At 37.6% G+C, this 72,089-nt stretch overlaps 3 protein-coding genes across 3 annotated transcripts; 1 reads left to right on the top strand and 2 right to left on the bottom strand.

Annotated features, from left to right (window-relative positions):
• Nucleotides 1–21,543: 21,543 nt before the first annotated feature.
• Nucleotides 21,544–28,368, top strand: LOC113303981. The gene is made up of 19 exons (XM_026553074.1): nucleotides 21,544–21,907; nucleotides 22,004–22,092; nucleotides 22,191–22,303; nucleotides 22,401–22,455; nucleotides 22,573–22,728; nucleotides 22,827–22,889; nucleotides 23,066–23,236; nucleotides 23,364–23,457; nucleotides 23,552–23,628; nucleotides 23,744–23,816; nucleotides 23,972–24,015; nucleotides 24,270–24,337; nucleotides 24,568–24,653; nucleotides 24,760–24,917; nucleotides 25,011–26,343; nucleotides 26,548–26,831; nucleotides 26,991–27,194; nucleotides 27,277–27,433; nucleotides 27,727–28,368. The coding sequence occupies exons 1-19, from the start codon at nucleotides 21,796–21,798 to the stop codon at nucleotides 28,035–28,037; spliced, it is 3,648 nt and encodes a 1,215-aa protein (XP_026408859.1). The 5' UTR covers nucleotides 21,544–21,795; the 3' UTR covers nucleotides 28,038–28,368.
• Nucleotides 28,369–29,369: 1,001 nt separating this feature from the next.
• LOC113303977 (polycomb group protein FIE1-like) lies at nucleotides 29,370–32,690 on the bottom strand. The gene is made up of 13 exons (XM_026553069.1): nucleotides 32,341–32,690; nucleotides 32,187–32,252; nucleotides 31,974–32,096; nucleotides 31,698–31,778; nucleotides 31,510–31,602; nucleotides 31,315–31,390; nucleotides 31,053–31,132; nucleotides 30,902–30,973; nucleotides 30,529–30,588; nucleotides 30,254–30,350; nucleotides 30,081–30,144; nucleotides 29,798–29,857; nucleotides 29,370–29,715 (listed from the first exon to the last, which is right to left on the bottom strand). Exons 1-13 carry the CDS (start codon nucleotides 32,539–32,541, stop codon nucleotides 29,643–29,645), a joined length of 1,146 nt encoding a protein of 381 aa, XP_026408854.1. The 5' UTR covers nucleotides 32,542–32,690; the 3' UTR covers nucleotides 29,370–29,642.
• A 6,871-nt stretch (nucleotides 32,691–39,561) lies between these two features.
• Nucleotides 39,562–42,931, bottom strand: LOC113351981 (putative receptor-like protein kinase At4g00960). The gene is made up of 7 exons (XM_026595875.1): nucleotides 42,153–42,931; nucleotides 41,125–41,308; nucleotides 40,878–41,006; nucleotides 40,569–40,779; nucleotides 40,201–40,438; nucleotides 39,971–40,121; nucleotides 39,562–39,879 (listed from the first exon to the last, which is right to left on the bottom strand). Exons 1-7 carry the CDS (start codon nucleotides 42,929–42,931, stop codon nucleotides 39,562–39,564), a joined length of 2,010 nt encoding a protein of 669 aa, XP_026451660.1.
• Between the last annotated feature and the right edge of the window lie 29,158 nt (nucleotides 42,932–72,089).

Here is a 72,089-nt window from a genome sequence, read left to right as displayed (position 1 = left end):
TCGAGTTACTAGAAGTATGGGTTCAAGACGGTGCAATCAAACTGTTGCTCATCATAGAGAGCCAACATGAAGAATCCAAGGTACTATAACCTTCATAGATTTATCAATCATTCGACAAGTAACTGCAATATTTTGAAGCACGTCACCAAAGAGAAGGTTGATCCACAATAGCTTCAAACTGGCACTGGAGGAGTACACAAGAATCCTCTTCCAATCATAACCTTTACACTCTCTGAACAACCTATCAAAGAGGCAGTTCAATCCTTGGTCGAACGTGAATTGCTCTATCTGTCGAAGGCACAAAGGAGAGACATGTTCACAACACTGAACCACATTGTGTCAAGAAGTCCATTCCGGGAGTACTTCTCAAACCTCCAGCCACAGACCAAGATATGTACGACTGGGGACTGCTTACCACAGTCGAAGAAATGAATTTGGAAGAACGTTGATCGATGCCGGCACCGCCATCAACATCATTCCACTGAAAACCTCAGAGACGCAGGCATCAGTCGACAAGAAGATACTCATGCTCCATCTCAATCAGAGACCTTGAAGGAGCGCTCGGAAATACTTATGGATACATCATTCTCAAAGTGAACATAAGTTCAACCTGGACAGAAACCAAGTTTCACATAATCAATCAAGAAGATCCAGGATATGACATGTCCTTCAGACGAGCGTGGATCCATGCTGAAAAGATGAGTACTTACAAAGCGCCTTTGGTTACACATCTCTCCAACGAAGAAAGTTCTTATCCAGAAGATTTTGACGGACATTCCATCATCAGAGTACTTTGCGTAATTTCGACGAGGTTGAAGCAAGAACCTGCAAAATATGCATAGACATTCATCAAGAGGTTCCGCGCTCAGGCAAGTCTCATTCCATGTCTATGTCATTTATTTCCCCACATGCTATCCTAGCACGGGGACTTAATTATGCTAGCAACTCTACAAGACGTTATGAATGGTAGCTTCACCGCGTTAGTATTTTACCAAGTGGTTGAATCTGACGTTTCTCCGAATCAAGCACTGAAATATTCATTACTGACATCCAAACATGGCAAAGAACACTTTGGGCATTTCTCCTGCAAGTCCATGTGTTCCACAAAATCAGAAAGCTCTGATGTCTGCACAAGTGTCGAATCCCACTACTGCAACGAAAGGGATGTTGAATCAACAGAAGATACTCCAAGGTCGAGACGATCAAACCCCTAAGACATTCGATGCTTAAGTAATATACTCTTCAACGCTCAAGCATCTAAAAAATACATCAAATTGTACTCCCAATCAAAGAGTACAGCTTCAGCACAAATATCTCGACGATGACACATTGATTCAACACCAGCACGATCAAAGTGTAACTAAACGACAAGTATTCATTATCCCATGATAAGACTTCTGAAGCATATGCAACATCATGGACGGCACTAACTCCTTCAATATACACTGGGCAACTTGAGCTGATTCCGTGAAACTTCATCAACAGATTTTCGCTACATCACAAGCCCCTGCATGATTGAGGAATCACATCCAGTATGAAAACTCTTGATGTCATCTACCGCAACAATGTCGACTCACTGACAAAGCCAGTTCGTGGTAAATTTATGCTTTCAGGAGCATTCAGATTGAACTCTCAATACACCTTCATCTTACGGACGCTCAACTCATCAACTAGTTCGTGAATATAAAAGGCTCACTGGATGAAGTAGCAAAGATTATATCTATAATCATGGTTCTAGCCTTTTCCGTCTTTGTATCAACTTCAACCATGGTATCAACATCAACAATAATCTCTAGAGGAACACCATCCATGATCTCAGCATCGACAAGGATCTCTGGAGCGTAATCATGGTCTCAGCACCAACAACGGTCTCAGGAGCAACATCCTTAGGGCTTCATCAACTAATCATTCTCTGAAGTGTTACACATGAAGCGGACTCCTCTAAGAACCAATGATTCATATCAAGATGTGTAGACCTGATAACATGCTCACATGAAAGTCTTCCCAAAGCTGCCACGACTGGTGGGCATAATCCAAAGTCTTCTACAAGATGTTCTCATCACCTCTACAAATGAGATACAACACACTTCAGGCCATGGTTTTGCAAAAACGTACCAATGGGTGAGGAATGGGACAATGCTTCCTCAATGAAAGATGTTGGTCTATGTCTCTTCTACAACATACCAAAAGGGCGCATTGATCGGACATACGAGCTGAAAGATATGACCTTTACAGTCAGGTTTATGAAATATGAAAAGTCTGTACGGGATTACAAATCACAAATGTGCACGCTTCGTTGGATGACCTCTACAACTGCGAATTGAGTGATTCTTTTTTCATGTGACAACTCAGTCTCTTATCTTGAAAAGTTGGGGTAGCATCAGATTCCGACATCGTATGAGGTTCCTACAGCTTCCTGAGCATACAACATGCAAGCAGCAATTCTTAGACGAGATTCATAACTTCCACAGTCGATCGGTGTCCACCAGGTCTTTTCGATAAGTCCTTCATCAAGGTATCTCCAAATTCGACCACTTGGGTCTTTACATCAATTTTTCAACCCGAATCCTCTATCTAGGTCCTGCCAGAAGAATGGAAAACGAAAGAGAGATATTCAACAAAATACTGGGGACTGACGGTCCACTGATCATGACGATCAATTTCACAGTCCTGGTGTCGGGCTCTCCGGTGCTAATCATTCATCATAAAAGTAATACTACCACCGGGACATGAAACCATGGTCATTACATCATCCCCTCTCGAGAGCAACCTCAGGTATGGTCCCGTGACCAGGGTTTCAGAAGTGATGTTTCTACGACTAACAGAAGCAAGATGGCACTACAAGCACCATGCTCATGTATCAACCAAGGGGTCCTGATCCCAAACGAAACAATGACATTAAAATCCTTCACCAACCGTTCAAGACACAAGCGAATGGTCTAAAGACACAACATGAGTGTTTTACAGCAAGCTCCTCTGAGATGATTTTACATTGTCCTGTACAAACCAACGAGATGGGATAAATTGGTGAAAAATCTAGGGATGGGTCATATACTATTCTCTTCGTATGAATGTTCTCTACAACATATCCAAAATTCAAAGAAATTAAAGAAACGAGCAAGGAGATGTGGCCGAAACATTGGACAACATACAATCTGAAAATTTTCTGAAGGTCTCCTGTAAGTTTACTGTTTCCTCGATTTCGGATCCTAAACATGCTCGAAACTCAAAAAGATTCTCTTATAAAGTTTGGAAATTTCCTGGGCATGAGGATGCATGGGTAGACCGCGAAAATCCAACATCAGACAAAGATTCTACAACAATTTCAATGAAGACCTAACTTCTGAATTTTTCTGACGACGAATTATGACGAAATTCTTCATTCATCCACATTTGTATTAGGAGCTACACCATCAACGCAAATCCTGACTTCATCGTTAGCCGATATTCTCATTTCCCGAAGTCGGCGGTGCTTATGCTGATAAGGGACGACTCGCAGATGATCTAGAGACATACAAAGTACCAGCTTTCCAGCGTCTCTGAAAGGTTGATTCATCCCAGGATGAACATCTGCAAAAGTCTTCATGTTTGACTTGATATTTCTGGAGCATTCGCCGGAAGATCCAGAAGGGTGGTTGTAACCAGAAGTCACCACTATCTAAGGCGAACTACATGGAGTCATGGATATACCAACAACAAGCACGCGCTGAAACGGTAACAATCCAACTCTTGCCTATTTACAATTTCACTAGCTGTAGTGATTATAACGTCAAAATTTCGAAAATTTGCTTGTTCCTTCAAACCTGCAAAGTCGAGCAAAATTCATTATTCAAAATCATGACTTGATTTTCATCAAACCGTGAACAACCCACATGAATTTTAACATCCACTGGTTTTTCAAAAATTGGACAGACGTCCATTTTACAATTGTTAAAACTCACATACCGACATTATTTCATCATATATAATTGTCTACTTTCAACAGTTGTTCAAAATCAAAACATGATTTTACAAAATATGTAAATATTTAACGTGAAACTCACGTAAATTTGAAAATATATCTATATATTTTGCTCCCTCGCGCGAGCGTTTGTCTTTGAAGCGAGAGTATATTTTTAAAAATTTGTGAACGCTCACATATCGAAAATAAAGTTTTCCGTGAACGCTCACATATCACAGACGCACGTCTTTTCAAAAAAAAAAAAAAAACTTTTCTCTCGTACGAGCATTCACCTTTGGAACGAGAGTTTATTCCATTTTTGTGAAATCTCACAAAGATAAAATTTTGGTTTTCGTGATAGCTCATAGACAAAATTTTATATCATTAGACTCAGGTCTATTTTGTTTGTTCCTTAAACTAACGAACAAACGAGCGTCTATTCCTAAAACAAGGATTTCCTTATTGGGCCCCACCGGCGAATCCTAAACTACCAAGGTCTCGTCATCCAAATCAGCGGTTCAACACCAATCTATGCTCATTAGATGATGCTTTATCATTCCACTGGGATCTTCATTCAATTCATGGTTTGCTTGTACTATCAAAATCCGGTAACGTCTTAACTTACAACTAAGTTCAATTACTTATATTGTTTATGAACGGAAAATCACCATTCAATGCTGACTGAGGAACACGGCTTTCCTCACTAAGCAGGGGAGTTAATGTAGATGGTGGATTTTCGACAAAGGCCAAAACCGTAAACCCATAATTATACGAACTTCTGATCCAGCAATCAGACGTGAATATTGAGACACGGGTCTCTCATCAAATCTCTGACTGAGAATACTTTCTCTCAGAGTATATGCGTATATGTAGTCTCTCGGATGGACAACGACATATTTCATGAATACTGAACACTTCAGTAATTATTTCTATATAGAATCACGAGATTGACGGCTCCTAGACAGCTTGCTCTGCTAGTATAGAGCGATAACGTCTTCAGGATACAAACAACAAGTTTTCCCTGACTATATAAAGGATATGAAGCTCCAGCAAGCTCATATCAGAATAATTAATGCTCCTAGACATCTTGCTCTGCTAGTATAGAACCATAAGTTAATTATTCCTAAATTCTTGGATTCATCCACTGAATTTCCGAAAATATTCAAATATTTTCGCAATATTTCGTTACTTTAATCTATGGTTGTTCCCAGCAGAATTCCATGGGTTAGTAATAGATATTCAACACACGGGCATCTGAGCTACCTCTGAGTAAGCCCCGTCTCAAAAGGTGCAAGTGTACTCAACGATGATGCACTAAAAATCACCGCACGAACGAGTATTTCAAAATACGACGAAACGATGAACCTATGCAAAATAGGAAGGAAAATAATAAATAATTAAATATTGACCAAGGTGCTGAGGTATTGGGATCACCGGCCGACCGACCATGCCGTGGCCAATCCCACGCCAGTTTTATATTTTATCATATTTTTTTGTTATTTTCCTTGATCTTCTGAAAATCCTTTTATTTGAACAAATATCCTTCGTGTTGAGGAAACTCCTCAGTTTCATGGTGTTTCCTTCGCACAAAGGAAATAATATAAAATTGGAAAAAATATTGTGGGGCCGTGATTATTGGCCAACCGGCCATGCCTTGATCCTGGTCGGCCCCACACCTCATGGTTCCTCATTATTTTATTATTATTTTTCTAATCTCATGAAAACTCCTTAATCTCATGGTATTTTCATAAATCCATGAAAAATACAATATAAAATTAGGGAAACCCGTGGGACCTGGCCCAAGCCGGCTGACCATGCCCTAGCCGGTCCCTAACGTCCCTCTATTTTATTATTATTATTTTAAGGTTTCCTTGATCCCATGAAATTCCTTGATTTCATGGTATTTCTCTCAAATTATGAAAATTCCTTCAAATCATGGAAAAAATACATAAAAATACATAAAATTAGGGAAAACACACGGGACCGGGCCCCAGCAGGCCGGCCATGCCTCAGCCGGTCCCACACGCCCTTATTTTATTATTTTTTAATATTATTTGCTTCCTTGATCCCATGGAAACTCTTTCACTTTAAGGAAACTCCTTAATTTTAACAAAACTCCTTGATTTCATGATATTTTCATAAAATCATGGAAAATAATATAAAATTAGGAAAAGGCACCATGGGACCGTGGTCACTAGTCGTCCGGCCATGCCTTGGCTTCAGCGGTCCCACGCCTCATTATTCCTTCATTTTATAATTATTTTCCTTCATCTCATGAAGTTTCCTCAGTTTCAGCAAAAACCCTGATTTTGTCATATTTTCTCAAATGGTTGCTCAAACGCACGCCAGAAAATATGAAAATTCTCAGGATCGAGACACAGACACCTTGGCGACGTGAGAATGTTACCTTTACCGACCAAGGTTGGCTCTTTGGCTTGCAAGAAGCCGGTCCCACGTATTTTCACGATTTGACCTAATTTGCGCAATTGCACGTTTAGGTCCAAAACTCTTCGAGATAATTTTGGAATTTCATAGAATGATCGTCAGTCTATCCCTTGACCACCCAAGGCCAGTTTCATGACCCCTTGGTAGGTCCCTCACCTCTTCATAATTAATTAGGTTTTATCACCTAAGGCTCAGACGAGCATTATATGAAAAATGATTGAACCAGCATTTGATCATCTTTTCACCAACTCTTAAAGTGGTCTTGGTATTTGCTCACGCGAGCATATGGACGTTACATGGTCGACCCACGGTCTCATGTAGCCGGTCCTCCTTCATTCCATGGTTAAATTTTCAATAAACTATCACTCGGTCATCAATTGATCAAATTACGGTTTCTGAGTCCAAGGATCATAATTCCATATTCAAACGCTAATAATTTTACGACGATCTCATGATCACCATTTCATTATACTCGGTTCAACTACCAGTATTCTAATTAATGTTTTATTTCGGTCACGCTGCCAATAATTCATCAGACGAGCAACACTTGCTCAGATGAGCAATATTTGCTCAAACCAAGGAATATTGGTTCAACTATCAATATTCAACAATTCATCGAATGAGCAATACTTGCTCACCTCAACGTGAGAATTACACCTCTGTCTCAACGGACACGTTCAATTCACGAGTTTTAGAACATTTTACAGAATCATGTTCAACTCAGCAAATACATGGACTCATCGTCCCATGAAGTCAGCAACTGACTAAATACACGTCTGCCCTGAAGACTCCACGTTCACGAGACATCAACCGTGTCACTTGGGGGGATATCAACTAGGGTTTTGGTCTGGCGGTCTACGGCACGTGTGTTCATACACACGATGTAATGTGAGCAAGTCGTGCAATCAGTTGAAGGAGTTAACAAAGTAGTGGATGGAAAATCGACCAAGTCTCCGCACGATGAGAAACTGGTTTCAAACACGATTTCCACTTCCCCACTCTTTGATTCCATCAACTGTCACACTTCATGGGATCATGGTGTCTACAATTCCAGCAATATAAATAAGTCTATGAAGTCATGATTGAAGGAAGAACAAGGATCTCACGTCTCACAGACAACACGAGATTAACTCAACATCTGAGTAATTACTCTCAACAGAGATTCAATCATCCAGAACTTATGTTATTCAGAATTCACAACACACCTACAATCTTTGATTACCATTGATTCCACACATTTCTCATCTTCCCTCCTACAGATCAACCCATCCTCTCTTGTGATCGAATTTACTCTGGAACGACCATTTTCTTGGTTTAGGCCGGAGTACTACAGATTGATCTCTCGAATTCAAAGCACTCCCTTCTTGCAGTGCATATGTGTGAGGTTGAACATTTCGCTCGGCTCAAGGAGTCTCCTCCGTACGGTCGTCTCATCAATCCCGTGAAAACCAGCAAATCGTTTTGCCCCATCCACAGAACCCTTAAACGTTTACGAGCTCAGGCCCTTGGGGTACGCATATTGGGTATCTGTATATCCTCTATTCACGAATTCAGAACCTTGGTATACATACCTCCCTTGTTCGGGAACTCAAATGTTTACGGTGAGCGTACTGGATATGCATACCTCTTTGTGTCCAGAATCTCAGAAGTTCTGAGTAATCTCTTTAAAAAATTTGAACATTCTTAATTGCCACATATATGAAATATCATTTCTTGGCCAATTTTTAAATGATCAACTTGAAACAAAATTAGCTTTTGAACAATGACTTGTTCTTGACTAATATTTTAAAAGATCTACGAACATCCATTGCTTAAGTCATATTTTGAGAGATTTAATCAAGACAAGCTTGACTCAAAATTTCTTTTTTACAATATGAAATCTATTAAAATTGTAGGATATAGTATCATAAAGATAGAATGGTGAATTCCGTGAGTAAATATGATGGTTTATCTTCACACACCTCTTTATCCATGAAGTTCTTTAAATGTCTTCGTTTGGTCTTAAGTTTTCAATCTTCAAGGGTTATTTAGTGATGTCTGATACTCAATTACCATGCTCTAATCCTAGTCCGAGACTTGACTTTAGTATACTAGAAATCAAGATATAATGATATGCATCTAACATTCTTAACAAGCTTGAGATAGCAAAACTTGCGAGTTCGACAGAACAGTGCTCTTACACCTAAAATTGAGTAAAAGGGTACAACTGAGTTTTAGAGTTTTGAGTGTGAATTACCAGAGGTTGAGCACGAACAATCCTCGCCTAAACCAAGATAAATGACCATTCGAAGAATGCTTCAGTCACATGATAGAAGCATTAAGGGTGATCTTATGGAAGGAAGCAGATGAAAGAGAGAGATCAAAGTAATTCTAGTTTCTCAGAAGAATGATCCGAGAGTTATGTTTAGCAGATTTGACTAACGCAATATTTGAAACTAAACCCTCTAATCTCAATTCGGTGAGATAATTATTTCTTTACATAAGGAGCAATCCTTATGTGATTAAAGTAATAGCTAAAGATAAGTCGAGCTAAGCTGAATTCTTAAATTCTTATAATATATCGACCGACTGTTCTCTTTAGCGTTGAAAAATACTGATATATATTTTCTACACGTGTCGTAGACCGCTAACCCAAAACCCTAATTTTTATCCCCCTATTTGTGTGACAGAGTCATCCTTCGTGCAAATGTGCTAGTAGAGCATCAATAGTCTTTCTAGCTGACTTAGGCCGAAATAAAGAAATATTTCCTACTCTGTAAGATATGATTAGGATGAGTCTCGTGAATAGTGAAAATATCTCAGAAATCTGTGTCGAACACGAGAGGAACTGAGTTTGAGCCTCATCTTTTCGTGGCTAGGAACATATTTCTTGTGGAGGTCGCATTCTTTCTTTTTGGTCCCTCTGATGCGTGTATAGAGCTCTGAGAAGCTTGACCATGTTTTTTTAGATAAGTTTGTATGAATCAGACTTCAGTTACTAGCCGTGAGCATGCATATGAGGCTGAGAAGGAGGCATGTACTTTAGGTGAGGCTTGTGCCTTAGTCCCGTATCTTGTATGAGTCTTAGGACGAGCTAGAAAATATCAGGTCATATAAGGTGGGTTAGGGCATACCCGTAGAGTTCAAGTCTCATAGAAGCAGTCGGGAACATGTTTGGGAGACTGATATTGAGGATTGTATGCCTAATAACGTCTTTTGTATGAGACTGTAGAACACTTGACTTAACCAGTGTATTTCGTTGTGAGGTTTTAGGAGCTAATCCTGAATCGTATACATGCATGTCGCAGACATCGCCGGCATATCTCGTGTGGATGTGCTAGCAGTCGGTCATGAGGCTCGGGGCAGACATGACCAAGTATATCTTGGGAAGATGTACTACGAATCAGTTACGAGGCCCAACTAAGGCTTGAGTCGTGCTCGTGAGGACGAGACGTGATTCGTGCTTACTGGACACATAAGTATCGCTCATGTTCATGGTATAAGTTGTGGGTGCATCACGAGAACAATGAGTAGACACGACAAGTATATCTCGTGGGGATGTTTTACTAGGAGTCATGTATATAAGACCTAAGGCTGATGACCGAGTCTCAAGAGACCGAGAGCCGAGTTGTAAAGACCCTGAAGCTCGTCAACGCTATTAGACCGGTCTAGCGATAGTCAAGTGACGAATTAGCCGATAATAACTCGATTAGTTTAACACGAACGTTAATTAATAGAAATTAATCTAACAACGATTTAGATAAGAAACTAGTATCGTTGAATAGATCTCGAAAAGTTACGCAAAATGGACTACTCGAACGTCTCGATCGGATACTAGACGAAGAATAAATCATCGAATTTGTGTAAAAGTTGAATTGGTTTTTTGCAGTTAAGCTGACTTGGCTACCCATATCCAAGTGATGGGTGCCTTTATAGATTCCTTTGATCTTATATTTCTTCCAGATCGAAGAAAAATCATTCTCTTCTTTACTTTCTCTTTCTTTCTTTCTTTCTTTCTTTCTTTCTTTCTTCTTCTTCTTCTTCTTCTTATTTCTTTCTTCTTCTCCGTTCTTCTCCTGCAACGATTCTGAGAATAAAAATAGTGGTTTTGACTTTTGAGATCAAAGAAAGAAGATGCATATCGAGTAATAACTGATGCTGGTAGTTTTGATTATTATTAATGATTCAGTTTTAAATAAAAGGTGAAACATAGAATCAGAGTTAAGGTTTGTGAGGAACTGTTGATGATATCGAGTTGATGATAGATGAACAAGAAGAGGGTTGTTGTTTAATTGGAGTTAGAGTGATGTTTGGAGATTGAATTTAAGATTGAAGATAATTAGGGTTTCTGAGAGATGAAATTGAATTGAGAGTTTATGTGAAATTGAAGTTGAAATCATATAATTGATGATGTGTATTCTTTGTCGAGAGGAAGGAACAAGACTTAGCTATCGATTCTCAACTTTCAGTGATTATTTGAATGAAATTAGGGTTCCAAAGACAAACTTTTGAAGATGAAATTCAAGATGGAGAAGATAGTGATTGAGAAAGTAGGAGGCGGGTGTTTGGTATCGATTGGAGTTGAATTGAGTTAGTAGTGAAGATTGTGTAATTGGCAGAGATTGGATTTGGGTCTAAGGTAATCCTTTAATTTCTAATTGAACTGAATTATATTCATTGACGTGTGTTATAGAATCGAGTACATGTTGTGTTAGTTGTTTTTGATTAGAAGAACTGAAAGGAAAATTAAGAGTAAAGTTTCTGGAGTTGGTGATGGAATTGAACATGTGGTGTTATTATCTTGAAATGAGCTGATATGGTGTTGTTGGTCTAAGCTGTTGAGTTGTGATGAGCTATCTTGTGTAGTGCTGAAGAGAACTAAATTGGAATCAGCTCTTGGGTTGATTATTATGAACTCATGAAGTTTGGATCTGAGCTTGTGGGATGTTTGAGTTGAACAGAATGGTGTTGTAATGGTGGTGTTGTCTATGTATTTGAAGATGTATGGTATTGTGTGATGTTGTCTGGAGGTGAACTGTAATGGGTGCAGATGAGGATTGTGTTAGATATGAGTGTATTGAGTGTAGAAGAGAATTCTGAAGTTAAGTGTTGTTTCTATTGGATTGTACTCAGGCCTGTGTAGTTGTGATTCTGAGGTGGTGCTGTTGTTTTATATGATTGAGTTAAAGTTGAAAGGTAATCTTAGGCCTGAGATGTGTAGTTAGTAGTATTGGTTGTAGGGAATGGCTAATTGCTCCAGAGGAGGCTTGATACTGCAATTGTAGTTAGTTATTAACAACAATCGATTCAAAGGATGAACCATTGGATCGTGGATCTCGAGGTAGGCGTGGCTTGTCATCAAAAGAGGTGGAAATTTACTTTTAACTCTTCTGTAACCTTTGTTGTTTTATTTTACAAAAGTTTATGTTTATGAAACTCATGCATTGTCTGGTTATGCTTTCCATACATTGTTTAATTTAAGTTCCGATAGTTATGTTGATTTTGATAATCTTTCCATTGCTTGGAAAGGAGTGCATTGTTTAACTTTGAATTGCGAAAGTTCTATTATTTCTTTTAATCTTTACATTGTTTGTAAAAGAAGTGTAATTCTTGGTTTGTCTTTATGAATTGTTGGGAAATAAGAATTTCCATTTGTGGTATATATGATACGCTCCTTCATTTATATTTTATGTATATCTTGGTGTGTAATTGTCACCAAGATTGTCTAGGTGTGTAATTGTCATTAATATTACGGGTGTGTACAATCACCCACAAACTATTTAGGTGTGTAATTGTCATCCATATTACGGTGTATAAATGTCACCACAGAAATAAATAAGGAGTTAGTTCTGTATACATGTTGTTTAATTCAGTGATTTGGTTGTCTTTTAATGTTTGGGAAAACATGTATTGTTTTCCAAATCATGCCAATGATTTGGAAAGTTAAATGTTATTTCCATTGGGCACCCCTTTTAGGGATGATGTGCTCACTCGTTCCCGCTTCAGTTTTTCAGTTATCAGAAGAATCGGTGCGCATGAAGATATCCGTTTTTGTAGCTTAAAGTTTGGGCGAATCGAAGATGTTTTTTTATTGTTTATTAATTTGTTAAACAACACATTATTGTATTCTTATCATCTGAGAGATTTTCATTTGTGTAATATCAGAGTGTATGGGTTAGTTTTGGGTTAATATTTGTTTAGAACATCTCTCTTAATATTCAAATAGATGAATTAGATCGTTAGTGCCTCATTTTATAGTTAATTTTTTGGATTAGTCAGCTGCTAACTTTGGGGGCGCTACATGAGTGTTATTCATGAGGAGTCAAGCAGAGGCTTTATCATGAGGAGTCGAGCTGAGTCTCGCTCATATATAGCAGAGCATATATAGTTTTTCTCATATGTGGATAGTGGATGTTTACTCATATGTAAATGAGCGGAGACCTACTCATGAGGCTGAGATCTTGGGATGGGACAGACAAAGACTTGAGCAGGTGGACTGAGATTCAGATGTACAATCTTGAACCGAACCTTAAAAATGACCATTTCCCCCCTCATCTAAAAGTTACCATTTACAAGAGGGAAATAATCATAAGAAGGAAAATGAATCTCCAATTACTAACCTCTTTGTTGAATGTTTTCGTGTGTTATTCAGTATCCATAGGTAACTGGAAGCTGCTATATTGTGTACTTCACCGTTGCAACCTAAGTTTGACCTAACATCGAAGTTGACTCAGTGGTGTAAGACAAAAGTATAGTTTTTACTTCTGCATATGATAATTCCATACTTGACATATAGATAACATGTGTTTTCAACCAAGAAATACTCTAGCACTGTAGAGTAGTCCGTTTAATAAAGGCCACATTTTCAACACGCAATACATGAAGTTATCACCAAAATCAATAATCACACCATGCTACTTGTTACTATGGTCGGAGGTGAATACATACCTCAAACCCTAGTCTAGTTATAGATATGAACACCTATTCACTTAACTCGCGACTTATATAAAAAAGTATTCAATAATATAATTTATATTAAAGTGGAACATAACCAATAATTATGAGATTAAATAATGAAACCCATATATACTAATCAAGAAGTAGCATGTTTTGGATATCCAGTTACATCCTTAACCGATAAAAATAAATTTAGCTCGTCATGGATTTCTTGTAATCCATGGAAAGTATACCGAAAGAGAGCAAACAAAATCTTATAAACCGTGAAGATCAATTCGAAGAACCTTCTCTAGTGTTATAGAGTATTGTGTATTCTGAAAGTTTAAGAAACCAACATTTCCTTCAAAAATCAGGCCTTTAAAGCTCCATCGAGGCTCAAATGTTTCAAGTTAGGTTAAAGAACGCACATCAGATTTACCCCCTGCCAGTGTCAGAATCGACTATGCTTTTTTTTTCTAACCCAGTCGATTCTGTCACCAACAATCTTCTGATATTGGCTCCAGGATCAACTAGGTTTTTTAGTCCAAACCCTGCCAATTTTTCTTCCGTAACTTTTGCATTTTTGGAAAAAACTCACTTTCACATTTGGCTAGGTCCTCAAAACTCTTCGTAGACAATGTCTCAATTGTATGCTTTATCCAAAATTTGGTTTTTAAGTTTCTAAAGTCGCTTAGGTTGGAGGAAATATCCTGGCCGAACCCTTCTCTGTATACACCAAGCCTTCAAAACTCATTTTTCATCTCTAACTTATCCATTTTGTTTTGCAATAGCCATTTTCTTTCTTCTTTAATTGAATAACACCAAAAACTCTTTAAAAACTCAAAGCATACTAATATGGAAACTTACTTTTAAAATAATAAATCGTAGTATCAAAATAATGCAGATCATGCACCGTGGATTTGCGCTAGTTTAGGAAATGTAACCCTCCTCGTTGCTTCACAATTTCGAAAAAGAGGTCTCTAAACAGACGAGGTGATCAAGCATCACCAAAATCGAGTCTCACATTTATTTTACTATCTATTATTTTTTATTTTATTTTACTATATATTATTTTTTATTTTATTTTATTGGATAAAGAGTATTACTTTAACTAGTTGGAAGCCTAACAAGCTAAGAGCAACCACAGTCGACGACCGAAACCAAATATTTGGTCGAGAAATCAACCACAGTGGAACGAAGTAAAGATAAAAAACTAGACTAAAACCAAAAACCAAACCATATTTGGTCTTTAGTTTGGTTTTGGTCGAGCGCTATTTAAACTTACGCCCTTCGTGAGACGCAAATATTACTTGCGTTTGTTGTGGGGCATAGTTATAATTTTCGTTCGGGAGTGAGGCGCAGATACAAGTTGCGTATGGGTGAAGCGTGATTTTAACGTACGCCTGAAAGGGGATTATATGAAATTGCGTTTGGTTACAGACGAACATTTAATTTGCGCCACGTCCAGGCGCAGTTTATAATGTCGTCCCACCATGCGTGATTATACATTACGTCCCACCAGCTGGCGCAACTAAAAGTTGCGCCACTCACTCTAGAGTTGAGAAATGTCTACGCCCCATGCTTCACCCCATTTTCATGTGTTTTCGAAAGTTCGAAAGTTTTTGGATTTATATAATATCTTGGAGATATGAAAGAGTTAGCTTATCCTTATGCCAACAGTTGAGAGATGAAAGATTTAGAGAGATGAGAAATGTCTACGGTAGGTAGAGAAGAAGCTATGAAACAAAAGAAGTAGATAGAAACGATGAGAACAATGGAGAAGGGGTTTATAGATTCTACCGCTTGCAAACGTGCGGCACGCTTGTGTGGTGGGGTGGTCTTCCAAATCACGTCTCACAGAAAGACAGGCGTTGTTGTGCATTACGCCCCATCAGGCGTGGTTTCCCGTTGCGCCCCATACGGCGTAGTTTCTGATTGCGTCTGACCTTCAGGCGGTTGTGTGTATTCCGCTCTACACCAAACGAAAATTTAGACTGCGTCCGACATCAGGCGTTAATTAAACTTACGTCCATCCTGAACGCATTTTATACCTACGCCCCACATCAGACGAACCTTTATACATCCGCTCCACCATATTTTCTCGTCTCTGTAACATCACACCATGGACTAAACCCATTTCTTTTAGTTTTTTTGTTTTGTTTTTACTCTTTGGTTATGGTCGCACCACTGCAGTTGCTCTAAGCTCCAACAACGTACTACTACACTAATTGAACAGGTTTCCGTGCTAGCCTACCAGCGAGTCTCATGGGTAACCTAGCCAAGGGAGCCGAAGGAGCGCATGAAACTTTGGGAAACGAGAATGACCAGCTGAGCTATGTGCCCGTTTTTTATTATTATTAAATTTTTTTTGTAGGTCCTATGCTTATCATTTCTAAAAGAATTAATTGCTTACCAAATTAAGGTATAGTGTTTTAAAGGGTCTTTGGGACCTTGGTCTATGTATAAATACTAAGTTTCAAACCCTAGTTAGTAACCCAATCACCAGCAATCGGGATGCTATAGGCTTACCACTTTGCTGGATTTATTGCCTTAGGCCGGCTTTAATGGGCATCCAAGATCCAAGATGGGATGCCAAAATCGTGATCTAAAGTGTGACTATTTGCTTGATGGGGAAATTAGGCTCAGGCCCAACCCACGGATAACCCATAATATGAGGCCCTTAATTAAAAAAAGTTTAAATCTAGGCCCCGAGTTTTTAAAAGACTTTGATACCCTTATGCATATTGTCAAGCCCATAATTAAATAAAATTTAAATCTAGGCCCAAGATTATTAAATCTAGGCCCGAAATTATTAAAATACAGTGCGAAGGTGTAAACAGAAGTTACACATGCATATGGCATGTGTAACCAGAAGTTACACATCCTTATGATATGTGTAATGCAAAGTTACACTTGTATATATATGCAAAAAAAATAGACATCAAAAAAAACACACACAAAAAAAAAATACAGTTATTACTTTAATATTCATTTACAATAATTTCTTAGCATGTGTAACTAGAAGTTACACACACATCTGTTTAGTGTAATTGAGAGTTACATATGTGTCTATCTAGTGTAACTGAGAGTTACACATGCATCTGACTTGTGTATTCAGCGTCAACTCCAGTTCCAGCGAGACCATTACCACGTTTAAGCAATTATCTTTTATGAAGTTATCTAAAACCTGAAATATAACAACAAGCAATCAGTATTTATACGATTAAAATGAACAGTACATAAAACAATGTATATTTCAGTTTCACAAGCATTTGACTAGTGTAGCTAGCGGTTACATATGCATCTGAATTGTGTAACTAAGAGTTACACATGCATATAACATGTGTAACTAGGAGATACACATTCATCTGGCTAGTGTAGCTAGAAGTTATACATGCATATGACTAGTGTAACTAGGAGTTACATATGCATATTGGTATGTGTACCCAAAATCAGTATGTGTAAGTAAAAGTTACACATCTAATTAGCATGTGTAACTTGCAGATACACATGCATCTGAATTATGTAATTAGGAGTTACACATGCATCAGACTTGGATATGTCAACATAAAATCAGCAAATCCATCTCTAAATGAATAACACTAGCAAAAACGAGAGGTGACTATCAAGCAATTACCAGTCATAAATAATACAGTTAACCTTGCAAGTGAATGAGAAGCTCTTAATTAAGATACGACTGCTTCAGCAGAAAGACGTTGTTAGCACTGTATTAACAGAAAGACGTTTTACAACGCTAGTCTAGATGTACCTAAGCCATTTTCATATTATCGATGACGACGGACATTTTAAGAAACAGAAAGTAAAACGTCAGAGTTACACGTGCATATATCATGTGTAATTAACAGCTGCACATGCTTATGACTCGTGTACCCGACATGTACACTATGTTAAAATCACTAATGAAAAAAGGCTACAACTATTCAGAAATTATTGTCATAAAAATATTTAAGTTGTCATAGGCTAAACATTCCAGAAAACAAAACATGTGTAATCAGCTGGTATACTACAAAACGCATGTGTAATTGGGAGTTACACATGCATATGGCATGTGTAACTTGGAGTTACACATGCATATGGCATGTGTAACTTGGAGTTACATATGCATATGGTATGTGTAATTGTGAGTTACACATCCACCCGTAATAGTTCGAAATATTGAAATATATGATGGAATTCAGCAATTACCCGTTCAAACAAGAAATCGTTTTTTGCTGGAGCGTCACCTGCACAAAAACAAGGGGAAACAAATAAAAATCTTGATTCAGTGCAGAAAACATAAATCCTATACTGAATAATCTGGTGGTCAGCTTTACAGGTCTCATTTTTTCTCTAAATATGTGGGGTAAAAGTTAACAAGAAAAAAAAAACTTTTCAAGGTCTGGATAATTAAGCACACAAGAGATTGTATCCACCATAATACGGTACCTTTTAAGTCACTGAAGTGGAACCATAAGCCATTACCCTGTAGAATTTAGAAAACAATGACAGAAATCATCAAATTGCAAATGAACAATCATCAAATTATTATCATTGAATGCAATAGCTTACTGAGGTCCTCCATGTTTGGAATAGTAGCTGAAACAGCAATGAACCGAACATGAGCCAGAGCACCTGATTCCATTTTGGGGATGTGAGCAAGCATTTTAAAAGAAGTAAAAACAGCTAAAAAACTGGAAAAAGTTCATACACAAGCAAACTGTACTACAAGAATTGGCAGTATAACTCAAGCATATGTAACTAGCATTCAATTAACTACAAAAAGTATATAACGAAGGCATATGGAGGCGGTCAAACTTCAAAATCCGTTACCAATTAGAATATGTAACTAGCAGTTACACATCCAATTGGCATGTATACATCGCAGTTACACATCCAATTGGCATGTGTAACTAGTAGCTGCATACCCAATTAGCTTGCATACTTTGAGTTACACATGCATATGTCATGTGTAACTTGGAGTTACACATGCACCCGTAATAGTTCGAAATATGGAAATATATGTGTAATTGTGAGTTACACAAAAATCAAGCTTCAACGGCAATAAATGAATTTAATGCTCTAACCAAGTGTATTAGAGAGGGAATACAAACCTCAAGAGCCTTTGATGAGCAGAATGGACACCTTCTTGTTGATATTTTTACACATTAATAAGGGAATATCAACAAGTGTATTAGAAAGTTATATTTTTACACAATAACAATATACTTCTTGCATCGTACTATGAGTATCTCAGTATCCAGCCTTCTCAACAGATTGCTTTGCATGGTGATGTCCGAAATGCTGCTCATCCTGCTGCCTTACTAGATTGCACCTGAACTTTGTAACTGCAACCTAAGCATACATCTAATATCACCACCAAGTTCATTCTGCAGCTTCAATTGCAGCAGCAATGTTAAAGTAATATGTCGATTGAAACTATTTCAATCAACTAATAACGGATAGAAGTTTCATATTAGGTTACATATGCATATCCCACAAATTAGCATAGTTACACATCTATTTTGCATGTGTAACTAATATATACACATCAATTTAGCTTGTGTAACTAGAAGTTACACATCTAATTAGCATGTGTAACTACTAGTTACACATCCATAGTCTACCAATACTATGCTGGTAAAAAAGCCTTACACTGTGAAGTGGGAAACCTGGTAAAAGTTCATACACAAGAAAACTGTACTACATGTAATCGGCAGTTACACATTCATATATCATGTGTAATTCGCAGTTACATATATCATAAGCATATGTAATAGGAAGTTACACATGCATATGGCATGTGTAAGCCGCAGTTACACTTCGGTGTTTTTTAAAGCCATCTTACCATTGGGAGAATAGATACTGAGATGAATTGGATCGGTAGAGATAGATTTGGAGCGTCATGTCCCTTTATTTGTTTCATCTGTGATCTCCTATCTCAGAGCAGCTACATAAATATAACAGATAAGCATGTTAGATGAAATTTATCAAATTGGGTCAGTTGTACAAATTATACTTAAATTTCAGAGAATCAAATGCTTAACGAGGACACCTTTGTATATCAAACAACAAAATTAGTTACAATGATGACCAAAATTTGCAGAGTAACCAAAACAGACCTAGGACCACGTAAAAAACAGATTAAACATACTTCCAACATTTGCATAGTAACCAAAACATTTGCAGCATGACATAGGAAAATGAAGTACCTAACAACCAAATAACTAAGACACAACCAGTGAGAAACAACCAAAAAATTTACCTCAAGAGCAAAACATTGGCAGCATGGCATCTGAAATGAAGTACCTATAATCATCTTTATCAGTTGACTTCTACTTCTCAGCAATGCTTTCTTTCATATATGTCAACACATATGAGCCTGGTGATAAGGATGAATCAGAGCTTTCTAATTTCTCAGAAAAGTACAACAATTGAGCAATCAAACTCTTTTGTGATTCAAGAGTGTTTTCTGTTGTTTCATCTATAGCCACTTGGATAAACAAACCAACCAATGAAGCAGTTCTCATTCAATTTATCAATTCTGATATCACCAGTGCCTCCTCATCCTCCTAAAGAACCCCTACCTGCACCACCAACATCACCAGACCAGTTCATATGAGTGGATGAAAAATCAAATCAAATCTATGGGTAACAGAGACAATGATTCTTTGATACTGAATCTCAAAACATTATTTTAGATCGTAGCTACAAATTAAGATTTACGACGAATAGATATGGATTTTTTGTTCAAGTTTTTTCAAAAAATCTAAATCAAAACAACCAGAGTGAGTAGAAAATTGTAGATCTATGCTTCGATTTCAATTAGGATAGGTTAATTAAAAAAAAATATGAAGATATAGGTTCTGAAAACCCTAAAATCCTTAAGACAAGATGATACTTATACGCAAAATCATGCTCATCTTTCCCACGATTAAGGATCTAAACTCTAATTACGGATCAGATAATGAAATCGAGATTAATTTCATTTTTTTTTTTCAAAATCATTAAAGTCAAACCACGAGAAATTTGATTTCAACTCGAAATCGATTAATGAAAGCTTTAAAGGAAGATTAACTTACCTTTCAATTCGTTTTTCCTGATGTTTCTCTTCGATTTCTTTGGTTAATTATCAGACTAAACAAATCATCTGCATCTTCCGTAAGATCTATCTTTTGATCAGATTCAATCGATCTTTGACATAAATGAAACTACAAAGGCATAAAAGGAGAAGATGCAATCAATCGTTGTTGTTGCAGTCGAAGATTTGATGAAGACGAAGAAGATTTGATGCAGTCGAAAATGAATCTAAGGAACCCTAGAAACCATTGTTCTACAACAGAGAGAGATAAAGATGAAAGAGAAAGAGAATAGAGAAATGAAAAGAAGCTTCTGGGATTCCCTTGTATAAATACTAAAGGGCAATGTTGCCATTATTAAAGTTCGGAATAATTAATTATGGGCCTGATCTAAAGATAATTTGATTTTTCGGGCCTAGTAATATCATTTTATGAAAGTGTGGAGTTGAGGGTGGAGGATCCATTTTATGGGGCTTCTATATGTTTGAACCCATATAGTAGGGGGTTCTAGTATTTTTCACTTGCTTGATTCCCAGCGTCTCCTTCAGTTTGCTTGGATGCGATCTGGATACAATCCCGACACACCATTAGGAATGGCGTACCAAAAAAGCACCATACACCGTTTGAAATGGCGTGTAGAAAATACTTTATAGAAAGTCAAACACCGGAATCATATAGACCGCTGGATTGTTAATTTTATTGGAGATCTAACGGTCGAAAATGATATCCCATTTCAAACTGCATATGACACCTTTTCAAATGGCGTTTTTACTTTGTATCTTGAACTTCCACTAAACCTGGTCTTTGAATTTTGATGACGTGAGAGATCCAAAAAAGTTGAATCTTGGGTCTCCATTGGAACCAGCCTTAGAATACCGATATTTGGGTTTATCTTACTGCCCAGGGATGACAGTCATGACTCGTATCATTTATACCTGAAGGAAAGCAAAGAACCTCGTATCTTCAAGATCTCCACAATCATTTAAGGGTATTTTAGTCGAACGATCGAGTAAAGCAGAACTACAGACTAGCAGCAGCTGTTGATGAATATTTACGCCGGGCCCGGCTCATTTTAGTGCAATCTGACGCACAAAGCAGACAGTAGACCCTACCATCTGTACAATAGAGGCTAAAACTCTTCCCTAAAAATACACCCGTAAAAGTAAGCATTACCATGCAAGAAAGAGACGGAATTTGAGAGGTATCCAAAAACCGGAAGACGGTTTCTGGTTTCCGACAGCTTTCTCATTTTGTCTCTGAGTATCACTTTTTCCTCAGTCTGAAAACTCTTAAAAAATAATCACTCTTCTAATTTTCTAGATCTAATAGAGAAACAGAAAAATGTTTATCTGAATTCTACGAGTTGAAGAAGAATTTTAGGGTTTTAGGAGAAGGATAAAAAATATTTGATAATTGAGGATGGAATCAATTCTTGCTAGGGCATTGGAGTATACACTCAAATACTGGTTAAAATCTTTTTCAAGAGATCAGTTCAAGTTACAAGGTCGGACCGTACAACTCTCCAATTTAGGTAAGAATTTGGGTAATTTGTTGCTAATTTCTGGAAGTAAGGATGAATTGATGGAAAATGTTGTTAATCTGTGGAATTTGATTTGATATATGATAGATATAAATGGAGAAGCCTTACATGCTAGTGCTGGATTATCACCAGCACTAACTGTTACAACTGCTAAAGTTGGAAAGTTAGAAATTAAGGTTAGATCTGACACTTGTTTGTTAGTTTCGATTAATCAATTTGGACTGAAATTTTAGTTTTTTGTTTTGCTCATTTGTTTGTGCTTTTTTCATTGTAGCTTCCATCTGTAAGTAATGTTCAGTATGAACCAATTGTTGTTCAAATAGATAGACTCGATTTGGTTCTTGAAGAAAATTCCAGTTCTGATGCTTCATCTAGGAGTTCAACTAGGTAACTAACAGTGTGTTTCTTTTAGTTAGGTTTTGATTATGCAGTTCAGATTTCAATAATGACATTTTATTTGTCTTACGCTACAATGATGTGACAGTGCACAGTCTTCTACTAGTTCGTCGAAGGGTAGTGGTTATGGATTTGCTGATAAGGTATGCTTATTTATTCTTCGTGAGGAGATTTTAGTATGATATATTTGTTGCAGTACTTTTGTATTTTTGTTTCTAATTAGAGAAGAATGTAAAACTTTAGTTTCTGTACAATGTCAGATTGCAGACGGAATGACTTTGGAAGTGGGAACTGTCAATCTTCTGATAGAAACCCGTGGTGGCGCTCAAAAACAAGGAGGTGCTGCATGGGCTTCACCTCTAGCTTCAATCACAATTCGGAACCTTTTGTTATATACCACTAATGAAAATTGGGAGGTGCTCAAATTACTTTCTTCTTGTACCACAATCTGTTGCCAACTTTATTACCATGCTCAGAGAAACCGCAGTTTAACTTGATTTTCATTGTTTTTAAGGTTGTTAATCTTAAAGAAGCAAGGGACTTTTCCAACAATAAGAAGTGCATATATGTGTTCAAGGTAATTATTTCACCTTGCGGTTTGTATTGCATGTCCTAATTTGGCTTGATGATATGGTTATGCTACTTGAAAACTGTAAATTAGATTATGGGGACATGCACACTTGCGGTATGCATTTTGGCTTGAAAATGTCAACTTTCCTTCTCTAATATAATGCTACTCCTCTCTATCACCAGAAACTGGAATGGGCATCATTATCGATGGACCTCCTACCTCATCCTGACATGTTCACTGATGCTAATTTGACGTGCTCTAGCAATGGAGGGAATAAGCGTGAAGATGATGGTGCAAAACGAGTTTTCTTTGGAGGTGAAAGGTTTTTGGAAGGAATATCAGGGCAGGCTTATGTAAGTCAAAATATGCCATTTCAAATGATTTTTTGAGCACTTGGTTACATTTGCTTCTGGAGTATTTTTTGGGATTGCTTAATTATTTACCATTCTCAAGTCGTTCTAATTTCATGATTGCGACCAGATTACAGTGCAAAGGACAGAACTAAACAGTCCATTAGGGCTTGAGGTTCAATTGCATTTCCCTGAAGCTGTTTGCCCTGCTCTAAGTGAACCAGGTTAGCTAAAAATTTGGTAGATTATTTTTCATGCTTATGTAGTGCCTCTTTGCTCTGAAGCTTGTTGAGTAAAAACATGCCACTATCTGAGCAGGTCTGCGTGCTGTTTTGCGCTTCATGACTGGATTGTATGTGTGCATTAGTAGGGATGTGGATCCTAATGCTCAACAGGTTTATATTTTCTCACAAGTGACTTTCCAACACAACTATAACGAAAAGATCATACTTATGCTGTAGAAAAATGTTTTCTTTATTGCTTATGATTGTACGGAATACTTGGCGACAGGCTACAGAAGCAGCGGGACGTTCTATCGTATCGATTGTTGTAGACCATATATTTCTCTGCATTAAGGATGCTGGTCAGTTATCGTCGCTTGACATTGTTATTACCATTCTCTAAAATTACCGCATTTGTACAGCACAATATTACTTGAACTGCTTATGCTGTCCTATGAGTTTACCTAGGCACTTATTTGAGATAACTTCCTATTTATATCAAATTCATCATCTGCAGATTTCCAGCTTGAGCTTTTGATGCAGTCGTTATTCTTTTCTCGGGTACTGATCCAATACCTTGAATGTACTTAATTTTCTTAGTAACCACATTAGATAGAAGGCCTCTTACTTATGTTGCGTGTGTATCTTCTGTAATACTTCAAACATTATTGGGAAAAGCTAAATATTCCACTAGGAGAAACCTTTTAGGTACTTGGTATTGGAATCAGAGGTGATTTTTGTAATAATCACGAATTCCACACCTTTATAATCTCCCTCGCTTGTGATTAATTTTCATCCTTCTATGTTTGGTGCAGGCTAGTGTATCTGATGGTGGAAATACTAAAAATTTGTCCAAAATTACAGTAGCTGGACTTTTTCTGAGGTACCAGTCAGATTTGCTACTTATTTGCCTAGTCATTTGAGGCTCTTACGATTTCTGTCCATTGATAAAATAATCTCCCTTCCTAAAATGTCTCTAGAAGCAAACTCTTTTACTATAGTGAATCAATAAACCTCAGATGTACTAGTACCAGCAGAGCCACTTTCCTTTTCCTGTAATTATGGGGTCCATATAACTGCATATCAACTTATAAGCTGCTGCCTGGAATGCAGGGACACATTTTCGCATCCTCCATGCACCTTAATACAGCCATCAATGCAAGCAGTTACAGATGATTCACTGCGTGTTCCTGATTTTGGTATTATTTAACCTGATTATTGTTTATCTTTCAACAAGCATGCTCTAGCTAGCTGTTGTGTACGTTCCACTTAAAAGTAAAAACTTTCCCTCGTCCATTGGAGCAGGAAAGAAATTTTGCCCGCCAATCTATCCCTTGGGTGACATGCGGTGGCAAGTAAACGAGGGTGTTCCAGTAATATGCCTCCATTCTCTACAGATGAAGCCCTCACCAGCCCCTCCATCTTTTGCATCACAGACAATCATTGATTGTCAGCCTCTTATGGTATATTTCGGAACAAGATCATCAAGGATTTTTATGCTTCTCAACTACCTTACGATTTGAGTTTTCTTTGTTTCTTTTCTTTGTATCATATAGATTCATCTTCAAGAAGAATCTTGTTTGAGGATCGCCTCCTTTCTAGCAGATGGAATTGTGGTCAATCCTGGTGATGTTTTACCAGATTTCTCTGTTAACTCCCTTATATTCAGTCTCAAAGAGATAGATCTAACTGTTCCTCTGGATGTTGGGAAGTTGGATAACGATGATGCATTGGGAAACAATACTTTCCGGAGCTCCTTTGCTGGAGCAAGACTACATGTCAAAGATCTGTTCTTCTCAGAGTCATCTGAATTAAAACTTAGGTTATTGAACTTGGACAAGGATCCAGCTTGCTTCTGTCTCTGGGAGGATCAACCTGTGGATGCCAGCCAGCTAAAGTGGACAGCTCGAGCTTCTCAACTTAGTTTATCTCTTGAAACTGCTACAGAAAATCAAATTTTTTCCGACTCATCGACGGGCTTATGGAAATGTGTTGAACTCCTAGAAGTCTGTGTCGAGGCAGCCATGGTAACTGCAGATGGTAGCCCTCTAGTAACTGTTCCCCCTCCAGGAGGTATTGTCAGGATAGGTGTTTCTTGCCTACAATATCTATCCAACACATCAGTGGAGCAACTGTTTTTTGTTCTTGACCTTTATAGCTATTTTGGTAAAGTCGCTGAAAAGATATCAAAAATCGGAAAAGGTAACCGAGATAATGGAAGTATAAAAAAGAGCCTTGGAGGAAAGCTTATTGAGAAGTTTCCTAGCGACACAGCAGTTGTACTGGCAATGCAAGACCTCCAGCTTAGATTTCTAGAGTCTTCTTCCTCCATTAATATCGAAGGGATGCCTTTAGTTCTTTTCAATGGAGAAGATCTGTTTATCAAAGTTTCTCACAGAACCCTAGGTGGTGCTATTGCAGTGTCATCTAACATACGTTGGGAGAGTATTCAGGTGGACTGTGTGGATGGAGATGGAAACCTGGTTCACAAGAACGGCATAGTTGGAATTCCTGGTGAAGATGGTTTGCTGATGACTGGAAATGGGTACCCACACATGAGAACTGTCTTTTGGATTGATAACACTGGCGGGAATCTTCCTACAGGAGTCACATCACCTATTCCGTTTCTGGACATCAGCATGGTGCAGGTTATCCCGTACAATGCACAAGATACTGAATGCCATAGTCTGAGTATGTCTGCCAAGGTTGGAGGAGTACGTCTTGGAGGTGGGATGAATTATACTGAAGCTCTTTTGCATAGATTTGGTATACTTGGGCCTGATGGTGGTCCTAGTGAAGGGCTATCAAAAGGGTTGAAGTATTTGTCTAATGGTCCACTATCAAAGCTCCTGAGAGCATCACCGACTATTGAGGATGAAGAGCAAGAGAGTAAGAGAACACTGAACTTTTCGCCTTCTTATTTAGTTGGGGTCTGTAATTAGTTTGTTGCTTCCATTCCACTTAAACTTGCGTTTCTCAAGAACTGCACTATGGTCTTATTGATGTCCCGCTTATTTATTACCCACTCAATCAATTGGTTACTTGCCTTTTTCTATCTAATTTGTTTCGTATGCCTTTTGCCATCGAGTTCAGGTGGAAGTTCTGAGGACGAGGAAGGTGGTCCAAGCCTGGAGTTGGGAATGCCAGATGACATAGATGTGTCCGTCGAGCTGAAAAATTGGTTATTTGCTCTCGAGGGTGCTCAGGAGAGGGCAGAAAGGTGGTGGTTCCATGATGAGGATATCGGCAGAGAGGACAGATGCTGGCACACGATGTTTCAGAGTTTGCTTGTAAATGCAAAAAGTCGTCCCAAGAATGTCGAGAATGGCTCCATAATATCACCTCTATCACAGAAATATCCTGTTGAATTGGTTACGGTGAGCACTGTTTTGGTTTTCTTGATCTGCAATTTGTTATATAAGGTCTTTCTTAACTCAACAAAAAGCAAAATGAGTGTTGATGACAAACACCTAAGTCATTCAGTCTTTCACTTTTTTCTTATGTCTAACATCTTATATGTTGCGGAGTTCTTCTAGGTTGGTGTTGAGGGCTTGCAGGCTATAAAACCACAAACCAGGAAAGAGATCACTGTAGATGGTATCTCTTCGAGAGGAAATAAAGGCACGGGGAATTGTGGAGGGGTAAATTTTGAAATTCGCATGTTGAGCTCAAAGAACACTGAAAGCACTGAGATGCCCACCTGGGGGTTGGAAAACGTGAAATTTTCTATTAAACAACCGGTATGAGACTAAACTATTGAAAATATAAGCAATGGACCTTTCTGTTGTGAAGAGACTGGCTTTTTAATGAGCTCTTTTACAGATTGAGGCAGTCGCAACTAAGGAGGAACTGGAATACCTTGTTGGTTTGTGCAAGTCTGAGGTAGATTCCATGGGTCGTATTGCTGCTGGAATATTGCGACTACTTAAGCTGGACGGATCCATTGGTCAAGCAGCAATAGACCAGCTCTCCAACCTTGGTAAAAAATAATTTAATCAACATCATAGCGTCATTATGTATTAGAAAGCTTTCTGGAGGAATGATAAAATCAGGCCAATCAGACACATAGTCGGCGTTTGAAAATCAGGGTGTTTTTATGTTTTGCTATAGTGAAAGGCAAAGGAAAGAAGAGAAAGAAGCCTGGATGCATGTTATTGTTTTCCCTCTTTCATTTGAAATTTGTCCCGTGCCTTCTTCATTTGAAATTTTCCCTCTTTCATTTGAAATTTTTTTATGTTTTACTTCCGCGGATTAATATGAAATTATTTGCAGGAAGTGATGGTTTGGAGAAGATTTTCAGCCCAGAAAAGCTAAGCAGGCGTAGTAGTACTTGTAGCATGGGGTTTACACCAATCACACCAACTTCAAACGTCAGCGAAAGCCAACATCCCAGCCTGGAATCTACAGTGGCCTCGCTTGAGTCAGCCGTTTCAGACTCTCAGTCAAAGTGCTTGGGACTCGTGTCTGAGCTAGATAATCCCGACATCTTTATTAAACAGCAACATCTTACCGATATAAGACAGCTACAACAGAAGCTTGAGAGCATGCAACTTCTGCTGTCACGATTACGGACTCAAATTTAAAATTCCATGCCTTCGTCCTCCCTCCAGCTGTGCATGTAGTTGGTTGTAGGTTTGTTATTTTCACCCATTCTTTTCTGTAAATATATATATACAAAATACAAATACAGGTGAGAAGAGTATGTAAGAAACAGGCAGAAATAAGAAGTGATTTTGTTCCCTTAGAAAACAATTGTTCCTTCAGAGTCGTATACTTAATTTTTTGTAGTAGCATAGTCAGTTCCTTTTCTTGTCTGTAATACCTTACTGCTGATCCTATGGTGAAGGTTTCAGTACAAGGATTCTGAATATATGTTTAACATGAATGATGTTAATGTTGAACGACTTGAATCAAGAATAAGCATTTAAATCTTTTCTGTAGACACAGAACTTTGGACTGTAAAACGAGACAGCTGATGTATTTGCTATATGTTGCACAGCATGTCATAGATCTCGTGCTGAGACCATGGCGTAAAATGGTATTTAACCGAAGCAAGTGGTTTCGGTATGGATTGGACAACTGTTGAAGCAACTGTAACACTGAGTTGTTAAATAAAGATTAGGTAAATAAAGCTTTACTAGGAAGATCATAAATTCTGAACAAGACTGCTCTAAATTTTTGTGGACTAGGTAGTGGTGAGCAGATATCAATATAGTTTGATGCTTGGCGTAGCAGTGTGCCTATTGCTCATCTCTGAAAATCCAAATATGCAAAGACGTAACTCATATACTGGCAAGCTTAGTGAGCTGAATAGCTGATAGTAGAAGGGGAGTGGCAATTTGGGATAGAGGTAAGTCAGCCACCAAAACCAACTAATGAAGAGGATATGAGACTTCGGAGTTCAGACTAGCAATTGTAAAGAAAGAGGGTTTTGTAACTTTTGTTATAGCTGATGCAGTCCAAAAAGAAAAACTAGCCTAGGTTGGAGTGGATTGTGGTGTCCCTCATCCCTAGCTATATGGCATAGCACCGCTAGGCATGTAACAGCCATGCGGTGTGGATTGTGGAACTCCTCACATGAAAAAAAATAAATTAAGGGAGAATAAGTGACAGTAGATTGGAAAAATTACGGGAGAGTAAGTGACAGTAGATTGGTCAATAACAGACCTAAATGGAATAATTGTTGCAACAAACTCGAAGAAAGTTGAGCTCAGGTTTGGAGCTCATTCCAATGTAGGAACCAATCGGCTCATGCAACTCTGTTGAGAAATAAAAAAAGAGAAACAACTGATGTATGTGCTTGCTTACTGAGCGCCCACTAGGTAACACAGATGTTCCCCGAGGGAGATGGATAATAGCATGTCATAGATGACGTGCTGAGACCCTGAAGCAAAATGATACTAAACAGAAGCAAGTGGTTTCAAGTTTCGATTGGATAGCAGCAAGTTAAAACAACAGAGAAGCAACTGTAATGGAATTACATTTTGAGAATACAGAACAAATTAGCTTAATTTACATGTACCCTGTCTACAGATATATATGCGAATAACACGAGATAAATCAACTGACATGCGGATGCAAAACCTATGAATCCCAGGCCAGGAAGTCTGATTTCAAATCCATAGATATCTCTCTTTCCCGGCATGTGCATGGAACTTCTAGAATTTTCAGTAATGTGCTGTTGGCATCTACTGCTGTTCTTGTGGCTGATTTGCATCCCATCGCCATATTGTTCCATCCTCACAGCACCCAAGGATAATGCTGCCCAAAATTATTCATTTTCATTGAGGTCAGCCGAAGAAAGAACTACTATTTACAAACGAATTCACTATTTGAAAATTACCTTCCATCGAACGACGTAGCAGTTTGCCTGATTGCAACCTTGCTTTGAGGATGAGATAACCTGAAACACAAAAAAGAGTTCATAACAGAGATGAAAACATTGTCCTAGGTAGCACATCCAAAATCATTCTTCAGTTGTACTTTCCACACAGAGTGAGCATTGAATCTAATTACCAAAATATAAAAATAAGCATTGAACCTATTCGGGTGCCATCGATCAGCCTATATAGAATTGGTTTAATGCCTCGAAGCATGGAAGCTAGTGAAGAGGAAAAAAGTAAAACCTGGCTATGAGAACAGGTGGGCTAGATTGGAGCTCCCAAACGAAGATTTTCCCTTCCCTATTTCCTGATAAACCAGAATATTAGATTTCTAGACATTGGCCAGTGAAGCTTGACCGGATATGAATGCTGTACATCTTTTACTTTTATCTGCATGCATTAGCAGTTTCCCTTACCTATAGCAATTGTATTGTAATGAAAGTCGCAAGAAAACTTGATAAACCATATATCACACTCTGGAGCAGGATACTTTTGAAGAATGTCAACTGTACCCTGGAAATTGAAACCAATATCTTTGTAAGGGACTGTCATTAGCTGAAAACAGGCATTCTGGCTCAAAAAAGTATTCGCATGTAACTTCCATAATGTATCTTTCGGAAAGACACTCTCTCTTAGATGCATGAATAAGCTAAACTGAACAAAATGAAATACTGTGAGTTCATGTACCAACCTCTCCAGGGCTTTGCTCCTTCAATTTTGGCTCCCACAAGACAATTTCATTGTCAACACTCTGTGTTGTGGCAAAAGATTCAGTAAGAATAAATCATGGTGTTAGAGTTAATTTAACAAATCCCACTTACACCACTCAGAGAAAGCTGTAAGTTGAGGTTAGATGACTGACTCAGTTGATACATAACAGGAAATTTTAGTGACTCCTTACCTCCAATTCTAATGATAACCTTTATGTCTTACTACCACATTAAAAGAACATAAATTAAATATGTATAAGCATATATTTTTCATATGACTCAATGCCGCTGAAAAGTACATCCAAGGAGAACTTTAAATTTAGTAGACCATGGACATTGACCAAGTAACATTACCTTCGATAAGACAAAATCACCAAGCCATCTAGTGCAGTCAACATAGTTGGTATGGATTGAAGCCATAAATACCTGGAAAAAATAAGTCATCAGACTGGTAACAAGAGTAATACATAACTCAAAGATGAAAGAAATAGCGACTTTTACTTACTGGGAATTGCACATACTTCGTGGGAAACTTTGATGGAAGGTCTGTCCATGTAAATGACTTCTCAACATATGTCCAGAATTCTGCGATAATTGCGAAGGTTAAAACTAGGATGCTAGCAACATTACAGTTCAGTATGTCATATAGTAGGCATAATTCATGTCTTCAACTTCACGTATGTCAAGAGCACAACTTGGACAGCTTACATAATTGTTTAACAAGTAAGATGAATAAAAAAACCTCGACATCCACATTAGACTACTACCTTTCATTGACCATATCTTAACGGTGTTATCCATGCCACAACTTGCAATGCGGTATATGTCCGAAGGATGGAAATCCTACATCAGACCAGTTCCAGTTATGTAATCAGCACCATACTATATCCACCTCCACTACATCTCATTAAACAAACCCAAACGTAAGGAAAGGAAAAGAAAAGCTTGCACGCTTAAATTACCACACTCAAAACTTCGTTACGATGACCACCAGCTCCAGCGAAAATCAAAATGCAAATCCCAGTATGTACATTCCAAAGCCGTACAGATTCATCCTGTTCAATTGATCAACTAAGTAACCATATATGCTAACCAAATGACAGAATAACCATAGTTTCTCACAGTTGGAAAAGATAGGCTTTCTTTTTACTTTACTAGCAGACACCACAAGTGAAGGTTTCAAAGCTTGCGTCCTGATCTCGTTTATGGAGTCTCCATGACCAACAAAACTCTGCAGATACATACACCACAGTAGTAAGAATTCCTTTCACCAATTCCCCATAACAAGACTTTCTAACATCGCAATGAACGAGACTGAACACAGAGAAGACATGCAGCACTCCACATTCATTTGACTATGAATTTAGATACAATTTTATAGAGTTCACAGATAGCAAAAGATAAAATAAAGTGGTGTCTGAGATACCTTATGTATTTTTTCACTACCAGCATCGGTAACACGTATAATACCATTGAGTCCACCAGCAACTAACAACGGATTCCCATCAATATTACAGGCCCAACTCAAAGTATAGAATGACTCTTCCTTCTGAACTAAACAATACATGACCAAACCAGACATGCATCAGATGGTAAAACCACAAGCTGAAAAAAAAATAAGAAAGAAATCTTTACTTACATCTTCATCAACATAAGACTGTAGAACAGCAATCACTCCTCCTTCAAGGCATTGGTAAACATTTATCTGGAAGAAGCATAAAAATAAAAAATTTAGGGACTTAAACCCTAAATTGGATGCATTGACAAAAGTTGAGATTATCAGTATTACTAACCCGATTTTGACCAACGGTACCAAAGACATTGAAGTAACGAGAATCAACAAAGTTAAAGACGACTGCATAGATTGGACGTTTCCCCTCTTGAAGTCTATTGGTAACTCTGTAATCTCTCTTTTTGGACGAAGTTAGGGTTAATGAACCAACTGCTGGTTCACAACCTAAAGTTATTGGTGGTGGTATTGGTATCTTCGCCATTAGACTATTACTTGCCCTAATAACTATAACGGTCGACAATCTTTAGCTGCAAAAATTCTCAGGTAAGTAGTAGGATTTGGAGTGGGAAAGGTTTTTCGCGGAAAGAATTTTTTTCCAGGGTGTTAGTCCTCAAGGGAGTTGGGGGAGTTGGGTGTAGTTGTGTTTTTTCCCGTTAGTCGTGAGGGAGTTCGAGTGAGTCTCTTAAAATCCCGTTAGTCGTGGGAGAGTTTAGAAGAGTCTCCCCAACACCCTAAAAAACCCCGTTAGTCGTGGGGGAGTTTGAAAGAAACTCTTAAACTCCCTGTTAGTGGTAAAAATTAGAATGATAGGGAGTTTGTTTTTTTTTGGGAGTTCTGGGGAGTTCTAGGGAGTTTATAATGTATTTGTGCCTCACTCCAAATCTCTCAAAAAGTGGAGATTTTGGAAGAGTCTCTCAAACTCCATACACTCAACACACCAAACTCTCTCAAACTCCCTATACTCTCTTACACTCCCTCCAAATCCCCAAGATTCAAAATACATTAAACTCCCTCCAACTCACTCGTGGACTAACCCCCTGTAAATTTCGGAAGCCTTAAACCCGCTTCAACCAGATTTAGTAACGAATCGAGTTGTTGGTCAACGAAAAAAATTCACAGTCCAGTAACGTTGACTGTAGTCTTAGGCCGTGTAGTGATAGGGTTGCCCAGACTTATAGACTGCAGGATCTTTATAGAGCGTCTGAATACCAGAAGCAGAAGACAGGAGAAAAAACATTTTGCTATACAAAAAGTTGATTCTTTTGTTTGAAGTCGTTCTGAAACTTTACACACAAACTAACCTTTTCCTTTTGATTTCCAAAAGGCAAAAAAAACTACTTCTAAATGTGTATCCAAAAACGTTCTTAGTTTCCCATATGTATGACTATTCTTAACGGTAAAAACATTTTTGCTGTAGTGACCTATTATTAGGAGATATGCATACTTGTACATATATTGTATATATGGTCAGGAAATATGTTAGTTAGGAAAGATATTATTTTTGGTCGTAAATTGGTTTTTGTCTTTCTCCCTATTAGTCTTAGAGAAATCGTTTATAACATGGCCAGATAATGGGGTCAAACTATTGGGTGGTGCGGTAAGTCTTGATGATGGGTCTGTGAAGGGACTTGCCATTAGGAGAGCGGAGAAGGAAGTAGATATAATGAAGGTTTTATCCAAGCTCCGTGATCCTCAGAGTGAATTATTACTCCCACGTGTGTGTATGGGCATCTCCAAGCTGCACTTTGGGCTTCGTATTTGCTGCCCGGAATACACTTTAGAAGCAACATATATTTTTGATAGAGGTTTGAGAGAGGTGGTAGAGGGCATCGTGGTTTCTGGGGGTCCTTTTTTTGGGGAGTTACAATGGAGGTTATCCACCCTACCTATTAGATATGGAGGCCTTGGTTCATACACTGCTAAGGAGGCGTCGCAATATGCCTTTCTAGCATCGTGTGTGCAATCTTGGGGTTTACAAGATCACATATTAAGAGGGGAAGGAGTGGAGGAAATGGATGACAATTTTTTTAAGGCCCTGAGGACATTACAAGCAACTCTTCCTGATTATGACTTTAGAAACTTCACCAATAAGGACACCGCCCCCTAAAGCACAAAGCAACCTGGCGAATGCTCTTTTTGGTAAAGTGATTAAAGACATGGATACAGTTTATGAGTTATCAGACAGACAAAAAGCGGTTTTTGGTTTCCTGCAAGCAGCGCATGCCCAGGACTTTCTTCTCGCTATTCCGATTGAGGGCCTTGGTCAGAAGATGTCACCCATGGAGTACCGGTCCATTCTTAAGTACAGGTTAATGATCCCTTTATACCCCTCAGATTCATGTTGCCATGCTTGTATCACGGGTTGCTTAGACGCATACGGTGAACACGCAGTTCATTGTAAAGTGGATCCTGGTTTTAAATATAGACATGATCATGTGAGACATACGTTTTATGATGTATTATGGAGAGCTGGTATTTCAGCAAAGAAAGAAGCGGCTGTCAACTTTTTGACAAACCCACTTGAAGGGAGATCAACACTCAGGCTAGCGGACGTTCTTATTTTTGGATGGGCGAATGGCAAACACGTATGTGTCGACCTCACATGGGCTTCTCCTGTAGTGGGCATTGGGCATGGTGCCTTTACAGTTGGCCAGGCATCATTGAGGGCTGCCTCAGGTAAGATAGCAAAGCATGAGAAAGCATGTATCGATAATGGACATGCTTTTATCCCCTTTGCTTTTGATACTTTTGGTTTCTTGGCTCCAGAGGCGGTAGGACTCCTTAAAAGAGTCTGGAAAGTCATGCACAGTAATGTCATGACCCCGGTTCGAGAGAGTTTGTTTTTAAAAGGATAGGTTTTGCAATTCAAAAAGGGCTTGCGGCGCAGCTTCTTGCTCGCTTGCCTCTATGTAAGAAATTTTTATTTCTTAAATAAGACTAATATTCGATTCATATAAAAAAAATTAGTCTTTATGACTTTGAAAGGCTGAATTTTTTTTTTGTTTGTAACATCACGCTTTTCAATAATAAGAACACTTCGATCATTCTCTACTTTGTGGTTTCATGGCATCTAAGCCAGAATCGAAATAACCTAAATAATTGAAAATCAGAAGTTAATTTCTCTTTTAGCGTCATGGCTTGGGAAGAATCGACTTCTAATGGTAAACCTAAAATTGATTCAATTTTATTGGAGAAATCATCATAACCATATGATTTGAAGGGTGTCAGTAATATAGTGAAATTGAATGGCGATAATTATGAAAAAGATGCACAAGTTCTTGTTAATACTGCACTTATGAATATAGATGCGAATTCAACTGGAATCTATCTTTCATCACAAGATCGAGTACCGCTCGTTAATACTCTAACTGATGCACAGTGGGAAGCTATTGTGAATATTCTAGTAAATGGATAATTGACACAGGGGCATCAAGGAATATGACAGGAAGGAAAGTGTTTTTGCGTAAAACATATCAAATAGGTTCTTCTTCCGTAAAACTTCCGAACAACACATACATAATTGCTCCATGTGAAGGCACTATGTTGTTTGGAGACAATATGAGATTATATCGTGTTTTATACGTTCTTGATCTTCACTGTAATTTGATTTCTTTAGCATGTTTAATTAAGGATCTAAAATGTATTGTCACTTTGACTGATAAGTTGTGTGTGATACAAGACCGCACTACGAGGACGCTGATTGGTGTGGAAGAGGAACGAGATGGGGTCTATATCTTCCACAATGGAACGCAGATTATGGAAAATCGAGTTACTACTGGTGAAGATTATTACTTATGGCATAAGTGTTTAGGTCATCCTTCTAATAAGATTATTTCTTTGCTTCCTGGTATGAACAAAGTTGATTGTCAGAAGTTTCTGAATGAACCATGTGATACTTGTTTTAAGGCTAAACAAACTCATGCTAGTTTACATATTAGTGAGAATAAAGCTAATGACATCTTCAGTTTAGTTCATTGTGATGTATGGGGTCCGTATCGTACTTCATCTTCTTGTAGTGCACACTATTTTCTTACAATTGTTGATGATTATTCTCGGTGTATATGGGTTTATTTGATGGCACATAAAATTGAGGTGGTGAAGATTTTTCAGAATTTTTGTGTTATGACTAAGACACAATTTGATAGACAAGTTAAGCAGGTTCCCGGTGATAATGGTACGGAATTTCGTCCTCATTTGTGGAAATGCCACAACAAAATGGACGAGTGGAACGCAAACATCGTCATATATTGAGTGTGGCTCGTGCTTTGCGTTTTCAAGCAAATCTACCTCTTCGGTTTTGGGGTGAGTGCATTCTAACCGCTGCTCATATTAATCGCACGCCAACTACTTTGCTCAATGGGAAAACTCCTTATGAACTGTTATATAGAAAGCCACCTATTTATAGTCTTATTCGAGTATTTGGATGTCTGTGTTATGCAAGTATTGTCCCTCGTGATCGCAACAAGTTTAATCCACGAAGTCGACGTTGTATATTTGTTGGTTATCCTTTTGGGAAAAAGGGTTGGCGGTTGTTTGATTTGGAAACCAAATAATTTTTTGTATCGCGTGATGCGGTATTCTTTGAAAACAAATTTCCTTACACGGTTGTTTCTTTGGATAACAATGAAGATAATAATAATGAAGTTGGGGTGGATAACTGGTTGTCTGCAGAACAGTCAGGTCTGTGGGTCTGTCAGCAGCTTCACGAGACAAATTTGTCTCATCTACCGATTCTCTACAAAATGGACAGGATGTGTCCACTGAAGAGTTATCTAATGTGTCAGGTAGGGGGAGCAATTTAGTCTATGATGATTCACAAAGAGTATCATGTGGGGATTCAAATGAGACGCAGATGGCAAGTAGGTAATCACACAAGCTATCATGTGGGAAAAAGTCACAGAACGTGACAAGAGAATCTCCAGTTGGACTTTTACCAAACGTGAATAAGTCACGGATGACAACACTGAAAGGCGAGTTTTCGATTGGCGAAAATGCTATGTATACACCGGATTTCATACCCCAAAAATCTTACCCCCTATGTGTCAACTTTTTATTTGCTCACTCTTAAAGAGGACCCCCTATTTTTCTATGGTGGGGTAGGGTGAGGATGAAATCTGTGGTGAGTATGGATGACACATAGGGGTGCAGAAAGTTGGGGTATAAAGGTGGTGTATACCTAGCAGCTTTGTTCAATTGGTGTAGAGATTTCCGTTTCAAACGTTGACCTCCAGTCTGACGACTCACATAATGCGTCAGGTACTGTTTCAGAATTTTTTGTTTCATCTGAGGGCAATACACAAGACGTGTCAGTTGGCAATTCACCTGGCAGTTTGTTACCGGAAGATTTACTACCTGCTGCAGAAAATCATACATCCATAAGTGATATTTATGACGCGACTGTTAGGCGAAGTACTCGTTATTATGTTTGTAATACTATCGAAGCAATAGACCCTAGCTCCTCCACTCCTCACTCTTCAACTTCCCCAGGCACGCCTTATTCCATAACTAACTATGTGTCTTGTGCAAATTTTTCGGCTAATCATACTCGTTTTTTGGCGGTGATTACTACTCTTAAAGAACCTACTAGCTATGCTGAAGTTGTTCGTCTTCCCGTTTGGCGTGTATCTATGTCCAAGGAAATTAGTACTTTTGGCAAGAATGACACGTTATATGTTACTGATCTTCCCCCAGGGAAGAAGGCTATTGGTTGTAAATGGGTTTACAAAATTAAATATAATTATGATGGTACTGTCGAGCGGTATAAGGCTCGCTTGGTTGTCCTTGGAAATAGACGGGTGGAAGGAGTGGATTATCATGAAACATTTGCTCCCGTAGCTAAAATGGTTTCAGTTAGAACATTTTAGCAGTCGCAGTTACTCGTGATTGAGAGTTACATCAAATGGATGTTCACAATGCTTTTCTACATGGGGATCTTGATGAGGAAGTATATATGCAACTTCCTCTAGGATATTCGACTAATTTTCCGGGTAAAGTGTGTCGACTCCATAAATATTTGTATGGTCTTCGTTAAGCTCCTCGTAATTGGTTTGCAAAGCTTGCAGGTGCTCTTAAGATTTTTGGATTTGTGTTGTCTTATGCTGATTATTCTCTATTTACCCTGCGACGAGGTGAGAACTCTATTAATGTACTTGTCTAGGTGGATGATTTGATCATTGTTGGAAACAATTTCGCTGTTATTTCTGCTTTTAAAGCATATATAAGCCGTTGTTTTCATATGAAATATTTGGGTATTCTCAAGTATTTTCTTGGTATTGAAATATCTAGAGGAACTGATGGTTTGTTTTTATCTCAACGGAAATACACCTTGGATATTATGTCCGAGACTGGGCTTCTTGGAGCCAAACCAGCTTCTTCACCCATTGATCAACATCATTGTTTAGCTTTTGATGATGGACCCCTGTATTCAGATTCATCCCAGTATTGTCGGCTTATTGGACGTTTGATTTATTTGACCATTACGCGTCCTGAATTATGTTACTCGGTGCATGTACTAGCTCAGTTTATGCAGTCTCCTCGGGTATCTCATTGGGAAGCTGCTCTCCGAGTTCTTCGTTATATAAAGGGCCATCCTGGTCAGGGGATTATTTTACGCAAGGATAGTGCTCTTCAACTTACTGCTTATTGTGACTCTGATTGGGCCTCTTGTCCACTTAGTCGTCGTTCGCTTACTGGTTACTTTATCTTTTTGGGAGGCTCACCTATATCTTGGAAGACAAAGAAGCAACATACAATATCTTGTTCTTCTGCTGAGGCCGAGTACCGTTCCATGGCTCATACTTGTAGTGAGCTCACATGACTAAGGGCATTATTGGAATCTCTAGGTGTGATTCACTCTCAGCCTATGCGCCTTTACTGTGATAGTCAATCCGCACTTCATATTGCTGCTAATCCTGTTTTTCATGAACGCACCAAACATATTGAGATTGATTGTCATTATGTACGCGATCAAATTCAGTCCGGTGTTATTGTTACTTCTCATGTTCGCACAACCGCTCAGCTTGCAGACATTTTCGCTAAAGCTCTTAAACGTCCTTAGTTTGAGCTGCTTCTTCGCAAGTTGGGCATTCGTGATCTCCATGCTCCAACTTGAGGGGGAGTATTAGGAGATATGCATACTTGTACATATATTGTATATATGGTTAGGAACTATGTTAGTTAGGAAAGATATTATTTTTGGTGTAAATTGGTTTTTGTCTTTCTTCCTATTTAGTGTTAGAGAAATCGTTTGTAACATCAAGCTTTTCAATAATAAGAAAACTTCGATCATTCTCTACCTTGTGGTTTCACCTATGCAAACTCTGTTGAAACTTGGATTACCTCAGTTTGTTTGGTTTGAATCTCTCCTGATGTTTTTACAAAAAGGAAATAGATAAAACTTATCTTATTCACTAATTATCATCCATTTCAACTATGAAATAGAAATACTAGAAAGCGAATATAAATAGTGTTATTGAATTTTATAAAATTCTCAAATATATTTTTATCTAGGGTGCAATTGGGTAATTGATGCATCATTGACAGTATACTGTTCTTCATCGACAGTATCACCAAAAGACGTAGATGTTTCACCTTTCTTTTTCACAAAATACGTAGGTGGTGATGTGGGTAATTGGAGACTAACTGAGAAGTTGGTGAGCTTTTGAATGATGGCTGCCATTGTAGGTCTATCTGCCATATCTTCTTGAACACATAATAATGCTATGTGGATACATCTCATCACTTCCCCTCTCGAATGATTCTCCTTCAGTGTTGGATCTAACAGTTCTAAAGCCGTCCCTTTCTTCCACAATGCCCATGCCTGTAAGAATTTCTCATTTCTCTCATCCAGCTTATTGAGCAGATATATATAAGCAAAAGAGTAGTTATGAATGGGGATTAATTATACTTACATAAGTTAGAAGGTCGTCGACGCCTTTTGATTCGTGGAAAGAGTTGATCCTCTTTCCGCTAAGAATCTCTAGGACTAACACTCCGAAGCTAAAGACATCTGATTTGACTGAGAAGTGCCCTCGCATTGCATATTCTGGAGCCATATATCCACTGCAGATATGCAAGTTTTAATATGTACTAGTATTTCAAAACAACCCGTTGCTTTACGGTTTGAAATACAAAAACTTACTATGTTCCCATAATTCTTTTTGTACTAGCTTGAAGTTGATCAAACTTGAACATCCTAGCCATGCCAAAATCTGCAATTTTTGGCTCCATATCCGCATCTAATAATACATTGCTAGGCTTGAGATCTCGATGAATAATCCTAAGTCGCGAATCTTCATGGAGATATAAAAGACCTCTAGAGATTCCTTCTATAATCTTGTATCGTCTTTCCCAATCTAACCGTTTACGTTTGACCGGATCTGCACATTCACATATACAGACCAAATTGTATTTTAAAATCACGCACCAGCAGTTCTCTTCTAGTATTAGAAATGGAAAAACCGAACTATGATTACTCTTTCCTGAGAAAGAGATTAGTTGGAGCCAAACCGAATATGAATTGATCGAGGCTTGCATTTGGCATGAACTCGTAAATGAGTAGTTTTTCTTCCAACTGTAAACAGAAGCCAAGAAGTCTAACAAGATTCCTGTGTTGAAGTTTTACTACCAAAAGCACCTCATTCTTGAATTCTTCTTCTCCTTGACCTGAACTGCTAGAAAGCCTTTTCACTGCTATTTCTTGCCCACTTGGAAGTGCACCCTGCTCAGGACATTAAAACAACTTACCATAACCAAGTATATATATAGTCTAACAAAATAACTGTTGTCAATGGTAATGTACTTAATTGCATATAGTACCTTGTAAACAGAACCAAAACCACCTTGGCCTAGTTTATTAGCCTCCGAAAAGTTGTTTGTTGCAGCTTTAATCGTGGTGAAATTAAATTGCAAGGACTCAGCTGTTGCCATATCATCCACATCTTCATCAAACAAAAAACATGGGTACATTACATATTGTAACTCATTACTTGAACCCACTGAAATTGAGTAGAATTGTAAACGTACCATCCATAATATTCTCTGCTATCCATCTTCTTAAGCAGATTAAGTAATGTCCATTTGTAGCAGTAGTTAATTGCATTCGGATAATGGTTGTCATTATAATTGCTATAACAACTACACTAATCACTATAGCGATAGTAATCATTGATGATGTCTTTATCTTTCCTGCAACATGAAATTCAGTGTTGAAAACTCTTAAGCAAGGCAAAATAAAAAGACTGGACTCCCTCCATTTTTGGAAAAAGAGTTACTATCACTTTTCCAATTTGGCCTAGTTTTAAGCTAGCTATCCAATGAACAGCTTTCATGTGTTCCACTATCGAATAAGTGACTATAAGAGTCATCCAAGAAGAAAAAAGTTATATCCAGATTTTCTCTTCAATTCTGACCTCCCCAAAAGAAGAAGAAGACACCTCTCTTGAGCTCACAATTTTGGGGAGTATCAAATTATTTTAGCACGGCGTTGTGGTCTTCTTGTATAGTGTGCAGCACAATATAGGAGTACATTTTTGCTTTCCGAAGTATTCTTGGGGATTGAAGAAACTAAAAGTTATTAAAACTGCCAATATTTTTTGAACTACACGATAACAGATGCAACAAGAAGGAGACCTAATGCAGACTTGGCCTAATATGTTCTAGTCATCATATCTAGGGGCCAGAAGGTTTCATTATCTATTCTCCACCTGACTTTTACATACAAATAGACGTAGTATGCTAAATTTCAGATTGTGCATAGCCATGTTTAAAGTTCGGAACTTAAAGACCCCTGCCCCGGTGTTTGTGTCTGAAAGAGTGCGAAATATCCTTCGACTACAGGCAAATTATATATGATCAATTTGAGATCAAGTACATACTATGCAATTAGATCAACTTGATACTCACCCTCAACTGACATTCTGGAAAATCTGAAATTACTGCACAAAAAAAAAAAATCTTTTTAAGGATAAGAATGGCGTACTCTTTGCAGGTTTAGTCATTGTCGTGTTGTTTGAAGAATATGGTGTTAGAGATGGAGCTGGTTTTTCAGTGGTACTAGGCACGTCAATATGGATGAAATCGTCACTCTGATACCGAAGATAGCAACTAGGTCGCATAATTTCTCCATTTCTCTTCCCATAACAATCTACCCCCGCATCAACCTTAATCTTTTCAAGACATGTTCTGCAACTCTTTGGTGTTATAACTGAATCACATTGTATTAACCCGTAGATTTTATCTCCATCAGATGCCGAAAAATTTCTTTTCCCGGTAGCAAATAACCAAGTCCGACCAGCACCTGCACCTGAACCTGAACCAGAATCATGACCAGTAACAAGCGTGGCTTTTCTTGAAAGATCTTCAACCAAACCGACTAATGCTTTAGTAAACTGATGTGGGTTAGAAAGGTTGTTGTTCAACTCGTTGTTCACGATCAGTGTATAGGATGGTTCGTCTTCCATGATTTCGAAGAATGATCTATTAGCGTACCTTAACGTGCATCTATGATACCATATAATGGCTTCATAAGAATTAGGACACAATAATGCAAGCTCATTAAAACCTGGTCGAACACAACTTTGTTGGCATGTATTTGTATCAATATTTTTTCTACATTGGTAAGACCCGTAAACTGTATCAGGTGTTTCACCGACAGTCGCGTTGTTGTATCCGTTGTTGATTGTAATAGAACTGGATAGTGTAAAGAGAAGACTGTTGAGATTGGTTTGATATGTAGTTGTTGGAACGTAATTACCACCTAAACAGTAGTGATAAAGATACGCTGATTCTGCTGTTCTAAGTAACCCACCAAATAAATGTATGGAGAAGCAGAAGAAGCTGAGTAGATCATGAAAGAAATTTCTACCCAGCATTCTTCTTTTTCTTTCGATCCTCAATTTCGTTGGTAAAAGGATACACTTGAAATGACTTACATGATAAATGAATGTAATATAGAATCAGTTGATACGGGATTCGACTTTCAATGAACACAATCTTAGTTCTCTATCCCAAGAACGGTGCTTACGTGCATGGAAGGTGGCATTGTAATACCAGATTCTTGAGCAATGCACAAGCTCGAACTCAACAAATATTAAGGGATATCCTCAGATGTATGAGTATTTGCTAACCTTGGATATTCTGAGGTAGAACTATGTAAAACTGGAATCAAACACTTAAAGCAGTTAAAATTTTGTTCTGTTACTTTTTTGGCTCTTTAGTCCTCTAGTCATATACTCGTGTAGTTTTAGTTTTGAGTCTGAGGTTTAACCTCTTTTTGGATTAAAACTTCATTGCTTGTAATTTTCCAACAAAAGTAATGTTAGTATGGAGCATTATTAGTTTATTACCAAAGACGCGGTTTTGACTTCTGGGGTTTCAATTGAGACCTGACTTATTGCGCAGCCAAGTACCAGACAGCAATAGATATTCCCCAAAGCTTGTGTGGAGAGAATGTTATTGTATGCCAAACCTCCAACATAGGCACGCACTTGAATGCACGCAGTTAAGCTCAAGTGGCATCTAAAGATATACTATTAAGTTTGGGACAGTTTTCGTAATTGATGTGCGGATGCATATTTACGTATGCCCGAGAAAATTGTCTTTTAACCTAGGACCTGTGTGTGGCCATAGATTTTCGATGGCCTTGAAATCTAAAAACAAATTTTAGGGATTAGTGCTGTGCTGTGGTGTTTAGAAATAGGACAAGCCTCGAATTTGAAACACCATTTGGACAGGAATAACAGGATACCATAATTTTTTTAGCCAATTGCAGAGGAGATATAAGCTAAGACTTTGAGATATCCTTGAACTTGTGGGAGAGGAAAAAGTGAAAAATTGCTACTCCCTCCGTAGATGACATAATAGGATTTTAATAAAAATTAACAAATGCAGAGAGTAAAAAAATTTCACAATTATTCTAGACTTGTATTTAAGGTTTCTAGTTTTTAGATGTCTAGTTTTTTGTTCTTTACTTGAACAATTCAAAACAAAAAAATGTTAAAGGAGTATACAAAGAAGAGTATTGATTTTGTCCAAAAAATAGAACTACATGTATCTCCACAATCCTAACAAGATAAAGAAATAAATACAAGTATCTCCAAATGTCAGCATGAAAATCATAAGGTTAAGCGCAAGAATCACAATATGATAGTCATGACAGACTATGGTTTTGAATTTTAAAGTTGAATATAGGTCTACCCCAGGAAATCTAAGATTTCACTTTACGAATCAAATTAGCATGCATGAATGTGGTTACCATTACCAAAGAGGACACAAGATATTCCATTAATTTTATTGAACTAGAGGATATTCAATGCACCATGTGTGTATTTTGGTAACTATCTCTAAATTTGGTTCCTACGTTGTCTTTGATTCTAATTCTTCTATGTTATTTTAAATCTAATTTTTTTTATTATTGATGTTTTCAGTATGGAAATATTTTTAGATCTTTGGAGAGATTATAAATATTAAAAAAAAAACATCAAGCTACGGAAATTAATCTTTGCTCGATGTTCATTCTACCTTAATAAAATACCAACAGAATAACATAAAATAATCGAGATATAAGAATTTATGAAGGAGTTAAGATGTTGAACGATATTCTTTTGAAAATATGATATAAATATATATATATATATATGAAGGCTTAGACCTATTAAAGATATCAGTGTGATTGACCAGACTGTGCTACACCTTGAGCGGATCTGTCGTCCTCCTCATTATAGTCCTCCTAGAATCAATTGCATTTCGTCGGAATATATCCAGTCTTTTCACTTTAGTAGTCCTATGCATTGTCAGTACTATAGTCCCAATCACGGATACTAATAAAATCTTATAAGAAATGACCGGTTGGATTTGTCCAACCAAGAAAGACATTGAAAAGATTCTTTCTTTTCTTAACTTCTTAAGTGCTTAACTTCTTCCTTGGTCCCACCTTCGCCTAAAAGGAGGAGAGTCACGCCTTTCTTCGACCTTGAAACACATCCGAGCATTTTCCTAATAGTCATGAATGGTGGCTCCACTGGCTGACATCCAATCCAACCGCAATTTCTACTCTTTTATGAGAGGCATGGCTTGAAATATTAACTGATCACGAGGAAGATATAATTGAATCCAGCTTTGCTTAATGCTTTAATCAATAAGTCAGATACCTCCCCCTTTCAGTCGAGTCTCTTTGAGCCTCTCGCATACGCTCGAGTCTCTAAAGGTTTTATTCTTTCATACCTTAGTCACTTTTTTTACTAAGATTCTGCCAAGACCTTTACCTTTAGATATGTCATTTTTATTATATATGTCATTTCTATATTGAATCAGCAACCTACTAATAACCTAATACAAATGATATCCAGTTCAGAATGGTCCCCGTTTACCAGTTTCTTTTGGTCGGTCAGAGAGACCTGACCTTGTGCACCTACAAATCCAGTCTCTACAAATAGAGCGCCTCCTTCCAGAGATCCCAATGCTTCCAGACCTTCCATTTCAGAAAAATATTAACAGCAAGGTAGTGTGTTTCTACTTTTTTGCTTCTATTACTCTCTAACCTCTGTGTAAACACAATCACTCATCAAAAACCTTCTCTTTACTGGAAACCCAATTGGAATTTGAATATTGGTCCCATAACTGGGTTTAGTCGTCTTGATAATGAATCTACCCTCGTATAACTTAGATCAGGCCCTGAGTCGATCTACGTAACGAAAGGCGCTGGATATACTGGCTAATGGACTTATGAAAAGTGAATGGGCCTAACCAGTGAAGTTATGATGTATTTCACAGTAGGGAGAGATGATCAATCCTCGGGTCGGAGAGTTTTCTTCCAATAGATGGAAGGTCCTATCTTTGTCCTGGTACTTGCTCTGCAAGGAAAATATAAGCATACAGTACTCGATCGTATAGAACAGGCCTTCCCTCGTATGCAACCTATTATAGTCTAAAGGATATATATTCAGAATAAATTAGGCACTTCATATAGGGGTAAGGCTCACACCGACCTTTAGAGAAACTTCGCTAGAACTCAAGAAAATAGGGTCCAATGAAGTCTGATACACAATAGAGTGCTTTCGTGCCTTTTGTCTAAAAAAAGATCCTTTGATACCATTTTTGAATCGTCTTTCCATCTGTCGGATTCCTTTGCGGCTACCAATTCTCCCCAACCCAAGGATATGTAAAACTACTTCCTCCTCCAGTATTTGCATTTTCTGGATAGGATGGTAACTGATAAACATAGAAAGGGCTGAGCTATGACAATCATGAGGTGGGCTTGGAAGCAACCATCCTTTGAAGAAAGCGTAATAGCTCATTGGTCTTGCTCCATGGCACCAAAAATATATCGGGGCTCAAGTGATTCGACCAGGTCCCATTAATTGATCATAACGATATCGTGAAAATGCTGCACGGACCCATATATATAGGAACGGAAAGAGAATCACCTTGATCGAGAAGAATGTGGAAGTGCAAGAATGGCTGAATTTTCTCTACGACTGGAGCAACGACTACTAGTAGGTAGCGAAAGGTTTTTGATGAATGATTGTGTTTACACAGAGGTATAGAGAGTGATAGAAGCAAAAAATTAGAAACACACTACCATGGGGAACAAGCAACGGGATAAAGAGGATGAAAGGATCCATATGCCCCCGCATGGAGAGCTAGAAACCGACGATGTGCAACAACTGTTATAAGCAATCTGATCATATCTGTTTCTTCAGCTGTTGCAATCACACTGCTTAACTTGTTAAAATGGGTGCATTGCATTTTCAAAAGATTTATGTTGATCTAGCTTCCATTTCAATCTGTGTTGGACCGATCGATATACCAATAATCAAGTTTTCAGTCAACTAGTGGAATACATTGCATCGATACATCTGAGCGTTGAAAAAAGGTCGCGAAGCTTGTAGGAGTCAAAGGACAGAGCCCTTAACCGGAACATCCAATGCAAAGCGGACTTTCATTCCCTTGTTTCGTCGTGGCACACACCGCCCACAAGCACCCCCCTTCATCGTCTGGAAACATAGCTCTTTTAGGAAGTCAATAACGTTTCTTCCTTCTTCTAAATCCTATTCCCATGCTTTCCATTGGTTAACAACCTTTCGTAGCTAATTCATGTGGATGTTTATTTTCCGGGTTTCCCGCCTAAACAGAAGGCAGTTATCGATGTTATAAGTTTTTTTTGTAAGAAGTTATCTCGAGAAATTTACGAAGATAGATTTGGGTCTCAACAGAATAATCGATGCTTTACTACCTGTTTTCATCAAAGTCATGCTTAAAATTTTTGGCCTTTCAAAGAATTCCATTTGTCCCACATTTGAAAGAGGAAGCATAGATCCATAAGTGCTATGAGAGAGGATCTAAAATTAGTCATCATTGCTCTTCGGACGTGAAAGTTAGTGGAGGGGAAAGATCTCCAGAAATTCTTATCTTATTCCATTCCAGCGGCTCGACCAGTAACCAATGGCGAAAACTCAAAAAATCTATGGTTTCCCGGTAGAACCCCATTTAGCCCACTTTCTGGTCAGGTAATGGAATCAATCGTCCCTACCGTTGTAAAATAAGAGCACCTGGTTCTTCCCATTCACATGATCTCGATGTCATTTCTGCTGAGAGATAAATGGTTCCAACAGGAGACCCTTGGGAACTCATTCCCCTTCCTGCTCCTGTTCAAGTTCCCGTTCTCGTTCCAGTTCCTGCTACCGTTCCAGAGATTAAAGTAAGGCGGATATCTAATGATTTGGTGGATCAAAAGAGGCAAAAATATATACGAAACCAAAGCATAAGCTATATAATTTAAGGTAACATTGAAATTTGGAAAATACCCGAGGGTTCTAAAATCTTATTGGTTTATGGAGGTGATATAAGTTTTAAATGCTTTGAAAACTTCGTACTGCAAGCGCATGAAGTTATAGTTGTTTTGTGTGTTCGATAATTTTCATTAGTTTGTTGAATGTTCTACATTAGTTTTTGGGTCACAAGTAGTTATTATTAGTTTTTGTCTGTAATATTTTTTATTTTAATATAATTAATTTCAAAACATGGATCCAATTTATAATACTAATTCATAAGCTAAGCAAGGAGTGAAAAAAATAGTTTTTTTCTAATACATATCCCTTGATGCTAGTATTTAACGACAGGAAAAAAATTATTTTATGATATATGTCAATCACATATATCATATATAATATGTAGTATAACTCACATCATCTTATGTGCAGAATTGTCAATATCATATCCTATACATAATCGTGTAAGATTCAATTCTTTTAATTTGATAGGTCAATTGTCAATAATGAAACGAGAATACGATTTTGTGCAGGATGATGGGTTCAGATTGGATTGAATAGAATGTGATAATTAAATTTGAGGGGGTGATGTTTGTTATTGATTAGGCATATTTTCATGCGGGAGATGATCGTAAATGAAAAATACACTTACGACATACAAACATGGAATGGTGAATGAAAAAGAGGCAATGCCCCTCAGACCTTAAAGAAAGGGTACGTCAATATGAACTGGAGAGTTCGAGAACTAGTATGGGATGAACGTATGAAATGGAACGTCTTAGAGATGTGCCTGTAGGACTTCGACGAGATATCAAACGACATCTTTATTTATATCTAATTAAAAAGGTTTGTTGATTTAATTACTATTCTTTGAAAATATTTACTTTTTTCCAGGGAACCAAAAGAAGTGTTGTAGTGTCGTGACCATCGTCCTTATTTCTTTAGGCATAGGTCCTCACTTGCCATTTTTTCTTAACCATATTTAGGTACCTTTATTCCAGGAGCTGGATGATTTAGTCTTGCAGAACCACTACGACAGAGTTAACCCCTTTGTTTTCACCACAAATGAAACGGCAATACATTACACTCATCTTATCATAGTTATTTTATAAACGTCATTATGTCCTAACTCAAGTAAAAAACTTATCCGGGTATAACTGGCCCGACTCGACCCGAATTGCAATTGAACAAGGGATACAGTAAAATCATCTAGGATAAATAGGAAACTAAAAAAATAAAATAAACACCACAAATCACCGCCACCTTCACGATTTAAAATATTTGTAGAAGATTTTAAATATCAGCAAATCTAAGTGTTTATTGCTACAATCTTCTTTCTTTATCAAAAATAAAAATTGTTTTTTGATCTTGGTGTTGATTTAATAGGGTTCCCTGGTTGATTCATTGTGTAGTCTCCATGTGGTGGTAACTAGTAGTGGTTAGATCTCAAACGTAAATTCTTCTGCAGTTTGTCACAGTAGTGTATGCTTTCAATAACAGTGGTATTATTGTGTTATCTTCAACATAACTGTGGATGCAAATGTCGTTTATATCATTGGTACTTCATCAATCAGATCTCAAAATTAGATTCCTTCATATGGTAGTAAGATTTTATCATTCATCATGTCAATACTCAGATCTACCTAGCCCACTCACAAAATCACTTTCCTAAAATCGGTAGTTTTATTCTACCGTGATTGTAGCAGGAACAACGGGAAACTTTCCCACTATTTCAAATTCAAAAACACAGTCAATTCTGTCAAGCCGAAATATCGGTATGATATCAACCATTTATGAAATATAAAGATTTCTGTGACCCCCAAAACTTTTATAACCCTATTAGATACCTTACTGAAAGCATAAACCCTAAAGCACACAAGGTAGTCTGAAAAAACCTTTATCTTCTCAAAAACCATAGCTGTAAAATGTATTCACAAAGAAACAACCAAAAAGAGAATCTCAATTCTAGGATGCAATCTGCAAGTATTGGTGCTAACTCAATAAGACCAATAAGAAGAACTATGGCATTTTCTCAACTAGTTTTTGATGTTGCAGATGAATGCACCAATAGTTTGTTAGGTAAAATCATGTCCAAGAAGCCTCTGGATCATGATGATATGAAAAAAGAAATCAACAACCGCGGGAGAAGCTACAGTAGATATGAGATCATCACCAAAGGAACAAATCTTTGCGTTTTTCGATTCCAACATAAAGATAATTATGATGGTGTGCTTGCAAAAACTTTGGATATATTGGGTCGTCTGTTAGCTCTACAAAAGTATATCTCAGACATACCAATCAAGGACCATGTATTTAGTCATCAAATCTGGAGTTTCAAGTTAAGAAATCTAGCAAACATCATTCTGAATGAAAAATTAATTAATGAGATTTGTAAGGATATATGTACAAAAGTTGTGCCACATGGAAGGAAAAAATTACTTAGAGGCAGAGTTACTAATATTGTTTATGTTAAGGTAAACCTCAAAGAGACTTTAAGAATAGGAGGGTGGATCGATACACCTACTGGACAATGAGTTTAGGTCATATATACCATTTCGAAATGCAACTATACAAGATCTGCAAGGAATGTTGGGTGGTGGACCATGTGGATATGGCTTGCAAAAGACTAGCACAAGAACAAAAATTTGAGGCGATGGCTGACCATAATATTTTGTATGGAGTCAAACTGAAGAAGGTAAGGAATTTTTGGCTACCTGTATAACTAATACGGGTTGTTAGATCATTGCTCGGTCGAACTCGCAAGCGTTGCTATCTCAAGATTGTTTGTCAAGTTTAGTTGCCAAAACTATAAGTCTTGATTTCTAGTCTACTTATAGCTAAGTCTCGGATTAGGATAGTAATTGTAGTTGAGCTTTAGACTCCACGGAGTTCATCGAATGAAGACAAAGAACTACTCAATGGAACTTGTGGAACTTCATGAACAAGAGGTATGTGGAGACTTGAACTTATCTATCACTCAAAAGTATATCTATTATATCTACTATTTTGAGAAAAAAATCGTATTGCTATAATGACTTTAATTATACCCATTTGCTATTTCGAGCCGAGTTTATCTTGCTCATCTATTTCTCGAAATATGTGTTGGTAAGCTTTCGCTTTGGCCAAGTTCATCTTTACTCGTGATGAAAGTCATGTTGATTATTTCAATAACTTGAAAATCGCTTTGATGAAAATAGTTTGTTAATAACAATTATTTTAACATCCTCTAAGAAAGTTTCAATGATTGAAATGAGAGTTAGAAAAAGTAACCATGTTTGGATATAAACATAGGGTGTTCTCACATTTGTGTAAAATTCCAAAACTGGGAACCTAAAGTATGCGTACCCGTACGCGTACCGGCGGCTGTTGCAAACTCGGCAAGTATGCGTACCCGTACGCATACTGGCGGAAGTTTCACGTCCGTGAATTTCTGCTGGAGTTTGGAAGTGTGAATTGGTATGCGCTCTCGTACGCGTACTGGCATAGCCAAACTCGGTCTGACTACTTAGATACGCGTACCCGTTTGCATACTTAAGTAGGTTACTTTCTAAAATCGATTTGTTCATGAACTAAAACATTTATATAATAAGGAATGCAATCTTTGCAAACCGTGGCTATAATGTTCATGAATTGATTCGAGTGAATCAAAACCGATTTTGCTTCGATCGTGTCTTGTATACTTCTATAATATTTAAGCAATTGAGAGACAATATAGTTCATTTGGATTGTGAAGCCAGACCCAACTATTTTCTCTATAGTTGCGTGATTTGATCTTGCTGTTTCTATCGTGTTTGAGTACAATCATAAGATTGGCTTGAGATTAATTTTTCCGATATGCAAGATAATAAAGTAGTCACAAACACCTTCGTCTCATCGTTTGTGATTCCATAATATCTTGTTTCGTTAATCGATTAAGATTATTGTGAGGTTATTGATAATTCTAGGCTGTTCTTCGGGAATATAAGTCTGGGTTATCGATCGGTTCATGTTCACCTTGATTTATCAAAAGACAGAACAAAAACTCGTAGGTATATCTGTGGGAGACAGATTTGTCTATTCAATAGACTTTTCTGTGTGATACAAATTTGTTTATCAAGTTTTCGACTTTGGGTCGTAGCAACTCTTAGTTGTGGATGAGATCAGCTAAGGGAATCAAGTGCATAGTATCCTGCTGGGATCAGAGACGTACGCAACTGTACCTTGAATCAGTGTAAAATTGATTAGGGTTCAACTACTGTCCAGTCCGAAGTTAGCTTTGTAGTAGGCTAGTGTCTGTAGCAGCTTAATACAGTATGGTGTTCAAATCTAGACTAGGTCCCGGGGTTTTTCTGCATTTGCGGTTTTCCTCGTTAACAAAATTCTGGTGTCTGTGTTATTTCTTTTCCGCATTATATTTTCTTATATAATTGAAATATCACAGGTTGTGCGTTGAATCGGTCAATTGGTAAATCCAACCTTTGGTTGTTGATTGAAATTGATTGATCCTTGAACATTGGTCTTTGGTATCGTTCAAGTTATTTCTCTTGTATTCAATCAGGATCGCAAATTCCTATTTGTTTGATTGCGGATTGAATCGAGAAATTGAGATATAACTCTTTGATATACTTTTTATTAAGATTGAGTCTGACTGTCTAGTTGATTCTCTTAAAAGTATATTGGAGTTAGTCCATACAGATTGCTAACCGAAATATTGGGTGAGGTTGTTAGACCCCCGCTTTTTCAATTGGTATCAGATTATACACATTTGTTATTTCCTATTTTGTGGAGTCTGATACAGATTTGTTTATCAGATTTTAGAAAGTAACCTACTAAAGTATGCAAAAGGGTACGCATATCTAAGTAGTCGGACCGAGTTTGGTTATGCCAGTACGCGTACAGGTGCGCATACCAATTCACACTTCCAAACTCCAGCAGAAATTCACGGACGTGAAACTTCCGCCAGTATGCATACGGGTACGCATACTTGCCGAGTTTGCAACAACCGCCGGTACGCGTATGGGTACGCATACTTTAGGTTCCCGGTTTTGGATTTTTACACAAATGTGAGAACACCTTATGTTTATATCCAAACATGGTTACTTTTTCTGAACTCTCATTTCAATCATTGAAACTTTCTTAGTGGATGTTAAAATAGTTGTTATTAACAGACTATTTTCATCAAAGCGATTTTCAAGTTATTGAAATAATCAACATGACTTTCATCACGAGTAAAGATGAACTTGGCCAAAGCGAAAGCTTAACAACACATATTTCAAGAAATAGATAAGCGAGATAAACTCGGTCCGAAATAGCAAATGTGTATAATTAAAGTCTATATAGCAATACGATTTTTGTCTCAAAATAGGAGATAGAATAGATATACTTTTGAGTGATAGATAAGTTCAAGTCTCCACATACCTCTTGTTGATGAAGTTCCACAAGTTCCCTTGAGTAGTTCTCCGTCTTCATTCGATGAACGCCGTGGAGTCTAAAGCTCAACTACAATTACTATCCTAATCCGAGACTTAGCTATAAGTAGACTAGAAATCAAGACTTATAGTTTTGGAAACTAAACTTGACAAACAAGCTTGAGATAGCAACGCTTGCGAGTTCGACCAAGAAATGATCTAAAAATCCGTATTAGTTATATAGGCAGCCAAAAATTCCTTACCTTCTTCAGTTTGACTCCATACAAAATATTATGGTCAGCCATCGCCTCAACTTTTTGTTCTTGAGCTAGTCTTTTGCAAGCCATATCCACATGGTCCACCACCCAACATTCCTATAATCATCAAGCTCATCTTCGATTAAATCAATCCTGGATTCAAGATTATCCATCTTGTCTTCAAGTCTTTTGGTTGAAGATTCGAGTTAACTCTTCAAGGTACGTACTTGTTCTAAGACAAGATTCATAGTTAATGAGAGTTTCTCAAAATGAGAGACAGTAGGATCCCATCAGAAGAGGAATCACGTTTGTCATGACTCATCTTATTATCATAAGAATCGAAACGAACTTTCTTAGAGGGAAAGAGAACAGTCCAGACATTATTTTCTTTACTAGAAAGACTTGATGAGGACATGACAGCAAAGGTAAATGAAATGCTTTCTCCAAGGAGAGAAATCTTCAACTTAAAAGGAAGAAGATATGGGATAAATTTCCAAAACGACCTTTGACCAAAACCCTAACAAAATTTTGGATATCCCAAAAAGGGCTAGGAAAACCGTTTATGTAAAGGAACGGTTCTTAGCTCAAAATAAAAAAAAAAGAACGTGGGAAGAGGAATCAGAACCAAGATAGGAGATAAACCAATCAAAAATTTTCTTTACAACCCTCTTGAAGATCATGGTTCTTGCTCAAGGGATAAACAAGAACCATCTTAAATCCTGTTAAAATTTGTAACAATCACCTTCCAGTACATGACCGGGTGGATTCTCATGAGAGTATGAAAATTTCATAATCCCTTGTTTCTTATTTCTCTTTACGGATGGAGAATCTTGAGTATATTTCTTCCTTTCCAGTATAGTTCTGAATACCTTGTTTATCGATTTTTGCGAACTATGAGTGGTTCTGAAAATCTCTTTTGGAAAGGCTTTCTTAGGAGATTTTCTAAAAGAACCACTAGAGATTAAGCTATTAATCCAGGAGAATAGACATCAGTATTTGTTTTCTTTCAATAATTATATAAGGTATATTATGAATAAAACTATCTATTATTTATGAATAAATTTATTAGTTTATAATTTTTCTTGTGATAGTTTTTCGATTACATAACCCATGCTTGAATGCTTTATATTATTGCTATGTATGTTTATGGGATGTTTGATTTGGGTTTTCTTAACCTTAATATTCGATCTCATATTGTGTGAACCCTTATGGTTTGGATGACTTTTTGGTTTAGCAGGATTAAGTTCTAGCCCATGTTGGCAGGCTTTATCAAAGGATCATAAGGGGTTTCGATTGAAACTAATATGTGAAAAAGTCACAATATGTTGAATCGTTTGGTTTAACATAGAAGCATATGTATTTCGGGGTTTCAACTTTTGCATAGCATTAGTTAAAACTGATTTTCAACCTTTCTGTGGTAAAGGTTGGTCCTTGTTGTTGTTCTTTTGTTTTGGCGAGAGGATGACAACACAACGGGGGAGAGTTCTAACTTGAACTGCGCTTAATGACATATCTTTCTGGGGAGAAGAGGATGCGGAATTTGAGGTAACGAATTTGTTAGTTAATCATTTTCTTGTTTAAGAAAAGACTGATTTTATTGCATATATTTATTGCTTTTTCTTAACAAAATTTCGGTACAATTGATGTTTATTCCATTACTAGGGCTTAACCCGTGCTGTAACGGCACGGGATGCCTTTTTCTCTAATTCGATATTGTTTGCGTTAATAACATGTTTGCGTTCGGCTTATTTTATTTTTTCCGTGGGAAATAGATTTGATATTCAAAAAGGTTTCGACCAGGAAAATGATTAGTGACCTTTTTGTTTTTCGTAAACATGTTATTTATATTTAGCCAGAGTAACAATGTCGTCCCAACATGAAAATTTAAAATAAAATAAAATATATATTATCTCGTTTACTATCTATATCCAACCGTAATTTTAAATTTCAAATAAAATATTTTCTCTAACAATAAATATGTCTAACCCGCCAACCCAATCCCATGAAGCAAAGGCCCATAATATTTTCCCTACTATAGACTATTCTTTTTGTGCAAATGTGAGAGTTTTATAAAATTGGAGAAATCTTGGATATTGGAAGACTGAGATATACATGTGTGAGATGAAAAATAAACTTTTAAAAGTAAATCAGAACATGTGCAAGATCATTCCTCAATCATATTGATAAAATAAAATGATAGCACAAAATTGAACAAATTCATGGATAATTTTTTTTTTTGCATCAACTATGCTAAGTAGTGCATGAATGGTGTTATCACATCTAGTGTTACTCAAGTAATTTGGAACACTAAAGAACATACATAGTCATATGATGTATGTGTCGATGTACATTCAACTAACCTTTTGAAGAAGTATCATTCTTTTCGGAGAAAAATCCGACACAAACTTCTGTCACCTTCAATTTGTAGAAAATACATAAGGTTTAACCAGCTTTGAGATTAAACAAATACCCCAACATTGGTCAAATAATGTCTCCAAATTCGGGATTATTATGGATAAAAAGAAGAGAATAACACCGGTGTTACAAGGAGAATACCTTATATGTATCAAATTATGTTATCTAAACATGTATTCAAATTTAAAAAATCATCAACTTAATACGAAAACATAGAAGAACCCAAGTTGAACCAATACTTGCATAAAACAACACTTATAAGAGAACTTCATAATATGAAAATACCTTCAAAAATCGCCATTAGAGTTTTAATAGCATGCCTTATCAAGAATTACGATAGGACGAAATCACCGAATTAATATGTGGAATGTTCATTGGATATGTAGCAGTTCAGAGAAGTTTACAGTGGTAGTGACGACGCTCCATCTAACTGTTGTTCGATTGATTATTTTATTTTTTTGAGAAGGTTTCGGTTTTCCTTGGAGAAACCGAGAGGGAACGTTTCATTGCATTCATCATCATTCAGAAATCCAAGCGCCAACTTGAGCACTACTTACGGGATCTCAATACAACCATAGATTTATCTATTGAAAAGTGAAATATTGATACTAAATATGTAATTTAGAGTAGTTATTATATAACGTGGCATCCCAGTGTTTTTTATTTAAATTGTTATGTATTTTAATCGAGTTTATTTTAGCATTAAGACGATCAACCGCATCTTATACTTTATAGTGTTACCCGTTTTGTATCGGCACAAAATTAACATAGTATATTACTACTCACGAATGGCCGTCAGAACCACAAAACCACCGCATCCCTCGAAGGATGTTGGGCGATTAATCGCAAATGTCATGTATAAAGTTGAACAAACTTAGGTCGTCAATTAATTTATTCTCTAATGTTTTTTTGCTATATTTTCTTTTCCATTGCAATTACTTTTATTTTAATATTAAAAACAATGATTCACATGATCGGTTACCAAAGATAGCAGGGGCACCATTTGATCCAATGTTCATAGTTATTTTGTTATATATGGTTTGGTATCATTTAGTAACTACCTTTATTAATCGTGTAAAAAACAACCAACTACATCTTTCACAATACAATGTTACCCATCAATTTATTTTTTTTTGCTTCAGGATAAAAAAATAAAAATGAACACCCACCATCACTAAAACCATCCACCTCCACAATTTCTTCCACCACCACCGTTGTTACCACCTCCACCATTCACCAACACCCGCCATAGCTTTCACCACCCATTACTACTACCACCACTATTATATATTGAAGTCATTTTAACCAACGTGCAATTGGTCTAGTGGTATGATTCTCGTTTAGGGTGCAAAAGGTCCCGAGTTCAATTCTCAAACCTTTGTTTGTCTTTGTACAAACCATAATTTTCTTTGTTTTAGAAATAATTAATACTTTTTTACTTTAATTTATTGATGGAAATATGTTATGATAGATTAATTAAGAAAATATTTATGGTGAAATGAAAAATTAATAAATTATTTATTATGAGGAAGTAATTGTAACACTTATAATGTTTAATTTGGATACACCATGACCATAGATTTATCTTCTCCCTAGACAAATCTTGGCCACTCTTTATCATGCCTAATTTGTCCAAATCTTGTTTTGTATTCTAGATTTGTTCGTTTTTTGTTCCTGAAGACGTTATCGCTCTATACTAGAAGAGCAAGCTGTCTAGGAGCCGTCCATGTCGTGATACTATATAGAAATAATCACTGAAAGTGTTCAGTATTCATGAGATATGCCGTTGTCCAGTCGTGAGACTACATATCTACATGTACTCTGAGAGAAAATACTCTCCGTTGAGAATTCGATGAGAGACCCATGTCTCAATACTCACGTCTGATTGCTGGATCAGAGCTTCGTATAATTATGAGTTTACGATTTTAGCCCTTGTCGAAAATCCACCATCTACATTAAGTCCCCTGCTTACTGAGGAAAGCTGTGTTCCTCAGTCAGCATTAAATGGTGATTTTCCGGCCATAAATAATAATACCAGTAATTGAACTTAGTCGTAAGTTGAGACGTTACCGGATTTAGAGAGCATGAGCAAACCACGACTTGATGAAGGCTTCAATGTCATGATTGGAGCGTCGTTTGATGAGCATAAATTGGTGTTGAACCGCTGATTCGATGATGGAATCTTGGTTGGTTCAGGATTCACGGGCCCGACTCAAAAAATAAATCCTTGTTTTAGGAATAGATGCTTGTTCGTTCGTTAGTTCAAGGAACAAACAAAATAGACCCGAGTCTAATGATATAAAATTCTGTCTATGAGCTTTCACGAAAACCAACATTTTATTTTATATGTGAGATTTCACAAAGTGGAATAAACTCTCGTTTCAAAGGTGGATGCTCGTACGAGAGAAAAGTTTTTTTTTTTTGAATAGACGTGCGTCTGTTAGTAATAAAATTTTGTTTATGAGCTTTCATGAAAATTTTATCTTCGAGTTTTCGAAAATCTTTGAAAATATACTCTCACTTAACAGACAGATGGTCGTGTGAGGGAGCAAAAATATATAGATATATTTTTCAAATTTACGTGAGTTTCACGTTAAATATATATATTTTGTAAAATCAATGTTTTGACTTTGAACAACAGTTGAAAGTAGATAATTATAAATGGTGAAATAATGTCTGTATGTGAGTTTTCAAAATTGTATAATGGACGTCTGTCCAATTTTTGAAAAACCAGTGGATGTTAAATTCATGTGAGTTGTTCACGGTTCTATGAACATCAAGTCATGATTTTGAATAGTGAATTTTGCTCGTCTTTGCAGGTTTGACGGAACGAGCAAGTTTTCGAAATTCTGACCTTATAATCACTACAACTAGTGAAATTTGTAAATAGGTAAGAGTTGGATTGTTACCATTTTTGCAGACGCTGATGTGAGCACCTTTGTCATGCTTTAATTTCACTGCTTTGATGAAATTTGCACCTTTGAATGATATTCTGAAGTAAAAATATCACATGGATGCCGCACCTACTTTGCAGAGATGTCAAACGGCGGTTATGAGACTCCTTCAGTTGATGAAGAGGAAGAAGCGGTGACTAAGAGTTCTCCAAATGCGAATGACGAATTCTTCTTGGTCAAATATAAACCCGAAAAACGGCATCCAGGTTCGAGCACTGTAAAGTCCCATGTCTCTTTGGTGAATTGTTAGCGCTCCTCACATCATGACTTTTTCTTGTCCGTGCAATTAGGATCACGAGACCAAGGTTTGTTATTCCTTTGCAAAACTTTGCTCCGTCAAGTATTGACGGTCTTCAATTTTGTGCTGCTGGGCAGACGGTTTCAGACTCGAGTGTTGAAGAAGAGGCCGAAGTAAGTATTTCTTCATATAACTTCGTACATAAGATGCTCATTGTTGAGAATATGTCCAGGAGGATGTATCCATGGAAGTAGAGAGTACTGGTGATGCTCGTTCGGAGAATGACGATAAAGAAAACTCCTAAAGCTCAAAACCGAATGAAAGTAATGTTGTTGTTGATGTTGAGACAAGCAATTCTGGTTCTTTGAACGCTTCAGAGCCCACCCAAGTAAGTATTTCTCTTGAATTTTATCCATATAAGTATAAACTTTTTGATTCATGACTGCATGAATGAGAATCCATGTGAATATATGAAAAGCTTTGCCGAAATACGTCACCAGAAAATTCAGAACTTAGTTGTTTAGCAAAAATGCTGTAGAATCTTCGTCCGATGTCAGATTTTCACGATCCACCGATGTATCCTTATGCCCAGGAAATTTCCAAGCTTTAACAAAGAAGATTTTTAAGTTTTGAGCACGTCCAGGGCCTAAAAAAGGCAAAACAGTAAACTTCCAGGAGACTTTCAGAACTTTTTCAGACTGTACGTTGTCTAATGTTTTGACCGCATCTCCTTGCTCGTTCATCGGATTGTTATGAAATTTTGACACGTGGTAGAGGACATCTATGCGAAGAGAATGGTATATAATCATCCTCAGATTCCTTGTAGATTTCTCCCAGTTAGTCATCTTTCACATGGAAGAGTAAAGTCTCTTCAGACGAGCTTGCCGCAAAACGTATTTTCATGACTTTCATGCTATTTTCTCGTGCCTCGAGTGTATAATGATGAACCCTGATGATGTTGGACTGATTGTATAATGTATTTTTATGATCTCATTTGGTCTCATGTTTAGATTGCTCTAACCTCATGTAATCTTCGTATTAGGTGTCAAATACCGAAGTTGAGGATATTGAAACCAATAAGGATAACTCAAGCTGTTCTGGAGTTTTTGATGAAGAGACAACCATCCTTGCACTTCAAGGCCATGATAAGGTTGTCACTAAAGTTATGGAAACTTCGATTGTTGCTGCTTCAGTGATAGAAGAAACCGAGCCACCAGCAGAGAATACTGAAGAAACTGTTGCCCTGATTGTAGAGGCTGCCCCAGTAACTGAGAATCGTGTAGTGGTGTATTAACACCCAAGTGCAGGGGTTGTTTTGGTCCTCCATTCGATGCATCACTCCCATACCACGAACTGGTTGGTGGAGGATTTCTATGCTATTGATTCATTTGAGATCAGGGACCTTTGATTGGTACATGAGCATGGTGCTTGCATCCATCTTGTCTTTCTCAACCGTAAAACATCACGTCTGAAACCCTGGTCACGGGACCATAGCTGAGGTTGCTTTCGAGAGGGGATGATGTAATGACCATGGTTTCATGTCCCGGGGGTAGAATCACTTTTATGATGAATGATTAGAACAAGAGAGTCTGGCGTCACAAAATAACAAGTAATTAATAGAAATCATAAAGCAATTAAATCTATGCAAAAAGTCAATAAAAGAATTAATTCATTTACCACAATCATGAAAAGTTGCTTCCTCCGTTGTCCCGGTGGTGGGGTTTAGCTTCTCATGGTGAAAACACACTCGAAGGAATTTTTCATTGCTCAAAAAGGTGCTTACAAGGATGAAAAGGGAGGAACAACAATTAAAACCGGGTTTGTAACAATTATATTTGTTACAAACCAGAACGACCCACAGTATGTGTCACTGATACTGTTGCTCTAAGACCCACGTTTCTGTGTCGCAAACTCTTTAGCAAATAAGTCTGCCTTGCTTGTGTCGCATTCACTGTAACATAAACGACTGCTCTCCGTGGGTCTTATGTTCTTCGTCTTCTAGGGTTTCTGCAGCAGCAGAAACAACTCTGCAACTCGATCAAACTCCTCTATTTTCTTCCCCTAACTCTCCATCCCCCTCTCTCTGACATCCCATCATCTTATTTATACTCGACAGCCTCCAAATCTCATTGTTTAATGCAGAATATTCTCTCTTTAATTCGTTATTCTCCACTGTCATTACACGAAGAAAACTTCCCTTTTTCTTCTATGTTTTTGATTCTCACACATCTTTTGCAGCTCATCACACTCCATGTTATTGAAAACATGTCTCAGAAGAGGTGGGACACGTTGTAAACACGCCAGATATAGTTAACTCTCGAGTATTTTTGTCCGTGAATATTCTCTCCCTGTTTTGGATTAAACTCCAATCATCTAGCCATATCTGGTCGATTCTAAGGACCTTACCAGTCTTGTTTAACTCCATAAAGCCCAATCCAACTAAATCCAACGATTAAATCTCACCAGAAGCTCTCCAAACGAAATCCAGAAAATCCCGTGTAATATTTTTCCTGTGAACCTCTGTTTCCTTCCAACGGATATTACAACCAATTTTAATCGATTCCAAACTCGTTATCAGGCCTGTTAATCTAAATCAACTTTTCCCGTGCAAATTCAGCCATTGAGTCTCACTGCAGCTCCTCCAAATCCGAAGCAGAATATGTTGCAGGTGAGAAATCAGTTTCCCGCCAAAACAAAAATTCAAATTGTAGAAGATGGGTGCCCCTTATCCATTCCGGGGGTGCGATTAGAAGCTGCCTAGAAATGGCCCCCCCCTTAGTAATTAGGTTACCCCTTATCCAAAGTGAGGTTCTGTATAGCAAATATCCTCCGGGAGTGCTCCGAGCAACTTTTCGAGCCGAATTTTCCAACAATGTTTATTTCCAAAAAAATACCTACAAACACACAAAACACCATAATAAGTACGAAATCGATTACTAACAATACGAAACATTGAGGACAAATTAGACACATAAATGCGTCTATCAAATACCCCCAAACTTATTATTTGCTAGTCCTCGAGCAAAACTAATAATAAGAAAATAAAACCGAGTTAATCTCGGGAGGGTTTGCCAGAGGTGTACCCACAAAACCATTACTCCATACCCTAACTATCTATGTGGAACCTTGGAAAACACCAAAGAAACTCCTTGGTTGGCATACTTATTGACTACAGGAGAGAAGTACCCTAATGCGAAATTCCAATTGTTGTACACGAGTTTGCACTCAAGCATACTAAAATTCATATAAAGTGACAGAGCTCTACTCAGATAGTTTCTGGACATCATAAACCGGAGTCAACCAATCACATGGATAGATTAAGAAGATGGATGTAGAGAAAAGATGGTTTAAAGTGAACGGTGTTTCCCATATCTGTCTGAAGGCCTCTGCCAGGATGAACCTATCTTAATGGACTGAGATACCGGTCTGACTAATATCAACACAACTGGCATAAACAAGGGGACCGGTGGTCGATAAACCTAACACTGGGTCAACACAACTGGCATATACAAGGGCACCAGTGGTCGACTTTATTGAATTTATTCCGGTTGGTCTGATGGTCTGGTCTTCTTTTTTTTTTTGGTATCTCAATCACCCTATTTCACTCTGGCAAAGGTAACAACTTGAATCGTGTGCCCCACCAAATCACTTAAAAAATAAAAACAGAAGGATTAGGATTCAAAGAGATATGGCGAAACTACCATGTTTTTTTTTAATTCTAACACCTGAGCTCTGTGCTTTTATAAATAGACTCTTTAGATATTTCTATCTAATCAGATTGGTTCCTCAACTCCTACAACCAAAATGCTTCCATCCACTTGGACTGCTTAGTGTCATCCTTAATAAACATAAATTTCTAGGCTCTGGAGTTTTTTTTTTTTTATTGCAACTAAAAAGTTTCTCCCATAAAAAATTGATGTGATTTTTAATTGAGTTGTAGTAAGATGATTCGTTCACTCAGATTTGTTGAGAATTTGTTTTAAGACTTAATAAAGAAAATAAGGAAAAATATATATACAAAATTTGTCACAGGATGAAGAGAGACCGGGACTCGGGATTTCACTACTTTTCATATTGTTGTGGTTCAGTCATTACTTCTAGACAATATAGCTCAAACAAAAGAAGTTGTGACTCTAGTTCTTTTCCAAAAATAGATTTCGTAAAATATTATTTGTAAGTTAAAAGCATGACGCATCTGAAGTAATTAAAACTAAGCATGCGGCATCTAACAAAATAACAAGTAATTAATAGAAATCATAAAGCAATTAAATATATGCAAAAAGTCAATAAAAGAATTAATTCATTTACCACAATCATGAAAAGTTGCTTCCTCCGTTGTCCCGGTGGTGGGGTTTAGCTTCTCATGGTGAAAACACACTCAAAGGAATTTTTCATTGCTCAAAAAGGTGCTTACAAGGATGAAAAGGGAGGAACAACAATTAAAACCGGGTTTGTAACAATTATATTTGTTACAAACCAGAACGACCCACAGTATGTGTCACTGATACTGTTGCTCTAAGACCCACGTTTCTGTGTCACAAACTCTTTAGCAAATAAGTCTGCCTTGCTTGTGTCGCATTCACTGTAACATAAACGACTGCTCTCCGTGGGTCTTATGTTCTTCGTCTTCTAGGGTTTCTGCAGCAGCAGAAACAACTCCGCAACTCGATCAAACTCCTCTATTTTCTTCCCCTAACTCTCCATCCCCCTCTCTCTGACATCCCATCATCTTATTTATACTCGACAGCCTCCAAATCTCATTGTTTAATGCAGAATATTCTCTCTTTTATTCGTTATTCTCCACTGTCATCACACGAAGAAAACTTCCCTTTTTCTTCTCTGTTTTTGATTCTCAAGCATCTTTTGCAACTCAGCACACTCCATGGTATTGAAAACATGGAGAGGTGGGACACGCTGTAAACACACCAGATAGAGTTAACTCTCGAGTATTTTTATCCGTGAATATTCTCTCCATTTTTTGGATTAAACTCCAATCATCTAGCCATATCTGGTCGATTCTAAGGACCTTACCAGTCCTGTTTAACTCCATAAAGCCCAATCCAACTAAATCCAATGATTAAATCTCACCAGAAGCTCTCCAAACGAAATCCAGAAAATCCCGTGTAATATTTTTCCCGTGAACCTATGTTTCCTTCCAACGGACATTACAACCAATTTTAATCGATTCCAAACTCGTTACCATGCCTGTTAAGCTCAATCAACTCTTCCCATGCAAATTCAGCCATTGAGTCTCACTGCAGCTCCTCCAAATCCGAAGCAGAATATGTTGCAGGTGAGAAATCAGTTTCCCGCCAAAAAAAAAAATTCAAATAGTAGAAGATGAGTGCCCCTTATCCAGTCCGGGGGTGCGATTAGCAGCTGCCTAGAAATGGGGTGCCCCTTAGTAATTAGTTTACCCCTTATCCAAAGTGAGGGACCGTATAGCAAATGTCCTCCGGGGGTGCTCCGAGCAACTTTTCAAGCCGAATTTTCCAACAATGTTTATTTCCAAAAAAATACCTAAAAACACACAAAACACCATAATAAGTACGAAATCGAGTACTAAAAATACGAAACATTGGGGACAAATTAGACACATAAATGCGTCTATCAAATACCCCCAAACTTATTATTTGCTAGTCCTCGAGAGAAACTAATAATAAGAAAATAAAACCGAGTTAATCTCAGGAGGGTTTACCATAGGTGTACCCACAAAACCATTACTCCAGACCCTAGCTATCTATGCGGAACCTTGGAAAGCACTAAAGAATCTCCTTGGTTGGCATACTTATTGACTACAGGAGAGAAGTACCATGATGTGAAATTCCAATTGTTGTACACGAGTTTGCGTTCAAGCATACTAAAATTCATATAAAGTGACAGAGCTCTACTCAGATAGTTTCTGGACATCATAAACCGGAGTCAACCAATCACATGGATAGATTAAGAAGATGGATGTAGAGAAAAGATGGTTTAAAGTGAACGGTGTTTCCCATATCTGTGTGAAGGCCTCTGCCGGGATGAACCTATCCTAATGGACTGAGATACCGGTCTGACTAATATCAACACAACTGGCATATACAAGGGGACCGGTGGTCGATAAACCTAACACTAGGTCAACACAACTGGCATATACAAGGGCACCAGTGGTTGACTTTATTGAACTTATTCCGGTTGGTCTGATGGTCTGGTCTCTTTTTTTTTTTTTGGTATCTCAATCACCCTATTTCACCTAGCAAAGGTAACAACTTGAATCGTGTGCCCCACCAAATCACTTAAAAAATAAAAACAGAAGGATTAGGATTCAACGAGATATGGCGAAACTACCATGTTTTTTTTAATTCTAACACCTGAGCTCTGTGCTTTTATGAATAGACTCTTAGATGTTTCCATCTAATCAGATTGGTTCCTCAACTCCTACAACCAAATGCTTCCATCCACTTAGATGGTTAGTGCCATCCTTAATAAATAAATTTCTAGGCTGGAGTTTTTTTTTTTTTACTGCAACTAAAAAGTTTCTCCCATACCCCCAAACTTAAATCTAACATTGTCCTCAATGTTCTAAAGATAAAATTAAAACATGAACAAGGAGAAACTGTTACCACTTGAAGCAAAAAGTTAAGGAAAGATATTACCGTGTTGCATGAGCATGGGTTACCTCCCAAGAAGTGCTAAGTTTAAAGTCTTCAGCCAGACATGGAAGAATTAGTCACCAGTAGAATCATATAGCAGTAGCCGGAATAATGTGGGTCATCTGGATCAAAAAGTACACCCACAAGAAGAGGAAGTGCAACAGACCAAAACCGAACATACCCTCGCGTAAGACAACTACATCTAGTTGTGGCAGGTTCAGGCTCTATAAAGGGTCTAATAAAAGTTTTCCGAATGGATTTCCTCAAAGCTTCTGAATATCAGGCGATTAGTCTGGAAAACTCAAAAGAACTTAGAAGCACATAACAACAACCTGAATAATTGGGGATCCTCTAAGTCAATTAGATTTGACTCACACAACTGACCACAATGAAAGAGGTGGTCTTCCTTAAGAAAATGTGTCGACCCTAATATCCTAAAGTGATTAGGTTTAGTCTCAAAACTTAATAACCGACACATCTTAAAATCAAAAGTTCCCACAATTGGAAGAAAAGTTTTTGGTGGGAAAACAAAGTCAATCTTGGTATCATAGCCTGGGTTAACCACATCAACCAGAGGATGGGTTTCTAACAACTGAGCTTCTTTTGGACATCATTAGGTTCGGGAAAACGTGTATGAAGATAATCTTGTAAGATGGTTGAGGCACAAATGTCAAGTCCTACAGGAGGGTACTTTCTAAGAGTTAAAGCACACGGAGAATGATAATCACCCCCAAATTAGAGTTTTCTGTGTCTCTAGAAAGACTAGTCACAACTTCCCTAATTTCTAGGTCATCAGATTCCTGGAAATGGTCAATAGATTCTTCTAAGTTGGGTTCATCCTCACTCATTTCTACGAGTTTATCATCTTCTAAGACTAGTGTTTCTAAATCGCTAGATTCTAAAACAGTATTCTCAGGGTAAACTCTTTCCTCTAAACCATCATCACAATCATATAAAGGATTATCAGAGAAAGTTTCATATAAAGGCTCATCAACTAAGGTTTTAATCATAGTTACCTCCTCTGATTCACTGATAGGCACATCAAATAATGGATTATCCAACATACTGCAGGCTAAAGGATCATGAACTACATCGTCTAAAACGGTGGTATCTCTAGTCAAATCCACATCCTTTTGAATAGGTGAATAATTATTAAAATTATTTGGATTTGTACTAGAAATAACACGATCATTATTAAGCTCAACCGGAGTAACAAATTCCTGATCACTATGCTTACATATTTCATGTTCTTCATCAATACTATCCTCATCATAATCATCACTATAATAACATGGAAATGATCGAACCTTATCAAAACAAGTAGTGTTACCAATTCTAACCTCGTCATCTTGATTATGTGAATAAAAACTATCCTTATTTTCGAGGGTGGTATTGGGAAAACTACACTGGAAATTAAGACTATCTTGAGCAAGTTTTTCCACAATCCTATTTGTATTCTCAGTAAATTGCTTGAGGGTCTCTTCTAGAGATATCTTAATTGACCGCTCTACGGACTCTTCTGGGAGAAGAATATTATAAGTCTCTTTCATAAATAACTTCCGTGCTGACTCATTGAAACTCTTGAGAGACTCTTCTAGAGAAATAGAAGGATTGTTTTGCTCGTATGACCTGTGGGTATGTGGATAGTAATTGGGCTCAAAATGGTATGGACCATAACCTTCAAAGGTTTCGCGTTCCCAATCACTATTCACACTATGGTCATAAAAATGATAATGTCTAAGCTGCTCAGTCGGATACTCATTGTATTGACTATTATAATACCAGTTCAACATCCTAACTGCAAGGGAATTCTAAAAAAAACACAAAGAAGGCTGACTCGACCACAACTAGCCTATTTTATCTAGTAAACAAAAAGCGTGATTGCTCCACTTAGATTGTTTCTAGACCAGCTTCTAATCCTTCGAAAGGGAATTCGTTACAATCTGAGCAAACCCATCTGGAATCAATCCGAGTCAAAGTAAGTTGAATAGAGGCGAGGGAAGCTGCGTAGATCTTTGATACCCAAGGCCTCACCGCATTACAAGGCGGCGCAGTCACGCATTCAACTCACAGAAACCATCATGAACTTCGAAGTATGCTTAAAAGAGTAACCAATATTTTTCGAATGACTTTCCTATTAAGCTCTTTACCCCATCGGTCTCGTTCTAGTCCAAATTTTAAGGCTTAGGTTCGCGTAGGTTACGTGTTCCTAAGGAGGGCAAGAAGGAAACAGTGATGAAATCTGGGTCCTTATCTTGATTTGGCCAGGCCTTGGACTTTACTAGAAAATTAAATCTGATTTCAGATCCTCAACATATAAGCATACAAAATCATCCAGTAAACCCGCTGACAGGGGATTCGCGGGTGTTTAGAATTCTTACCTCCCGTTCCAGACGGGGGATGAACCGTTGAAGTCGACTCGGGCCACCGACTCCAATGTCAGTGTACGAACCCGAGGGCCGAGACGATATCGTAATCATCGTCCTTCTCTTCACACAGTTTATATTTAAAACCACCCTTCCGTAGGGTTTAAAAAAAATAAAGTCCCAAAGTTCAGTGTCCGAAAATAAAAAAAATGTCCAAAAATAAAATATTAAAAAAATAAAAACCTTAATTTCAATTTCTAAAAAAAATAAAATAAAATAGATTATCTATATACAAAAATTTTCTTCTTCACTCCTTTTGGATTCCTCCTTTCTTTTCTTCTTTGGCTTCGCTTTTGTTTTCAGCACTTTCTCCCCTTTTCTTTAGCTCAGTTCCAAATCTGAAAGCAAACAAGAAATATCAAAAGGCGTAAAAAGGAACAAATTAAAAAAACTAAAAACTAAAAACAAATTTATAAACAAATCCGCGTCGGCGGCGCCAAAAATTGATGTGATTTTCAATTGAGTTGTAGTAAGATGATTCGTTCACTCAGATTTGTTGAGAATTTGTTTTAAGACTTAATAAAGAAAATAAGGAAAAATATATATACAAAATTTGTCACAGGATGAAGAGAGACCGGGACTCGGGATTTCACTACTTTTCATATTATTGTGGTTCAGTCATTACTTCTAGACAATATAGCTCAAACAAAAGAAGTTGTGACTCTAGTTCTTTGCCAAAAATAGATTTCGTAAAATATTATTTGTAAGTTAAAAGCATGACGCATCTGAAGTAATTAAAACTAAGCATGCGGCATCTAACAAAATAACAAGTAATTAATGGAAATCATAAAGCAATTAAATCTATGCAAAAAGTCAATAAAAGAATTAATTCATTTACCACGATCATGAAAAGTTGCTTCCTCCGTTTTCCCGGTGGTGGGGTTTAGATTCTCATGGTGAAAACACACTCAAAGGAATTTTTCATTGCTCAAAAAGGTGCTTACAAGGATGAAAAGGGAGGAACAACAATTAAAACCGGGTTTGTAACAATTATATTTGTTACAAACCAGAACGACCCACAGTATGTGTCACTGATACTGTTGCTCTAAGACCCACGTTTCTGTGTCGCAAACTCTTTAGAAAATAAGTCTGCCTTGCTTGTGTTGCATTCACTGTAACATAAACGACTGCTCTCCGTGGGTCTTATGTTCTTCGTCTTCTAGGGTTTCTGCAGCAGCAGAAACAACTCCGCAACTCGATCAAACTCCTCTATTTTCTTCCCCTAACTCTCCATCCCCCTCTCTCTGACATCCCATCATCTTATTTATACTCGACAGCCTCCAAATCTCATTGTTTAATGCAGAATATTCTCTCTTTAATTCGTTATTCTCCACTGTCATCACACGAAGAAAACTTCCCTTTTTCTTCTATGTTTTTGATTCTCACGCATCTTTTGCAACTCAGCACACTCCATGGTATTGAAAACATGTCTCAGAAGAGGTGGGACACGCTGTAAACACGCCAGATAGAGTTAACTCTCGAGTATTTTTATCCGTGAATATTCTCTCCCTGTTTTGGATTAAACTCCAATCATCTAGCCATATATGGTCGATTCTAAGGATCTTACCAGTCCTGTTTAACTTCATAAAGCCCAATCCAACTAAATCCAACGATTAAATCTCACCAGAATCTCTCCAAACGGAATCCAGAAAATCCCGTGTAATATTTTTCCCGTGAACCTTTGTTTCCTTCCAACGGACATTACAACCAATTTTAATCGATTCCAAACTCGTTACCAGGCCTGTTAAGCTCAATCAACTCTTCCCGTGCAAATTCAGCCATTGAGTCTCACTGCAGCTCCTCCAAATCCGAAGCAGAATATGTTGCAGGTGAGAAATTAGTTTCCCGCCAAAACAAAAATTCAAATTGTAGAAAATGAGTGCCCCTTATCCAGTCCGGGGGTGCGATTAGCAGCTGCCTAGAAATGGGGTGTCCCTTAGTAATTAGGTTACCCCTTATCCAAAGTGAGGTTCTGTATAGCAAATATCCTCCGGGAGTGCTCCGAGCAACTTTTCGAGCCGAATTTTCCAACAATGTTTATTTCCAAAAAAATACCTACAAACACACAAAACACCATAGTAAGTACGAAACCGAGTACTAACAATACGAAACATTGAGGACAAATTAGACAAATAAATGCGTCTATCATCAAGCCGTGGATTCAATCATAGTCAGAACAATTTTTTATTGTCATTCCATGGGACCAGTTGTGGATTCGACCATGGAATAGGAGCAATTGTTATTGCCATTCCATGGGACCAGTCGTGGATTCGACCATGGAATAGGAGCAATAATAGATTATTCTGGGAATTCAGTAGTGAATGTCACGGCAGAATTAATCTTAATTAGGAATAATTAACTTTGTGGCTTTATACTAGCAGGGCAAGCTGTCTAGGAGCATTAATTATCCCGATATGAGCTTGTCGGTAAGTCATATCCTTTATATAGTCACGGTAAACTCGTTGTTTGTTCCTGAAGACGTTATCGCTCTATACTAGCAGAGCAAGCTGTCTAGGAGCCGTCCATCTCGTGATACTATATAGAAATAATCACTGAAAGTGTTCAGTATTCATGAGATATGTCGTTGTCCAGTCGTGAGACTACATATCTACATGTACTCTGAGAGAAAGTACTCTCCGTTGAGAATTCGATGAGAGACCTGTGTCTCAATACTCACGTCTGATTGTTGGATCAGAGCTTCGTATAATTATGAGTTTACGATTTTAGCCCTTGTCGAAAATCCACCATCTACACCTTGGTACGCGGATATAGTGAACTACTTGGTTCCAAGACAAGTACCTAGTACAATGTCTAATTTTCAAAAGCTTAAGCTTAAGAAAATAGACAAGCAGTATGTGTGGGATGAGCGCTACTTGTGGAAATACGATTCTGATCAAATCATCCGCAGGTGCGTACCTAATTCTGAATTTCAATCAATTCTTACTTTTTGTCATACTTATGCATGTGGTGGTCACTTTGGTTCTAAATGTACCGCTTTCAAAGTACTTGAAAGTGGTTTTTATTAGCCTACCCTATTTGAGGACGCATATATTTTTTGCAAATCTTGTGGCAGATGTCAAAGAACGGGAAATCTAGGTGCTCGAAATCAAATTCCACTCACACCAATTCTTGTTGTTGAAGTATTTGATGTGTGGGGAATTGATTTTATGGGTCCTTTTGTCAATTCTAACGGAAAATTTTATATATTTCTTGTTGTGGATTATGTTTCGAAATGGGTGAAAGCTAAAGCCACCCCTACTAATGATTCTCAAGTTGTTTGTGAGTTTGTGAAGGAATATATTTTTCTAGACATGGTACACCAAGAGTGGTTATCAGCGATGGAGGTTCACATTTTCAGAAATCCTTCCATGCTCTACTCAAGAAGTACAACATAACACACAAGGTTGGTACGCCGTATCACCCACAAACTAGTGGGCAAGCCGAAATCTCAAACCGTGAGATTAAATCCATTCTTGAGAAAACCGTAAATACTACACGGAAAGATTGGATTTATAGGCTTAATGATGCACTTTGGGCATATAGAACGGCGTACAAAACACCGATTGGTATGTCTCCATATCGGTTGGTTTATGGCAAAGCTTGTCATCTTCCGGTTGAACTTGAACACAAGGCATATTGGGCGATAAAGATGTGCGACATGGATTATGACAATGCGGGGAAACAAAGGAAGTTACAACTTAATGAGCTAGAGGAGATACGTAATGATGCTTACGAGAGTTCTCGTATTTACAAGGAAAAGACAAAACTTTTTCATGACAAGATGATTTCCCGAAAGAGTTTTGTTGTGGGTCAGAAAGTTCTTTTATTTAATACTCGTCTTCGATTATTTCCTGGGAAGCTAAGGTCCAGATAGATAGGACCGTATGTTGTTACTAATGTTTTTCCTTATGGTGCAGTTGAGATTACTAGTACGAAAACTGGAACAACTTTCA

The sequence above is a fragment of the Papaver somniferum genome, chromosome 1 (assembly GCF_003573695.1).
Source record: "Papaver somniferum cultivar HN1 chromosome 1, ASM357369v1, whole genome shotgun sequence".
In the NCBI taxonomy this organism is placed as follows: Eukaryota; Viridiplantae; Streptophyta; class Magnoliopsida; order Ranunculales; family Papaveraceae; genus Papaver; species Papaver somniferum.
The sequence above is the reverse complement of the archived record's forward strand: the minus strand, read 5'-3'. Positions and strand labels throughout refer to the sequence as shown.

Coding starts and splice junctions, on each gene's coding strand:
- LOC113303981 (XM_026553074.1), top strand. CDS start 21,796: ATGGAATCAATTCTTGCTAGGGCATTGGAGTATACACTCAAATACTGG. Junction 26,344..26,547: donor TGAGGATGAAGAGCAAGAGA/GTAAGAGAACAC, acceptor CATCGAGTTCAG/GTGGAAGTTCTGAGGACGAG. Junction 27,195..27,276: donor AATTTTCTATTAAACAACCG/GTATGAGACTAA, acceptor GCTCTTTTACAG/ATTGAGGCAGTCGCAACTAA.
- LOC113303977 (XM_026553069.1), bottom strand. CDS start 32,541: ATGGCGAAGATACCAATACCACCACCAATAACTTTAGGTTGTGAACCA. Junction 32,253..32,340: donor GTACCGTTGGTCAAAATCGG/GTTAGTAATACT, acceptor TGCTTCTTCCAG/ATAAATGTTTACCAATGCCT. Junction 31,603..31,697: donor TTGTGGTGTCTGCTAGTAAA/GTAAAAAGAAAG, acceptor TCAATTGAACAG/GATGAATCTGTACGGCTTTG.
- LOC113351981 (XM_026595875.1), bottom strand. CDS start 42,931: ATGCTGGGTAGAAATTTCTTTCATGATCTACTCAGCTTCTTCTGCTTC. Junction 41,309..42,152: donor CGACCTAGTTGCTATCTTCG/GTATCAGAGTGA, acceptor CCAAAAATGGAG/GGAGTCCAGTCTTTTTATTT. Junction 40,439..40,568: donor CCTCGATCAATTCATATTCG/GTTTGGCTCCAA, acceptor GTGAATGTGCAG/ATCCGGTCAAACGTAAACGG.